The sequence below is a fragment of the Azolla caroliniana genome, unplaced genomic scaffold (genome assembly GCF_043228905.1).
Source record: "Azolla caroliniana isolate FFs.n. ecotype wild unplaced genomic scaffold, voAzoCaro1.0.p SCAF_17, whole genome shotgun sequence".
In the NCBI taxonomy this organism is placed as follows: Eukaryota; Viridiplantae; Streptophyta; class Polypodiopsida; order Salviniales; family Salviniaceae; genus Azolla; species Azolla caroliniana.
The window spans coordinates 2,146,072-2,217,385 of NW_028230452.1; the positions used below are offsets into that span (position 1 = coordinate 2,146,072).

The 71,314-nt window shown below is 39.3% G+C and overlaps 6 protein-coding genes and 2 non-coding genes across 12 annotated transcripts; 4 read left to right on the plus strand and 4 right to left on the minus strand.

Annotated features, from left to right (window-relative positions):
• Positions 1-17,996: 17,996 nt before the first annotated feature.
• Positions 17,997-19,715, plus strand: LOC147852765 (phospholipase A1-Igamma2, chloroplastic-like). Its single transcript, XM_087332775.1, has 2 exons — positions 17,997-19,020; positions 19,051-19,715. The coding sequence occupies exons 1-2, from the start codon at positions 18,029-18,031 to the stop codon at positions 19,637-19,639; spliced, it is 1,581 nt and encodes a 526-aa protein (XP_087188901.1). The 5' UTR covers positions 17,997-18,028; the 3' UTR covers positions 19,640-19,715.
• Positions 19,716-20,010: 295 nt separating this feature from the next.
• Positions 20,011-20,175, plus strand: LOC147852766 (U1 spliceosomal RNA). The gene has a single exon (XR_015531384.1). It is a non-coding gene; the product is annotated as a U1 spliceosomal RNA (small nuclear RNA).
• Positions 20,176-21,160: 985 nt separating this feature from the next.
• On the minus strand, positions 21,161-21,367 carry LOC147852767 (U2 spliceosomal RNA). Its single transcript, XR_015531360.1, has one exon. It is a non-coding gene; the product is annotated as a U2 spliceosomal RNA (small nuclear RNA).
• A 3,151-nt stretch (positions 21,368-24,518) lies between these two features.
• On the minus strand, positions 24,519-27,007 carry LOC147852768 (mucin-like protein). Its single transcript, XM_087333694.1, has 3 exons — positions 26,513-27,007; positions 24,863-25,025; positions 24,519-24,785 (listed from the first exon to the last, which is right to left on the minus strand). Exons 1-3 carry the CDS (start codon positions 26,935-26,937, stop codon positions 24,597-24,599), a joined length of 777 nt encoding a protein of 258 aa, XP_087189820.1. The 5' UTR covers positions 26,938-27,007; the 3' UTR covers positions 24,519-24,596.
• A 2,138-nt stretch (positions 27,008-29,145) lies between these two features.
• On the minus strand, positions 29,146-31,085 carry LOC147852769 (small ribosomal subunit protein uS17y-like). Its single transcript, XM_087333471.1, has 6 exons — positions 30,923-31,085; positions 30,780-30,820; positions 30,583-30,683; positions 29,746-29,890; positions 29,509-29,598; positions 29,146-29,428 (listed from the first exon to the last, which is right to left on the minus strand). Exons 1-6 carry the CDS (start codon positions 30,932-30,934, stop codon positions 29,338-29,340), a joined length of 480 nt encoding a protein of 159 aa, XP_087189597.1. The 5' UTR covers positions 30,935-31,085; the 3' UTR covers positions 29,146-29,337.
• A 2,176-nt stretch (positions 31,086-33,261) lies between these two features.
• LOC147852770 (uncharacterized) lies at positions 33,262-49,465 on the minus strand. 5 transcript variants are annotated; one of them, XM_087333360.1, is made up of 22 exons: positions 49,425-49,465; positions 48,699-48,963; positions 46,432-46,500; positions 45,554-45,625; positions 45,343-45,420; positions 45,124-45,189; positions 41,998-42,070; positions 41,171-41,274; positions 40,951-41,010; positions 39,059-39,106; positions 38,721-38,855; positions 38,531-38,635; positions 38,335-38,448; positions 36,922-36,993; positions 36,581-36,683; positions 36,392-36,486; positions 35,996-36,141; positions 35,733-35,891; positions 35,470-35,551; positions 34,584-34,781; positions 33,666-33,825; positions 33,263-33,533 (listed from the first exon to the last, which is right to left on the minus strand). In XM_087333360.1, exons 2-21 carry the CDS (start codon positions 48,795-48,797, stop codon positions 33,712-33,714), a joined length of 1,992 nt encoding a protein of 663 aa, XP_087189486.1. In that variant the 5' UTR covers positions 48,798-48,963; positions 49,425-49,465; the 3' UTR covers positions 33,263-33,533; positions 33,666-33,711. The 5 variants fall into 5 exon arrangements, with proteins under 5 accessions (XP_087189488.1, XP_087189489.1, XP_087189486.1 ...); XM_087333359.1 differs by having other exon boundaries at positions 33,263-33,579; XM_087333362.1 differs by lacking the exon at positions 46,432-46,500 and having other exon boundaries at positions 33,262-33,579.
• A 6,688-nt stretch (positions 49,466-56,153) lies between these two features.
• Positions 56,154-60,328, plus strand: LOC147852771 (protein CYTOSOLIC ABA RECEPTOR KINASE 7-like). The gene is made up of 8 exons (XM_087333176.1): positions 56,154-56,218; positions 56,585-56,807; positions 57,260-57,504; positions 57,578-57,704; positions 57,797-58,070; positions 59,280-59,412; positions 59,525-59,611; positions 59,740-60,328. Exons 2-8 carry the CDS (start codon positions 56,726-56,728, stop codon positions 59,872-59,874), a joined length of 1,083 nt encoding a protein of 360 aa, XP_087189302.1. The 5' UTR covers positions 56,154-56,218; positions 56,585-56,725; the 3' UTR covers positions 59,875-60,328.
• A 3,617-nt stretch (positions 60,329-63,945) lies between these two features.
• On the plus strand, positions 63,946-70,150 carry RPH1 (resistance to phytophthora 1). Its single transcript, XM_087333178.1, has 4 exons — positions 63,946-64,292; positions 64,409-64,619; positions 66,226-66,395; positions 69,669-70,150. Exons 1-4 carry the CDS (start codon positions 63,951-63,953, stop codon positions 69,708-69,710), a joined length of 765 nt encoding a protein of 254 aa, XP_087189304.1. The 5' UTR covers positions 63,946-63,950; the 3' UTR covers positions 69,711-70,150.
• The last annotated feature ends 1,164 nt before the right edge of the window (positions 70,151-71,314 follow it).

The following is a 71,314-nucleotide window of genomic DNA, read 5'->3' on the forward strand; positions in this document are numbered from 1 at the left end:
CGGCAACATTCGGGAAGACCAGTCGGTTCTGTCCCTCAAGTTACCGGAGTCAATTCGAGCAAGTTCCGAAGCCGAACCGACTCGGGTTCAAATCCGACTAGAACGATATCGGGTGAGCCAACCGGCTGCACTCCAACAAGGTTCGTAGTCAACTCCGAACCGAGCTTCGTCAACCGAAACCGAATTTGATGGCATCAACATCCGGCTCGTCAGAAATGAGTCTACGAAAGTTCGATGGATCGAACTTCAACTTCTGGAAGGAGCAAATGCAGGACTATCTCATAGTCAAGGGGCAAATCGATCCCATCGAAAATGAAGAACCTCCAGAAGGATACAAACCAATTGAGTGGCAGAAGCTGGACAGAATTGTCCGCGCCACGATTCGGATGCACCTATCGGAATCGGTATACTTTACGGTGCAATCGTGTACGACAGCATTCGAACTGTGGAAAACACTGTCGGACACTTACGAAAAGAAGGTCGCCCCAACGAAGATGTTTCTGATCCGGCGCCTCTACAACTTGCGGATGAAAGAATCCGATTCGGTTCAAGCACACCTCAATGAGTACGAAAGCATAAGCTCCCAAATCTCGTCACAGGGGACGGCAATCGAGGATGAACTCAGAGCAATGATACTCATGAGCAGCCTTCCCTCATCATGGGAAACTTTCGTCACAACCGTGTGCAACGCGTCAACCACGGCTGTTAAATACTCCGAAGTCACGAGCGCAATCCTGACCGAAGCAGCTCGGAGAAAGTCTTTCGCCAAAGACTCAACAGACGACGCTTATGTAGTACAAGGTTCGACAGACCGATCGAACATACGAGGAAGAGATTCCTCACGGCCGCCGAACAATCAGCGAAGACGGAGCCAGTCACGGGATAACCGAATCTGCAACTATTGCAAGAAACCCGGACACATCAAAGCCGACTGTCGCGCACTCAAGAACAAGAACAACAAGAAGAGTGGCCGGCATGAGGAGATCAATTACGTCAGCTTCTCAGCTGATGTGCTACCAGACGACCCGAATATACTATCAATCGAAAATCCAGTCGGATCAGAAGTTCTGCTCACGACTGAAGAATCGAGCACATGGCTCTTAGATTCGGGCGCGTCATTTCACGTGACTCCTCATCGATCCCAATTTCGGCAATATACGATCCGTCACTCCGACTCAGTTCGGGTCGGCAACTCGCAACACTGTGACATCATTGGAATCGGCACAGTAGAGCTCAACCTTGCAGGTGGCTCTACACTTGTACTCCACAATGTCCGACATGTACCCGAGCTCTCAAGGCCATTGATCTCAGTTGGACAACTAGATGAAGACGGCATTCGTGCCGGTTTTTCTTCGGGAGGGTGGACACTCCACAGGGGGAACCTCCTGCTTGCTAGAGGACCCAAGATACACTCCCTGTATCCGTTACATGTTACGCTCAGAGAGGGTAACCTGTTTTTGGTGGATATTCCTGTGTCATCACTATGGCACCGAAGATTAGGACACCTCAGCAAGGCCGGCATCACGCACCTATCTAGAGCCGGATACATCCCTAAACTCTCCTTCTCCGACCATCAATTCTGCGAGCATTGCCAGTATGGCAAACAAGCAGCCGCATCACACCCGACATCAGCACCAAGAGAAACGAGACCTCTCGATTTGGTCCACTCGGACGTCTGTGGCCCAATGCCGCATCAGTCTCTTGGCGGTGCCTCTTACTTCGTCAGTTTTATTGACGATTTGACTCGAAAGGTGTGGGCTTATCCAATTCGCACCAAAGATCGTGTCTTCTCGATCTTCACCGATTGGCTCGCTATGGTGGAAAATCAAACCGACCGAAAGCTGAAATGCTTTCGGATAGACAATGGGGGAGAGTTTAAATCCGAAGAATTCGTCAAATTCTGCCGACAACGCGGCATCCGACGTGAACTTACGGCACCACACAGTCCGGAGCAAAACGGGATTGCAGAACGAATGAATCGGACAATCCAAGAACGGACAGTTTCCATGCTCCAACACTCCGGACTGTCGGATGGCTTCTGGGCAGAGGCTCTACTCACGGCAGTACACATAATCAATATGTCGCCAAGTAGACCTCTAGGACTTCAAATTCCTCAGGAACTATGGATCGGCAGTAAGCCGAATTACGACAAGCTGAGGATCTTCGGATGCGAGGCGTACGCCCTTATTCCGAAAGATGATCGCCGAAAACTTGCACCTCGGTCCAGGAAATGCATTTTCCTTGGATATGGATCCGACGGCGAAATGGGATACCGACTCTGGGACCCCGAACGCAGACAAATCGTTCGAAGTTCGGACGTTGTGTTCAACGAGTCGGCTATGAATCCATCAGTTGAAAAACCGATCGAAGTCCGAAGGGTAACATTTTCCGATGTGCCGACCCTTCAAGAAGGCCCTGCTCTCAACACACGGTCAGCTTCACGGGTAGCTGAACCTTACACTACCGACTCGGACAACCCCGACTCGGCACAGCAGAACAATCCGCTTTCGGACCATCCGGCCTTGATACCCGATGCGACCAGTCCAATCTTACCTCGCCGATCCGAGAGACTGTCGCAACCTCTGGAGAGGTATTCTCCTGGAATTTTCTTCACCCACGCCGGCGAACCGACGTCTTACGAAGAAGCATCGACATCTGTCGATTCCGCCACCTGGCATCTGGCGATGGAGTCGGAAATGCACTCCATTCGGGCAAACAAGACTTGGGATCTGGTCGAATTACCTAGGAACCGACGTGCTCTTCCTTGCAAGTGGGTTTATCGACTAAAAGAGACGTCTGATTCGACCACCCCAAAGTACAAGGCCAGATTAGTTGCGAAGGGCTTCCGACAAGAATATGGCGTCGAATTCGACGAGATTTTTTCACCAGTGGTGAAAATGACAACCCTTCGTTTTCTACTCGGCGTAGTGGCAGCCGACAACTTGGAGCTGATTCAGCTAGATGTCAAAACAGCATTCCTCCATGGTGATCTTGACGAGGAAATTTATATGGAGCAGCCAAAAGGCTTCGTGGCAACCGGCCAAGAACATCTAGTCTGCCGACTCAGGAAGAGTCTATACGGCCTCAAACAGGCACCGCGACAATGGTACAAGAAGTTCGACGACTTCATCCAATCGATCGGCTTCTCAAAAAGCGATGAGGACCATTGTCTCTTCACCAACACAGCTCAAGATGGATCACCCATCTTCCTCATCATTTACGTGGACGACATGCTAATCTCTGGACGCCACGCGGGCGAACTTGCCGATCTCGTTCGGCAACTGCGGTTGAAGTTTGCCATGAAGGACCTCGGTCCGGCACGACACATCCTTGGCATGAAAATTAGTCGGCATCGCGATAAACGACATCTTTTTTTGTCTCAGACCGACTATATCGGACGTGTCTTGGAACGCTTCAACATGCAATCAGCCAAATCTGCTTCAACCCCGCTCCCCATGAATCTTCGGCTCTCTCAGTGAGACTGCCCGACATCCGGTCCGGAGGGGGAAGATATGAAGTCGGTACCGTATGCACCGGCAGTCGGCTCCCTTATGTACCTGATGGTCGCGACACGGCCTGATATTTCTCACGCCGTAGGAGTCGTTAGCAGATTTATGCACAATCCTGGCCGATCGCATTGGAACGCAGTCAAGCATGTGTTCAGATATCTGGCTGGCACAAAAGACCACGGCATTCTTTTCGGTCCGAACCGAACCTCAGGCGTAGTCGGTTACACCGACTCGTACTTCGCCGGCTGTATAGACAGTCGGAAATCAACAACCGGATACTACTTCAAATTCGGCAATGGAGCAATCTCGTGGAAGTCGAAACTTCAGGAGTGCACAGCGACCTCAACGACCGAAGCAGAATATGTAGCTGCGTCCGACGCAGCAAAAGAAGCTTTGTGGCTCGGTCGGCTGGCGCACACGTTTCGACAAGTCGACCATGACTCGGCTCCAGTTGTCTATAGCGACAGTCAAGGTGCTGTTGCCTTGTCGAAAAATCCGGTTCACCAAAACGCCTCCAAACATATCGACGTTCGATATCACTTCGTTCGGGACTGCGTCATTTCAGGGAAAATCGGTCTAGAGAAAATATCCACAACCGACAATGTCGCAGATGGAATGACCAAGTGTCTTTCGGCAGACCGTTTTCGGTCTCTTCGGCATCAGATGGGCGTAACGACAAACCAGTCCGGTTAGAGCCGGACACAGAGCAGGATGGTTCCCGACAACCGACATCAGTTCCTTAATGATCGGCTTCAACTGTTCCGACCCGACCAGTTCGGTCTTCTGCCTTCGGACCCTGCCGACTCGAACAAAGCTGATATGTCCGAGAACCTAAGTCTATACCTGTAATCTTAGATAACCCATGTATACGCCCATTACGGGGGAGTGTCGAATACATGTGTATAATGGACGTATTCACACTATCCTGTTTTGGCCATTTATGTAATTAGCATAAAGGGTAGTTGCCCTAAGTCGGTCACTATATATAGTGACCTTGTAACCTTTTTGTAAAGGTTTTTTTTTGTTGGGTGTTGTATTATTGCTTTATGGAATAAGAAGTACTTTTGTGCCTCTCTCTCTCTCTCTCTCTCTCTCTCTCTCTCTCTCTCTCTCTCTGTGCAACGACCTCCAAACTGTCATACGCAGGTATTCAACAGCAATCGAATGCTTCTTGATCTTCCGCACAGACGACTTTGTCTCCAACACTCATCGTCACCGTAACCGAGGAATATGCATGGCCGGGTCTTTGGATCTAACTTACCTCTCTGGTCCTTAGCTACATGCACGTAAGCGAGACACCCGAACACCTTCAGATGCTGGTAGGATACTTCCTTACCGGTCCACACTCTCTATGGCGTGTCTCCGTCCAAGGGTACTGAGGGTGATCTATTTATCACGTATGTCGCCTCAGCCCAAAACTTCTTGGGTAGTTTTGCATGCGCTAGCATACTCCGGACCCTCTCCATTATGGTCCGGTTCATCCTCTCGGCCAGCCCGTTTAGTTCCGGCGTCTTCGGCACGGTAAATTCGAGCCGGATTCCCTTTGAGCGGCAGTACTCCTCGAACAGCCCCCGGTATTCACCTCTGTTATCTGCTCGAACCGCCTTCAGCTTCCGGCCGGTTTCTCTTTCCACTCTCGTGTGGAGCTCTTTGAAGACGGATAGCACCTGATCCTTCGTCTTCAACGGTGTGGCCCACAGCTTCCGGTTGTGGTCATCTATGAACGTCACGAAGTACTGCGCTCCGGCATGTGACTTCGTGTTTACCTGACACACATCCATATGCACCAACTCCAGTGGTGCAATACGTCTCATCGGTGGCCTTGGTCGGAAGGAGGTCCGGTTCTGCTTACCGGCCATACAATCAGTGCACTTCTGTAAGTGCACGTTCTTCACTGGAATGAGGTTGTCGTCTGCAAGCCTCTTCATCCCCTTCTTGCTCATATGACACAGCCTCTTGTGCCACAACTCACCGGCAGTGTCGGATGCCACGTTCACTTCTTCCGGGCATAACCGGGCATTCATCAGGTACAATGTGTTGACCTTCTGGGCCCGCGCCACAATCAGGCTCCCTTTGCTGAACTTCATGACACCGTTCCGGATGCTACCCATGTAGCCTTCATCATCTAGCCGACCGGCTGATATCAGGTTCAGACGAACCTCCGGAACGTGTCAGACATCCTTCAGCAGCAACTTGCATCCGGTTGGTGTTGACAGCCACAGTCTCCTATGCCGACAATTCGGCATGTACCTTCATTCCCCATCCGGACACAGCCGTGGTCACTGGCTGAGTAGGATGAGAAGCATTTCCGGTCCGGGGTAAGGTGGAACGACGCTCCGGAGTCTACCACCCAGGTCATCTCGTCGCCGGCAAGGTTTATCTCACTCTCCTCGGTGATGAGCATCAACTCTTCTTCACTTGCCGCGATTGCCGTCGTTCCCTTCCGGTCTTTACCGTTCCGGTCCGGGGTCCGCTTCGAATCGGTACCGTCGGTTTCCTTGTCTTTACGGAAATGCCGACAGTTCTTATGGAAGTGACTCGACTTGCCGCAATAGAAGCAAGTGGGCCTCCCCCTTGACTTTGACCGTGTCCCCGACTTCTCTCGGTCTGGGGACTATGGTTTCTTTGTCTTCCGCGTTCCGATTCGGTAAGGAGCGCTTTGGAGTCGGAGCTCGTATCTTTATCTTTCCGATGGGCCTCCTCATCTAGCAAGCTCGATTTTACTCTTGCTAGGGATAACCGCTTTCCTTCCGGCCTGGCGTTGCCCAAAGTGACAACCAACATCTCCCAGCTATTCGGGAGGGAACCGAGCAAGAGTAGCGTTAGTACCTCGTCGGCGAGAGGTACTTCCAATGATGTTGCCTGGTGTATCAGCCCCTGGAAGGCATTCATGTGCTCCGCCATGCTGGAGCCGTCTTGGTACCGGAGTCTTACTAGCTTCCGGAATACCGACACCTGATTAACAACATTTTTGTTCTGAAACATTATGCCGATCTTCTCCCAGAGCTCATGAGCCTTGCTCTCTTCATTGAAGTTGTTGTACAGGCTCATGTCGATGAAGCACCGGATGTACGCCGTTGTCTTCATGTGCATCACCTCCCATATCGCGGCGTCGATTTTGCCCGGTCTCTTGTCCCCGAACTGAACCGACAGCCAGAGGTCTTTAACCACGAGCATGTCCCTCATCTTCGACTTCCATACCGAATAGTTGGAGCCGGTGAGCTTGAACATGCCGCCAAACGATTCGTCCATTTTTTGTGTCGATTTCGCTCTAATACCACTTGACGGGAACCCAACATTCCTTATGCGCAACGCTCGCCACAACCGAGCTTAGAATGATACACAGAAAACGAGAAATAAAATGCGACAGAAAGAAGGAGAGAATACACAAGAGGTTTATGTGGAAAACCCCAAACTAGGGGAAAAAACCACGGCAGCCCATAGGCTGCAAACTGTCACTATGTAGGAATATACAATAATGAGTTCACTGAGGCACCGACCTCGTGCTCACAAATCTTCGCCACAGGCGGCGGTTACAACAGAGGCAACGACCTCTTTCTCTCTCTCTCTCTCTCTGTACAGTTACGCACACTAATCTCGTGCAAAACAGAAAATGACAACAACAACTAAAAGTTTTCCCTAAGTCATATTTATACTAATATGACTTTTCGGCTATTTACAAATATAGCCTCGATGGGCTCTCAGAAACATATTTACGAATATGTCCCTTCCCCCAGTTCTCACCGGGTCTGCGTCATCCGGCTCTCCGTAGCCGGGTGCTCCTCATCCGGTTCATACTGGGTCTGCACCATCCGGCTCTCCGTAGCCGGGTACTCCTCTTCTGGTTCTCACCGGGCCTGCACCATCCGGCTCTCCGTAGCCGAGTACTCCTCTTCCGGTTCTCACCGGGCATGTACCGTCCGGTTCTCCGTAACCGGGTACTCCTCATCCGGTCTACACCGGGTCTGTATCATCCGGCTCTCCGTAGCCGGGTCCACCTCATACGGATTCAGCCTCGGCCTAGTTTGTTCATCGGCACTGTTCTTCTCCCTTCCCATCCGGAGGGACCTGTCTCCCAACACTTTTTTCCACAATACAAGCATTCTGTGTCGGCCTTTGCTTGCCGGCCTCTGGCGCCGCCTTCTCTCCCCCTGCTTGTGGAGGGTCCGGAACTGTTGTCGACACGTTCTTTGTGCCTTCGGTCCTGCTCTTGCCGACCGCTATCATTGCGAGCCGACCTGCCTCCGTGTACAACATCCGGTTGTCGGTGGGTGCACTTGTTGACACACCGGCGTGGTTCTCCTCCACAAGGAGCATCGACTGTAAGTCGAAAAATGACGACGTATTCTCCCTCGTACAAACCGTCGTTCGGAAAGCTCCGAACTTAGACGCTAACCCGCCAAGACAAGCCTGCACCATCTCGTCCTCCTCAACGTTCACATTGACAGAGGCGAGTGAGTCGCAAATTTCTTTAATCTTAGTGGTGTAGTCAGCCATCAACATATCTCGTTGTCGTACATTGCTCAACTCTTGCCTGAGTTGAAGCTTCCTGGCTGTAGTGCTTTCGGCAAAGACCTTTTTCAGATTTCCCCAAGCTTCTTTGGGTGTCTTGGCGTCTCGGATATGGCTCAGTAGCTGGTCTCCAACACTAGATGCAAAGTAGTAGATCACTCTGCTTGCCGCTTGTTCCCACACAGGGAAGTCCTTGTGTGTCGCATCAGGTGTTGTGTCGTTAGCTCCGTCGACATAGCTCTAGTAACCATGCCCAAGCATGTACTAGTGCATCTTGTAATACCAAGATGCGTAGTTGGTTTTGTCGAGCTTCTCCACTTTACGAAGGTTAGGTTAGGCTAGCCATTCCTCTGTCCATTTTGTTTTTCCTGTTCTTTACGAAGGTTAGGTTTTCTTCTTGAGCTAAGGTCGGTTGCAGAGGTTCTCAACCCTCGTGGTCTGATACCATGTAAAAGAATAGCATGCGGAAGCAATAGAAAACCGAACACAGAAACACAAGTTTAATGGAGAGCTTGACAGTATGCGGGAAAGACAGAGAATGAGCAAAACGTTACTAATCTATTACCAAACAATAATAGTTCTCTGTAATACACTGTACATGAAACGTGCTCAACAACACTATTTATACAAGTCCTAAGAGGACTGACAGAAGTACCGCATACTTCAATGCTCACTCGAGCGTCTGACACTAACTACGAGACTATTAACTACCTAGTAGTCTAGGCTACCGCTAGGCTTCCGGTTACTGCTGGATCTGGCTAACCGGCTCCCCAGCTCACCGGTTCACTTGCTCACCGGTCCGGCTTCATCCTTCCGGATGCCAATCCGAATCCGGTTGAGCTTGTCGCTCAACACTCCACTCCTAAGTACATTTAATATAGGACTTACACCTTAGTACCTATATTCCACTCACACATGTGCACCTTTGCACATGAGATGTATATATACCTCATTGTGGGTATTTTTGTATTTGATGATCATAATGCTAATTTAATATAGTTACTCATCCCCCATCTTGTGTTGTTCATAAGTATCTCTCTCTCTCTCTCTCTCTCTTCCTCTCACACACATACACACACATATCAATTAATCTTCCGCTTATTAAGTTAATCACATAATTAGGTACTAATTAACCCTTCCTTAATTACTTACCTAATTTTTAACACGAATTGATTTTCGTAAAAATCCAACAAACCCTAAGAATGATCGCAGTTCACGAATATTACGAGGAATGGGGCAAAGTTTAATCTTTTCAATATGAGAAGGTTCAATTTCAGCACCATTTTCCGTAATTAAATGACCTAGGTACACAATAGATTTTTGGAAAAAATCACATTTTGAGTGTTTTGCATAAAAAGAGTTGTCATGCAACTTTTGCAAAACAAATCGAACATGTTGAACATGATCTTGCAAGGTACGACTACATATCAAAATATCATCCAAGAAGACGACAACAAAATCACTAAGTTGATCTCGAAAAACGACATTCATCGCTTGTTGGAATGTGGCTGGAGCATTAGTCAACCCAAAAGGCATGACTAAAAACTCATAATGGCCATAGCGCGTACGAAAAACAGTTTTAGGAATATCATCCTCGACAATTTGAATCTGATGATAACCTGTTCATAAGTCAATTTTCGTAAAATATCAGGGCCCATGCAAGCGATCAATCAAATCATCGACACGAGGTAACGGAGATGCATTTTTAATTGTCATTTTATTCAAACGGCGATGATTGATACACATTCGCCATCAACCTTCCTTCTTAACTAATAGAACTGGCGCACCCCAAGGTGATTTACTATACCTAATGTGGCCCATACTCAAGTATTCCTTAAGTTGTTTAGCGATATCATCCTCTTCTAATCGACTAAGCCAGTAAGGTGGAATGCTCACAGGAGTAGCACCGGGGAGGAGTTCAATTTCATGGTCCACATTACGTTGTGGTGGTAAAGTAAGCGACAATTCGTTAGGAAACACGTTGTCGCGAAGATTCGTGCGTGCGTGTGCTACTCGAGCGACCACCAGGGTCTTGGATTGGGGAGGACGTTCGCAGAATTATCGAAGAGATGACGATCAATGTAAGATTGGATGAAATTTGTTCACTTGAGAAGAAGAAAGATTGTACACTTGAGAAGTAGAAAAACATGAAGAAGATAAAGATGAATATAATTATTGTAACGAATCAGATATGATTCTTGTGTAGCGGAATAGGTGTGAACTGTGTGTGTATGAGAGAGAGAGAGAGAGAGAGAGAGAGAGAGAAGGAGTAATACACAGAAAATACGCAAGGTAAAAATTATATTAACAAAAGAGAAAGACTCAACATTATACAAAGTGGGAGGAGGGTGCTTTATATAGTCACCCTCTCTCTTCATTAACTACAAGACTCATGGAGCATGGGGAATGTGAAAGCTCATAAGTTATGTGTCATAGAATATGATTCTATAACTCATACTAAATGCTAGAATACAAAGTGGTGACATAGTGGTGACTCTTGACCGTTGGAGTGTCTATTCACTCTCAAGGTGAGTTCACACACTAGACCAAGTTGAGGTTGATTCTCAACAATTATATTTATGATAGTGGTGTTGGTGATATCACATATTGAGCCCCCCCTTACACAAGCCTTACTAGAGGCTTTTATAGGTCTCTCCATGCTTGTGACATGCACAAACCATGGGCTAAAACCATGGTTTTGTGCACACAATTTTGCTTATGACATGCACAAAACCATGGGCTAAAAACCATGGTTTTGACTGTTTGCAACCTATGAAATACTGAATATGAAAAGAAAATATTCAAAATGTAAACCATGTAGTAATAGCTTTAGTGGTATGATAATTGCTTCTTACCTTAGACGTGCAAGGTTCAAATCCTACTTGCAACCCTCAATATGCACTCAGTACCATCATGTCCTAAGTTTATTTATTATTATTTTCATTTTTACAAGTATTTGTGTAATGTGCATGTATCCTCAATTTTTCACTTTTTCCTGCATTAAACATGCCACATCACGACAACATCTTGAAAATAATCTAAAATAGAGTCGAGTAATTGTTGTTCATAATGTGGTAATGGTGTGGCATCAATATTAAAATAATAAAATTGAAGCGCAGGATCAATTACACACGAATAAATTAATGAACTAGAATACTCACTTAAAGATTTAGAAGACACAAGTGAACGAGAAGGAAGTTTGGAACATTGAATAAAATGTTTACAATTATTAAGTTCAAATGTGATTGAGTGATTAACCCAATCTATGGACAAAGAAGGGTTTTTATTAAAAAACCAAGGGTATCCTAAAATAACATCTGCGGATTGCAATTTCATAACATGAAAGTCAAGCTTCTCCAAATAGGTATCTATTTGAATTGGCACTTGACAAACAATACCACTGATGTATTGAAGGTTTGCATTTGACATGTGAACTTGATAGATATGATCACTTGCGTTTATGTGGAGTTCCATTTGCTACACAAAGTGATCATTAAGAAAATTGTGAGAACTACCAGAATCAAACAAGAAATGTGCTTATGTTCCATTGATATACTCGACTGATCGGAGTAAATCATTAGGTCCAAGTAAATGTGAAGGGAAAGTGCATTCACATGAACTTAAGTGGTTGGTATGAACTTCAACAACATCAAAAGACTCACCTGTGTGACTCGTAGATTTGTCTTGAGGAGGGGTGTTCATTGACTTCCTCTCAAGACAACAACAGGTATCCTTTGTGTGGCCCCGCTTCTTGCAATATGCACAGAAGAGGTTCGGTTTCTTGGAGTCGCGGTCCAAAGTGTCATTGGATTGCTTACGTTTCCCAATGAACTTGACATTCGGAGTTTTGGCGAACTCAGGTTTATTGTGGTCTTTCTTGGAAGTCCTATGGTACCGAAGTACAATGTTGACGGCTTCCTCAAAAGTTGTGGGGTCCTTGTTATGGACAATCCAATGGTAATCCCCATTAGGAATACCATTCAAAAAGCAAGCAACAAACCATTTCTCACTCGGAAGTCCCGATTTTTGGAACTTGGTCCAAGCATGATGCACATAATCCTCGAGAGAGGTAAATGACTTACTCGACAACGTGAGCAAGTGTTGCGCTTGTTCAGTTTGAGAAGGTGGTTGCAAAAACTATTTCTTAAAAACATCAACGAAATGTTCCCAGGTTGTGGGTAAGTTATTTGCAGTCCTTAGGCCGCGCCACCAAGTAGCAGCTCGGCCACCTAACTCACGACCGACATAACCAATTTTTACAGCATCGGGCTTGGGGTGGAGCTCAAAGCGAGACTCCCAACGACCAAGCCAAGTGCTAATGGCCTCCTCGGTTCTTTCTTTCTTTCTTATCTCCCTTCAATGGCGTTACTACAAAAGAAGGCTCAACTTCTTTCTTGGACTCAATAGTCAATTCTTGGAATTTCTTTTCCAATGCCATATTTGTCTGCCTCATTTCGGCCAATTGATTCAAGGTAGTAGTGAGCAATTGCTCGATAGTTATCACGGCTTGTGTGTGAGATGCAGATTGGAGTTGAGAGGTCTCGGTCGGAGAGATTGCTCCAACAACGTTCAAAACTTGTTCCATGATGCAAGTTGTGGTTATGCAATATAAATAAGGAGGTTCAAAAAATACACAAGCAAAATGAATGCTTGAAATTTTGATTGGAAGAACTTTACCAAGAAAGCATCTCACGTCTTTACCCCTCTAGACATATGAGATGTGATTTGAGATCCGATAACTATGGTAACACTATGGTGTTTTAAAAGCCATGGGGGAAAACATAACTAAGATGTCTTTCTCGGATCTCTATCTTGAATAATCATGGCGGCTCCTCGAGGCTCAACCATGGTTCTAACATCAATGTAGTTTTCTAGTTAGCCTTATATTAGAATGTCAACCCAACATGTATTGATATGGTCGAGAAAGTGTATTACGTGAAAAAAACAAGTGCACTCGCAAGTAATATTCTAGTGTTGCGAGTAACAAGCAAATGTGATAATAAAAATGATCAAATAAGGCACTACCCATTAGAAGCAAGCAGTGACGAAAACAAGGGTCACAAAACCCATGTGCTACCTACTAAAAAAACAATGTCACAAATAAATGGGAGGTGCGAGGTATGCACATATACATCCCAATATGATGGTTGTTATTTGCACAATTGTGACATACGCCACAAATTGATACGCAAAGATGTGGTACTCAAATCCATGAAGAAACATCAATAGAGGAACTCATGTGGTTTTACTCGAGTTCTAAGGCTCGATAATATGAGTTAAACGTAGATGATCTGTTAGAAAAAATCGTTAAAAAAAAACGGCATGATGCTCACTCCATACAAAAAAAATAGTCTACACAAAATCGTTACCCAATAGGGAAACACACATAAATAGTGTAGATGAACATAAAAATTAAGGTTTAAAAGATAGTGAAGTGTGGGTGGGTAGATGAAAATCATAAGAAAATCTTAAGAAAGGGAGAAGATAATTTGTGTAATTAAAAAATAGGTAGAATAATAATCAATTAGGTGTATCAACATAAGCATGCATTAAGGAATGACACCCTAAGGTAGTCGACATGCAACTCCTCAAGACCACCACATCTCCCTAGAATCGGCCAATTGATGGCTCAATAAAGAGTAAAGTGACATAGGTAAGCGACATATACCTCATCAAGACCACAACATCCCATAGAATCAGCCAAGTGATGGCTCAATAAAGGGAATAGTGGCATAGTCAACATCATATGCAAAAGGGCCATGAGGTGAGCATGTGCGATTAGGGCAAACACACTCGACCCGATGCACAAGAATAATTATTATCGTAAGAGATGGCTCAAGAGAGCGGAGCATAGGAGATACATCGCAATATACAAAAGGGCCACGAGTTCAGCGTGTGCGATTAGTGCAAACATGCTCGGCCCGATGCACAATAATGATTAAAATCGTATCGTGGTAGAAAGAAGAAAGAAAAGAAAAGAAAACGTAATTCAAATTTCATTCGACCAACAAGAACGCATCATAGAAAGAAGAGAAATCGAGAAAGAAGAATACCGGGTTTAGAGTGTTGTTTTGATCCTGAGAAGAGCATGGCGAGCCTTGTTAGATCCCCATCGCTCACACGCAAAAAATATCAAAACAACAAAAAAAAATTGTTAGTAAAAACTCTGATACCACTGTTAAGAGTCTATTACTAATCAATAGACCAAATTAAAGTAAAAGAAGGAAAATAGATTGGATAGAAGAACCCATTCCACCCGACCACCCCCGAGGTATGATCCAGACATAGCCAACCTACCACCGACGTCCCATACCGCCGGATATTAGGATGACTAATACCTTGGAAGAGATAAACACGATCGTCGAGACAAAAGCCTAGCCCACACCATCGGTGTCTAAGACAGCAACCTTTCGACGTAATGTCCTTATGGGGGTAGCTAAGCCTCATATTTATACCTTTTCCTAGGCCCCTTGAATAGATGTGCCTTTCTAAAAGGCTCTCCATTCATTGGTTGTCCAAATCATGATAGTGCATGCACCTATCATTCCTTCTATCCAATCATTAGTCCCCTTTTTAACATTAGTGAACATACCCTTCACTAATATAAATATTAGTGACCTACCCTCACCAACGTTATGTGTACATAACACCTATCTAATGAAATTCTTCTTCATCAGAGATCTTATATCCATAAAATATTAAAATGGTTTTCCATGTATCAAGCTCATTCTATTAGAACTCCTATCGTAGTGCACTCTCTGGATCCTTCTCGTAACCCATTTCGGCCAAGATATTCTAACGAGTCAACATTGGGACCACAATATCCTTACATGGCTACTGTTGGTGCACTTATGTACTTGGCTAATTGTACTTGGTGCACTTACGTTGTCAAATTGTTGGCTCGATATAGTCATGATCCTACCATGCAACATTGGACTGGAATTAAGGAGATTTTTTGATATTTACGAGGCACTAAAAATATGGGTCTTTTCTTTACCAACGGTTCTATGCATGGTCAATTGACTAGTTACTCTGACGTTGGGTTCTTATATGACCCTCATGTTGGCATATGACAAATAGGTTATGTTTTCCTTCTTGGTGGCACATCGATCTCTTGGCGATCAACAAAACAAACATTAGTTGCAACATCTTCAAATCATATTGAGATATTGACATTACATGAAGCAAGTTGAGAATGCATATGGTTACAACGCTTACTCGAGCATATTGAAAGTTCTTGCGCTTTTATCGGGCCCTCATTACCAACAGTTATGTATGAAGATAATTATGCTTGCGTTAATAAGTTCAAGAAAGGCTTCATTAAAGGTGATCGAATCGAACATATTTCTCCCAAGTTTTTCTTTACTCGTGAGCTCAATGATAATTATATCAACATTCAACCTATTACATCAATCAATAACTTGGCTGATATTTTTACCAAAAGCTTATATGCATCAAAACATTGGATGAACATTCATTCTCTTGGACTTAGAAGATTATCAGAGATGATGAGCTAAAACAATGATGATGAGATGAGGGGGAATGTTATGAACTCATGCATGTAATGAGTCATGTTATATCTATCTCAGTCTTAAGCTTTAGTTAACAAGACTTCATGATGTAAATAGTATGCATGTATCCCATCATCTGTGGGTCATAAACTCATGTATCTGAATCTTTTTGGCATTATATATAGAAGGTCATAGCCCATGAGCTCTATCTAGGGATTATATTGATATGTGATTAGTGATCTAGATTAATATCTAATCGCTATTTGATCTTGCTTAATAGTCTATTCTATAACAATTTATACTTAGTAGAATACAAAACATATGTAGGCTTAGGACTTTGTTGATTGTTAACAGAAATCATGACCAACTATGTACATTAACAAGAAAAGAAAGCTATATTGGTCACGAGCTCATAATGTACATTACCTAGACACATTCAAAACCCCCATACAAGAAACAAAGACACTTACATTGATAAACATGTGTACCTTGAGTGACATACATGCATGTATAAATAAAGTTACACATGCAAAACCAACACACATTCACAAGCATACCTTGGCATACATGCAAATATATATCTATACATACAGTAGACATTTGGTTAACTGTGCACTTTGAAGGCAAGGAAGAAGTGCACACTTAACCGAGCTGTGCACTTTTGGAAATTTTTAGGGGTTTCTGAAATATTTTCCTTCTGTGTGCTAATCATACAATTCTTGATAAGAAAAGTGATCAATTTACATGATAAATTGACCTAAAACGTTTCTAGTTTCACCATACATACTCTTCAATTTCTTTCTCGATTCTAGATTACTTTCAGTATTCGCCTTATTGCTACATCTGAGAAATACATCCATTATGCAACAACCCTAATGAACTTCCTTGGATGCGATGGGATTTTTTCTTGTGTTTTCTTCCTAGTGGTGGTAGGTTTGAGGAATCAAAGTACAGGTGGAGGAGACGGGAAAAGAGAGAGGGGGAGCAATAGACAAATCATTGGTTGCAACTTCTGTCATCTTTGAGAATAAACAAGATGCACAGAAAGAGAGAGGGAGGGAGAGAGGCTTTCTTCATGCAGGAAAAGAGCACACACACATGCGACACAGGCACCTGGCACACACAGAAAGAGAAGGAGAAAAGATGGATATGTTGCACATGGAGAAGGAGAGCTCGCATTCACTACTAATTGCTGCAAAATTTGACTATTCACGATCATCAAGAATTGTTAGCCCTTCTTTGATTATGTTCTTTAATCAAGAATCATAATCACAGATGTGTAATCGTAAACACACACACACACACACACATGTAGAACACATGACACACACATAAACATACCCACAAAAACTCCTCTCATTACCATAGCACATTTTGGACTCACTCTCATTACCATAGCACATTTTGGTCCCAATTCATGCATATCCTGTGTGACTAAACTTGTGGGATGCCCTTGTAATCGTAAACACACACACACACACACACACACACACACACACACACACACACACACATAGACATACACATAGAAATACCCATAGAAGCTCCTTTTGTTATACCCATAAAAACTCCTCTCATTACCATAGCACATTTTGGTCCCAATTCATGCATATCCTGTGTGACTAAACTTGTGGGATGCCCTTGTAATCGTAAACACACACACACACACACACACACACACAGACATACACATAGAAATACCCATAGAAGCTCCTTTTGTTATACCCATAAAAACTCCTCTCATTACCATAGCACATTTTGGTCCCAATTCATGCATATCCTGTGTGACTAAACTTGTGGGATGCCCTTGTAATCGTAAACACACACACACACACACACACACACACACACACATACACATACACATAGAAATACCCATAGAAGCTCCTTTTGTTGTTTTCTAAATGTTTGGAACATAGTTTTAACTTGGTTTAATGTAATTTCATCGTGAAACAATGTAAATTTTTTTATCTAGATTTTGACCTCTATAAAAAGCGCACTTAATAGAATGGTGCACTTGCACTTAACCGAATGTCTACTATATATACTATATATGTACAAATACCCATGTGGGTGCACACCGTAGACAATCGTTGTCAAGAGAGTAGAAGACGTAGAGCAAAGCTACAATTAGAGAGACGTACCGTGCTAAGTCTTTAAAAGTAAAGAGAAAAAGAAGGGGCGGAAATAATTGTACGGGCAAAAGTAGAAAGTAGGGCTAAAAGCATCTTCTACCACACTTTTAGTGTACTCCGTCGTAAAGAAAAGTCTGCGGAAAGGTTAGAAATGAATAAAAACATGTGGAATAATACCTCGTCCGTTTGTGCACGTGAATGCAACATGCCCATCATGTTTATGGAACATTGGTTTTCTGCTGACCATGTCAACCACACACACCCTTTATATACATATATGTATATATATATATATATATATGGATGGATGTCTGTATGTATGTATGAAAGCCACTCTCCTACCTACACTTTACACTTGATCATGAGCATGGGTGCGATCCTTTATTCTGGAGGTCACATTAAACATATTAACCCCGGCTGTGCCAATGTTTTACTACCTGCAAATCAATTCACTAAGAGTTTCCAGCAGCAGTTAATACGCCCATCTTCTAATCATTCCATTTCTACCCATTTATCCTCCACGATCCGAACCCAGGCCCAGGCACAACCTAGTGAGGTATCATCATCCACTTTGAGATCTAGTGAGATTAGTGTGGCCGATGATGCCAGTAAGCCCAGCCGCCAATCGATTATTATTGGGGATCGATGGCGTGAGTATCACGGTTGTGATGAGTGGAGGGGTTTGCTTGAACCTTTGGACCCCGCATTGCGGGAGGAGATCATCAAGTACGGAGACCTGGCTCAGCTCACATATGACGCGTTCAATGCGGAGACGAAGCGTTGTATCTATGGGGAGGCCGACCTTCTGAAATTAAATCCCAAGCTCCTCGCTCGGGGGTACAAAGTGACGAAATACATCTACGAAATGCCGGAGGTGCATCTGGTTCCGGAGTGGCTCCAGAAATGGCGGCCGCAGGAGGAGGTTGTTCAGGAATGCGAGCAGGGGGTTGCATGGGTAGGGTTTATCGCGGTGATGGAGGATGAGGAAGAGATTCGCCGGATCGGCCGGCGGGATGTTGTGGTGGTTTGGCGCGGCACTGTGACTAAAGAAGAGTGGTTGGCAGATATGGATGGAGCTCTCGTCCAGCCCCAGCAAAATGGAGTTACAATGGTAGGCAGCAACTTTCACCCCAATTATGTGGCGGATCATGTGGGCATAGAGCGTGGCTTCTGGACCCTCTATGCCTCGGGTGAACACAGTGCACGGGTGCAAGTAACCGATGAGATCCGGCGCCTCATTTCCATCTACGGGTCCGATCCTCTACATGAGCTGAGCATCACCATCACCGGCCACAGCCTGGGTGGTGCCTTGGCTTTAGTGTCTGCCTACGACATGGCCTCCCTCGGCCTCAACTCCACCACCGATGTGGGCCTCAACTCCACCGCCGACGTGCCCATCTCCGTCATCTCGTTCGCGGGACCTCGTGTGGGAAATGTTGCCTTCAAGCGCCGGCTCCACAATGACCTCAAGGTCAATGTGTTACGTGTGGTTAACACCCGCGATGTTGTGCCGAAAGTCCCCGGGACCCTCTTAGCTCTTACCGATGATGACTATGACGAGCACGTGGGTGGGGGCGATCCATCGTGGTATGAGACCCTTGACATTCTGCTACACGTGGCACACCCTTCCTATGTCCATGTGGGTGTTGCCCTCCACTTGGACAACAACCATTCCCCGTTCTTGAAACCCTCGGCGACCCTTGGTGATGCCCACAACCTTGAGGTCTATTTACATCTTTTGGATGGATATCATAGCACAGACAAACCGTTCGTTGGTCCAAGTACTATTAACTACCAACATGTTGGTGCGCATCTAACGAATCAGGATTCCCTTTCCAACCGTCTTTTGCAACTGTACGTAGACTTCCTCAATCGCAACATTGCCCTGGTCAATAAGAGCTCAAGCTTATTGCATGATGACCTTCAAATTCCTCCCAACTGGTGGACACCACATGAAAACAATACATTATAAATCATTTAACAGTCATGATCCAAACATGCATGATCTTTTTAATATATATTAGCAATGAATTATCTCTTTGTGTGCACATTTCAGGAAAGGTTATCCACTAAGATCTCGAAAATATTTTTGTTGTTGCTTATAATTCTACTTGCCCTTTGGTGCAATACTCTTCGGAAGAGGAGGTATGGGATCATGGTGCAAGGGGATGGTTCGTGGTGGTGACTAGTGGTAGTGCGTGCGTAATGGGCCATGGCGAATAAATAGATACAAAAAAGAGCAGAAATGGAAAAGTGTGGAGTGTGTGTGTCTGTGTTTGTCCCACATAGAGAGGACGGGGAGGAAGGGAGGTATAAATACAGTGGTTTGAACAACAGTAGAACATACTTACCTGGGCGGGGTCTATCGGTGATCAGCAAGGCCGATGGCTTAGGGCCGGCGCCTCCATTGCACTCCCGGAGGGGCTGTTTGCCCTAGCATCTCCCCAATGTGGGAGAGTGCACGTCATAATTTGTGGCAGCGGGGGCTCGCGTTCGCGCGGCCCCCTTCTCAAGTAATCTCCAATCTGAATCAATTAAACACTGAGTGTACGAAAATTGAGTGTACCAGGACTACGTAATATTTGTTGATGACGTATGGGGTATATATACTTCAGATGTATGTGATGTAAATAACAGAAGACAGGGTATAGGGAGTACATGTATGTGATGTCTAAATAGCGCACAGATGGGGTGGAGTGGTCATGGATATGTATATACAGAAGATATAAACAAACGATGGGGGGGGGGGGACATGGAGTAAAGACTGGAGGCAAATATATATATATATAATAGAAACAAACATACAGAATCATGGATTGGATATGGAGGCATAAATATATCTATAGATCAGTCGGGTAGGAAGCATCACATGGTATGTCTATACACTCCTGGACATGCTATAGTTGCCGCCAAATTCTTACCATGATACGGGTACGGAAAATCACGGGTATACATACCCCAACCAATAGGTGTAAACAGAATGTAGGCAAACGGGAAGTTATCTACCAGCTAGGCCTAAACTGGGTTATTACCCATTGCTTGTTTAGGTTCAGGTCCGCCTTCGTGGCCCCAATCAGAGAATAGAGAGCGTCCCATTGTCATTGTCTTTGCCGTGTGAATGCGACGGACTTGGTCAGATCTATGTATATATATCTATTATGGGCCCTTCCCAGCAAAACACCGTATTTTTTTCATGTCTATGTCCATCATTAACGGGTTGCTGCTCGGATCCTGCACCTCCGTAATTTTACTTCACCATGAGTGGCTTCCACACGGGTACCACACGGGTACATATATCCCGCCCACATTCATATCATCCGATACCCCAAACGACTAGGAAGGTTCAATTAACTTATCTTACAGAAGATCAGGAATTCCGAGAGAGTACCCCTAACGACTAAGAAGATTCAATTAGGTTATCTTACGGAAGGGTATTATTCATTTAATTATCATTCATCCTTACAGGAAGAACATTTTGGTCATGATTGTAGTGGGGGGGCGCGCCTGTATGACCTTGGATTCAGTGCAATACCACGGCGACGCACGCAGCTCCCAGAGACAGCAAGCTGCCTCGCACGGGTGCTGCCCCCATGAAAGAAATTAGGTTAATATCATGTGGCCTTATAGGCCACGTATCAGATATTAAACTGATAAGAACAGATACTACACTTGATCTTAGCCAAAAGGCCGAGAAAGGTATGAATAGGGTTGTCATTCTACTTCCATACTTATAGGCTGGAGTGAGCAAGCGTCTGTATGTGGGATATCTTCCCCCCTCTGATCTAGAGTTACGTATGTTAACCTTTTCTCTTCCCACACCAAATAACAATACCATGTATAATAACAACCTTCATGAAAGCTTAGTTGCTTCTCGTGCACCTTGCTCCATACATACATAATCCACATTACAAAGCTCAATGTCGCCTTGCTTCGGCAATGCTTCCCCAACTCACTCCATCTCGAATCCACGTGCACCTATCCGTACGTATGCCTACATAACCCCAAATCGCTTCCTCTTATCCTTGCGCTAAGTTCTTGACGATCGTTGGATTGCAAGGGACTCGTACAGTAGTAGTGACCATGTTGCTCTCATTCCCTCCCATATTGAATGTTGAGCATCTTGGTGTTGAGGAAGTTTCCTACCTCCTCTTCTTTAGCTTCTCCCCTATTCCAACTAACTGAGAAAGTTCGCACTCACATTCTTTCTTTGTTTTGTGTTCATTTATCGAATGTTGAGCATCTTGGTGTCGAGGGATGCATGTATTCTAGATGCACATGTATAGGTAAAACTTGCACATCCCTGTGCTCATACTTGATGACAACGTTGTGCTCGACTTTTTGAACATGTCGTGCATTGTCCTCCATCTTAATGCAAAGTATGTCTCGACCAATACGAGCACACGTAAAGTAAAGACGAACTGGCATCTACTTCACCTTCCACCAATAGAGCAGATACATATTCTCCTGAGAACTCGAGAGGCAACAACACATGGGTCGGGGCCTTGACCCCATTCATCGATGTCTTACATCACAACTACGTTTATATAGGACGTAAGTGCATCACAACCTAACATAAAGCGTTCATTAGACGACGCGACCCTTGTATGCAATTGATAGTATCGCTAGGCCTTCTTGAGCTAACATGCTATTCGGACCATTACGCATGCATAGGGACGTAACACACAACCCTTTTTATTCTCTGTGTTGTGGTTAATCATGCCCAAGACAAAACCAATTTGGGACTCAACTATGGGGCAATCCTTCGAGTTCACTTCATTATTGAAACATTCTTCCATTTTAAGTAATCATTCATGGTACAACACATGATGGCATATGTCTCTTTCCTCTCGTCATTCAGAAACTTGTCGATGCGTAGCGCGATGCATCAAATACAAATTCTGGTGTGTGTGCTAGTTGATCGAAAAAACGAGTATCGAACGCAAGATAGGTTGATCTGTTGATCCGAATCCTGGCATTATTCCTCGTCCACATCAAACATATACGTCATGCTTTGCATGCATGTCCAACTACAACAGAGTGTCAATGGCGGGCACAAATTTGGCTCTACAGGTCCTAACAACCCCTAGGCTGTAATCGTGCAACATGTTAGGCAGTGAATACCTATTATTTGGATAATGGATGTATGGCTTCTCTCTGACCGCAAGGCATATCGATCACAAACACAAGTTTGTGCCCTTCTTCTCAGACGAGATCTTATTCCTCTCGGACATCAGACTTCTTCGCCACCCACAAACTCAACAACACATTGTGCCCAATGACTTGTGTGAAGATGGCAATATATATTGGGTGGGAAGTATGTTGGGACCGTATCTCTTGCCAACGCATCAACACTAGCTCCATTGAAGAGAGACAACACTCGAAGGAAGCCATAAGGAAAACGATAAACTACCCCGATAGCCACCAAAACTTGCGCTTGCGAGGATTTTCCATATACATCATGGAGACAATGGCATAAAAGGAAATGCTTATTTAGGAATTCACATTCTTCATGGACATTGTAAGGCTTCGTTAAATCTATCCACTCAACAAAATGTGGATTGTTAAGAATAGGTAGTTAGAAGGACCATGGGTTAAGGCCTTTTGTATAACGACAAACAAAAATGACTCAAGCATGCTAGTCGTAACCCGATTTCACAATTGAAAACATTTTGGAACCAATTGTTTTACATGATTCGTTTCAATGAGACCTATCAACCATTTTTGTGAATATGATTCATTTCTTAATTAACACTACCCATGAATATAATCAAGCATCCTCGATCTTATGACATAACACCTAAAATGTCTTAGCCGTGGGTTTGTCCCCATCAGGAGTTTCCCAAATTATTCTTATACATTCGCCCTTTTATAGATAACACCGATGTGTAGCTTTGGACATGACATATAACAATCTCATATACACAAAGATCAACACTTGAACTAAAAAATTACACTACAAAGAATCGGGAATTGGACGGTAAAAGCTTCGGGTAAGATTTCAAAATTTGTGAGTTTCAAATATATGTAATGACCATGAAGATGAAATTCTACAAACAAATGTGGACGGTTCCATTTGAACAAGATTTGATCACATGCTCTTCATTGTAAAGTAAAAAAAATATCCATTATACTAGAACCAAACTAGTAAGGTAAACAAAATCCGTCGAAGGCAAGCATAGAGTTGCGACCCTTCAAATTCTTAGTGTTGCGCTTAACCATACCCATTCATGCTTGCTAAAACCTGAATGCACGTGCACAAGTTTAAACCTAGTGAATCGTTTAGTGTTGGGTATTAAGGAAAGATGCAAGAAAGGAAGATACAAACACGATCTGTGGCATAAAAGAGAGTCTTTCTCCAACAAGTTACAATAGACGCTAACACTAAAAATGGAATCTACACAATTGGGTCTTACAGTAGTGTTATAGCAAAACATTATAGCCTGGAATGTCTGGAATGTGTTGGGGTTAATAAGAAACTCGATGTCATTTGCATGGACATGGCATGTCTCACCAACTACCTGACCTATCATATCTATAACTAGGATGCTCTTAACTATGATTCTCTGTACTCAATTGTCATTGTATGAATGAGACATTAAAATGCTCACTAAGAACAGACAGAACTGAAACCTATGAAGGGCATGATATAGCAAGCATGAACCAACATGAGAAATGCATGATACAAATGACCAAACTAAAGAGTGTTAAAAAAAAACAAACTCTACTAATCGTCTATTAGTCATTCTATTACTGATGGATACATTTTTTTATCTGAACAGTATGTTTAAGGTTGCAGGTAAACATGTGTAAAAGAATTTCGCAAGCAGAAAGGGCTCTTACGAAAGCAAAACTTATAAATGGAGTCTCAACTCTGTTAAAGCTTGAAGTGACATTGTTAAATGCTTCACCAAACAAGGAAAAATAGATTACTATGTCCTCCGGCGAGGCTTTATTTCCCTCTTTAGAGCAAGTTTTTCAAGCTCGCTTGCCCTGCTTTCGTCAAGCTGGAAAGCAGAACTCTTTGCCCCTTTATTTACACCGAAGCTATTCACAATATATTTCCAACCATCAACAGGCCTTCTTCGTGCGTATAGATGCTGCTTCACAAAGTTCGCAATCTGCAGGGAAGACCAAAAATTTCATCAGCCTTTATGAAGTTCTGTAATGTTTTTGACATGGTTGGATCCAGCTTCACCTGAACTCTGTCATGTTCCTTTCTTCTTTCAAATTCTTCCAACATCATGCTTTCCTCTTTGACAGCTCTTTCTTCATGAAAAATCTCTAAACTTTCCCCTGGCCTTGCAAAGCTTTCCCATTCATCAGACAAAGAGGCATCCATTTTCTGAAGACACTTGTCTCTGCAATATAAGATCTCAAAATAAGAAACAAAATAGAAATTCCAAAATATAAGATGATGATAGTATAATACTATCCAGATGGGGCCAGCAGGACCCCTGGTAACAACAATCATTACAAACTGGTCTACCCAGTTGGGAGGATTTTTAATGGTAGAGTAAAAAGAAAGAGTTTGTTTCTGTGGTTGAGTAGATGAACAAAGAGCCTTCCATGGCCCTGGTTCTGTGGTCAAACAGATGATATATAATGAAAACAATCATAAAGTATTCAGTGCAGATAGGAAAGTAAAAAATGTGCAATAGTACACACCAGAGAGCAACTTTTGTGATCTCAGTGGGTAGCAATGAAATGGGTTTTTGAATACTGCATTCAAGACGCCTATGTGGTGTATCATATGGTCATTGGCAATGCATAATTGGCCAAATATGACATAAAAACTATGAAACACAAGATCAAACAATTCCAAATACTTTGCCATCATCTAAATACCGAATCAGGCATTTTCCTATACTTGAGGATATGATTTATCTTGTAAAAATGACATGGGCTAGTAAGTTGGCCCTTCGGGTCCAGTCTAAGATATCAGAAAAACATCCAAGAAAGTCCTGCTTTGTGCATACTTTTTCTAGAATCCCGTATGTAAAAGATTAAGCATTTTGTAGGCATGATACTGAAAGACTGGCAGCAACATTGGATGGCCATATCAAGGTTCTGCAGGTGATTGATTACTTAAAATATGTGGACATAAAAAATGCTACAATTGGAACATGGCATTCATTTTATCCTTTCTATAGTCATGAAACAACAAATCGTCCAAGGAATGAATAAATGATATCTGGCCACTACAGCTGATTTCATACATACGACATAACCCTGTATCAAACCATGTCTTAGATCAGAAACCCTGCCATGTCAAGTAGGCCCTACATTTTACTCTGCTTACAGCTTGCAGATTCATTGTCGTCGCGAAACTCTCAGGAAGAGAATAAGAGCCACCCATGAAGGTCCTACACAAAGAGACAGTTCTTCAACATCTTCAAAGGGTTCATTCAATATGATTTAATCAGTCACTTGGTAGTACCATCCTTATTGGAGATCACATCCATTCCCCAGATCTTCACATTTAGGTGGCAGTGGCTGTAGTCAATCGTTGATGTATTGAGCACTATCAAAACATAGGCACAGCAATATGAAGTGCTGGAGGTCATCAAATCATTTCCCTTGCCAACCCCCCCAAAATGAAAAGAAACTCTCATACTTCACATTTTTACACACACGCACACAAACACACATACACAATCGTCAGTTGGTAGCACCACCTCTTTAGGGCAACACAGCCATTCAGCTGGCTCATATAGTTTAGGCAGCAGCAGTTGTTGCCAAACATGGATGTACCAAAATGATTTTCTTCGAGTCACCTCACTCAAAGACTCTCTATCTCCATTTCTCTCCAAATTGAGACACAAACAATGCATAGAGGAGCACTTACGTGGACAAAGAATCTGCATCCCCCATGTCAGGTGAGACATCTCCCAGCTTGCTCTTGATTTCTTTTTGCCACAACCTAGCATGCAACCCAACCTTGGAAAGATTGTAATCATTCATTTGAGGTGGAGCCGGACTCGGATCTTGGTCTCCCCTATGTGAGAAAATCTCCTGCCTACTCTCGGAATGACATGTTTCCTGAGGCTGCTTCGTATTTACTCCGTCAGGAGACGCTGGTGCGTGCGCATAGTCGTTGGAGAGTGGTCTATGGAGAGGAGACGACGCCACAGTGCTGTTGTCTCTCCCTCGAGGATCTGGCCCCGCGCCAAAGAAGCTAGCCCTGCATCCGGAGATTTCCCTGGCAGGTTGCTGGCGGAGGGGAGAGGAGAAGAAGGAGAAGAAACGAGGGGCAATTCTGGGCGTCGGCATGAGCCTCTACAGCAGAGCAAAGTTCCACATACACGGAGTGAGAGAGAAGAAGAAAGGTGCAGGAATTTGTTTTAATGCATACATATACGTATACATTGGGCCATAACTATGGAAGACACCCTCAACATATACATGTATGTATGTATGTATGTATGTATACATGAACCAAAGCTAGGTATCTACATATGTAATTACGTATGTATGTATATATATGTATCAGTATGTATATATGGGCCAAAGCTAGGTATCTACATATGTAATTACATGTGTGTGTGTGTGTGTATGTGCGTGAGTATGTATGTATACATGGGGTCATAGATAGGTACGATAAGCACATCATTATAGTGGCAGGTCCAAAAGGTGTTATCGCAATTGATTGGCCTTAACTATGATAATGTTGAATTCAAGTTGGTTGTCCTTAACGATTTACCACCAACTCGAAAGAAAATCATCTGGATATTTGTCAATACATGTCGGGTGACACAAAAGACCATTGCACATTTCTATATCTATCCCATGAGGGAGATGAGGCTCCAACACAATCGTTTTTGCATTTCTTATTGTCATATTGGATTAATAGGGTGGAGATAATAGGGTGGAGACGATACGCATAGGGGGTAGATGACATTATATATGACTATTATCTATCCTAGGAGGGAATTGCGGCTCCAACACTTCTATTTTTCCATCTTGTCTCATATTGGATTAATAGGTATAGGGTCAAGAAACCAATTGCTCCCATAATGTTGTAAGAAAGGTGCATTCTTGTGTCCGAATTGTACAAGCAATTCTTTTGCTTGTTTGATTGGTTCCACATGTAGATTATAAGAAGGAAACCCTTGGATTTTTTGTCCTAGAGGCTCAAACTCTAACATCTTTAAAACTCTTGGATTGACAAGGTGGTATCTCATATCTCCTCATATGTGGTAGCTATAATGACATTCCACAAAATGAAGATACAAAAATGGGATACACAATATGTTGAATATAGAAATAAAGATGTCATATGTTGAATCTAGAAATAAAGATTTGTCATGCATGCGAAGATTCTCCTTGCCTTGTTCACATGGAAAATGAAACATCAAAATGATTAGATGAAATTCCATTATCTAGCAAATCCTTTTGGCACATTACAATGCATACAATTAACCTAGAGTATGAATCATAGTTCATTATAGGAAAAGGAAATGGCAGCAAGGAAGTTATGTTAATGCTTAATAGAGTAAACCAAGAGCCTAAACTACACAACCACCACACAAGAGACAATAATCAAATGTAGGAGGCGCTACTCATCACAACCATATATTTTTTGACATCGCATAATTTAAGTAACAAAGGCAAATAGATGTGAAAATATTTACATGAATATTATGTACCATTCTCAAGAGGGAACACTCTTGGGAGCGATTCCATCTCAACAAGAAACATTCATTTCTCTCAACAAGAAACATTCTTGGAAATGCTTCTAAGTTCTAACATTCTCAACAGGCACATGCAACCCAAGTTCTTTTTCAAATAAATTGCCATGCATTTACTCTTCAGAAGAAACCTGCCTACAAGCTCCTAGGTGTTGTTGATAAAAGTAGGACGATTCAAGGTTACGAAGTTGAGTGGCTCACATTCCTAATAGAATTATTGAGGTTCAAGAACAAAGCGTTATTTAGTTATCAAACAATTACTGACTGAAGGCAAAAGCCTGAGCATGAGATGTGTAATGAAACTATATTTGAGACAGAGATGGGAAATCTCACAGGTAAGCACATTCTCAGACTAACTAACAATAAAACAAGAAAGTCTACCTTCCTCACATAACAGTTAAATGAGGTGGGCACACAAATGACAAGTCAACAAATTTCAGAAAATTTAGCCATTGCTCTATAGGGGGGTTTCAATCTCAACCTTGAATGCATGCACCATATCAAAGAGACAACTGCATATCAATGCAAATTGTCCGCAAATCCAAATTGCAGTTCAACAGATTCTGCAATAATTCAAAACTGGCAGGTATACAGAATATACACTTGGATTGGCAACATCCGCACCTATCAAGTACCCAGTTCATGATGACCAACAAGAAAACTAAGCAGATTTTCATCCCTACTAAAAATACAGAATTGCTAGGATGAAGCAAAATTGGAATGGCTTATGAAGTCCACAATTAAACATTATACATGAATGTACTGGAAATTAGCAAAACATCAGCACTGGTTGTCATAGACTAAATCAAAATATAAATTAATGCATAGTAACCACTCAAAAAGAGGGAAATGGAGCAAAATCCTCAATGTAGCATCCATAGACTAGGAAAAAGTAATACAGCAGATATTAGAAATTCCTAACACTATCACCTCAAGCATTCTCCCAGATGCTATGTTCATTCACTAAAGCATGCATTAGAGTTTACATCCCTGTGAATGCCTTCTTGCCACCCTCTGATGATCCCATTGGGATGACCTTAAGCACATTAAACCTTACGGTCTTTGATAGCGGCCTGCAAGAAAATGGTAATTGTGTTACTGTCCCATTACAACTGGGAAAAAACTATTCCATTACACATAAACTGATACTGACCTGCACTGTCCAATGATGACTTTGTCGCCTTCCTTCACTCGAAAACAAGGTGAGACATGAGCAGAAAGATTGGAATGCCTCTTCTCATACCTGCACACACATACATCATTTTGATAATCTGACCATACAAATTACAAATATATCATTACAAGGGAAAACAGTGGAACAAAAACATGCAACATCATATAATAGCATGACAATACCTAAACCGTTAACATCACTTATAATGAAACTTACCTTTGGTACTTCTTCACAAAGTGCAAATAATCCCTTCGGACAGTGATTGTCCTTGTCATCTTGGTGCAGTTAACTGTTCCAGTTAAGATACGCCCCCTGATGGACACGTTACTGGTGAACGGGCACTTCTTGTCAATATAAGTCCCTGCAATACAAGAAAATAGCCGTTTCTAAGTTTTAACAAAGGACACTTTACAGTTGGATAAGTAGACCCTGAATTACCATGTTTCTGGCTCTTCGAAAAGAGAAAACATACAATTCAAAGATAGAGCTTGCTCACTTACCACAATTAATAATTATACTAGTCAAACCATCAGTTCTTCTCAAAAAAGTTAAGTAATTTTCGCAATCATGAGTCATGATAATCAATAAAGAATAAAAAAATTACTCAATGCTCGATTTTGATTTACACCCACACCAGTTGAATGACAAACGCTAACAGATCCTAGCACATAGTTTCACTTATACCTGATGGGTAACTAAACCTCGAAAAACGAATATACAAGAGGCAAGGTTTGTGATGTGTAAGCATCACATTGTATGCTCTCAAGAGCTAATGGCAGCTTGCTAAAATGAATTTCGAATGCCATAAATTAATATCCAAATCTCTCCCTCTCTCGGGATAATAAAACGATAGTATCACGATGTCATTACAGTGATACGCATTCTAAGCGCGCGAGCAGCTCGCCAAGAAGTTAAAGAGAACATTCGAAAGAGGCAGAAAAATACGTATTTGGATCACATTAACCTTTACATCCGGCAACAGTCTCTCATATAACGAAGTGCATGAAGCAATAGAGATTGACATCTTCACGTTTTGAGATCCAAGAGACTAACCTTCAATAGCTTCCCTAGGTGTCTTAAACCCTAGCCCAACGTTCTTGTAGAACCGGTTTCCACACTTTCCGGGTGCTTTCCCCTTTCCACCAATCTTGCTACTGCAGACATCAAAGAAAACGACACATCAGAGAAGAGAAACTTAGAAAAATAAGACATTCAGAGCTACGCCCGTCCACAGAAGATCGAAGTCTTACCTGAGGAAGACCTTGGGCTGTTTGAGAAAAGCACGCTCCGTCTGCAAGAACGAGAAAGGAAAAAGGAAAGTGAGCGACGTGGTGAGGAAGAGACGAGGTGAAGAGATGGTGTTCAGCAGAAGAGAGGAGATAGGAGGATTTACCTGCTCCGCCATCTCCTAGAACCTGTCGCTCAAGAATTCTCTCGTTCTCGCCGTCCGTCGGGCGGTCAGTCTTCTGTCTGTGATGGTTTCGGAAGCTCTCGCGCAGGAAGGAGTGCCTTACTTAGGGTTTGGACAGATTTCATAGGGTGTCATTTAACCATGGTTAAAATCAAACCCAAGGTGGGTTAGGGTTTAAAAACTATCATATTTATGTATTTGTATTTGAAGGCATACATATAATATAACAATGTTTATGCATCTATTTGCTATATCTTTTTTTTTATCAAACATCAAAATGAGGTGAAATGTGATGCTCCGAGTGTCTACGACTGGACTCCATCTCCACCTCCATCCATCCCAAATGCTAGAAATGATGTACCATATTGCAAAATAAGAACATTTTCTACTTATTAACATGACACGTGACACGTGTTGCGGCTTCACTACCGTTTGATAAGCATGAGTTTGGAATCGATACATCCCAATGATATTTTGAAGCTCTCAGTCATGTAGCCAATCGCTCGCTCATATGAAGAGTACCTATATGACTTCTTAGATGATATGAATTCTTGAAATTTGGTTTATGGAGGATTGCACGGTTATGTGAGACGACCCCCAACTAAAGAAAAAATTGGTATTGTAAACTAGCTCAAGTAATAAAGCTAAATAATGAGAATTTTGTTGAACTTGAACCCGTGTGAACTCATTACAAAAACAATCAATTGCTACCATTTAAAACTTTTACTTCAACAAATTCATAATGAAAGAGTTCAATTTGCAAGTGAAGGTGATATTTCTATTTTGTAGATATTTCTATTTCAAAGTTCAATACCGAAGAATAGACCAAGCACTAGAAAAACAAATCATATTTGAATGATTCAATAGTTAATTAGAATAAGTTTTCGACGGGATGGATATACCCAAGTAACCCAACATATAAACCATTGTAATATTCTTCTTTCTGTATGTGTTAGTATTTATCATACAATTTCTTGGCACCGTTGAGTATGCTTTATTGAAATGGCACCCAAACTTTGGGTGATTAATGTGTCATTTTGTTCTATTTGTCTTGTCTATATAAACTACATTACAAAAAGTTACATGAATCATTGTGTCTAAGTTTGATCTCTAAGCAATTGAGCATCTAGATGAAAGAGATTTACAATTTAGCATCTCATAACATTAAGGATGCCCCTAAGAATAATGCAAGCTCTCTTTGCATGAAATGAATTAACTTTAGATATACGTCCATACAATAGCATCCAAACCCTCATCAACCAACAATCATCCATTGAGCTAATGGACTTACATCTACACTTATTCAATCCTTTGTGTAACAAATACTTGTATGGTTGTAGCGATCTCCACCGTTCTAAGCATTTCAATTGTGTCAAAAACAAAGTATCTGGAAAGGTTCTAAAGTGAACTTATTTATGAAAAGATTGTTGAGCAAGAGGATCAAGGTGCATTCATGTCCACTTGATTAAGAAGTGAGGTACTTAAAAGACAACCAATAGAAAAAGAAACCAAATTGTTGGTACAAATGTCCATGTGAAAACAAACGAAGACAAGAACAAACACGATGTCACAAGACCAAAGGAAACACCATGTAAAATTATTTAGAACATCCAACAATCCTCTATAATAGCATGTATCGAATACAATGAATGGGCCATATATTCTCAAGTTATGTGTTAGTGTGGTTTAATCATTGTAGTTGTGTGGCACAAACATGACACAATGAGAACTTCCCTCGTTAAAGATCAAAAGCACCTTTTGTGAATATTCTTCTATTAGACTCAAACAATGGCAATCCTATGTAGAGAGTGAGACATCTCCAATGCAAAGTCTTTCAAAGTTTAACACTATTGTTACCATCAAATTGGTTAACATGTTATACGGTGGACGATACTAGTTCTATATTGAGAAAACACTCTTATCCATTAAAAACTCAAACCATGACTCCAACATTCATTGAAACTATTGGCATGGTCTAGACCACCATCACTACCATATAGGCAACATTTCACAAGCTCATCATGGGTTCACAAATGAAGCATATTAGTGTGGTCGTTATTTGTTAGGTGGTGTAAAGCTTACACTTAGCAAAGATCGAAATGCACAAACTCGTTTGTAACCAAACATCTACTTAGCATAGCAGATTGTTGAATGTTACCTATATATAAGAAGAAGAAACTGATGATAAATTTAAAACAGAAGAAGAAAATATTATATTCTAGAATCAGATTATATTACTTCATAGATGGTACAAAAATTGATTGTCAATCTAAAAATAGTTGTTGACTATGGACTCTCAAATGTTTCATGTAGTATTTACAAGTGTAATATCAATCTTGATGGATTGATCAATGTCCACGATTTCTACAATCATAATATATTGTACATCCTCTCTCTCACAACCCCAGAGTGTCTTCATTTATGTAACAACCATTACATGGAAATATCCTAAAAGAACTTCTATTTAACATTCAAAAGATAACTCTTCAGTGTTTGGTCTTTGATGTTTAACCCTCTCCTTGAATTTTAAACACAAGAATGTAGCTTTTGATCAGTGGTATCAAGTCAAACTTTCGCATGCATCAAACACAACCTACAAAACAAAGCAACATAGACCCACACTATTCGCATCATCATTCCTGCAAAAAGAAAATATCATAAGAAAGAGATGAACCTATTATGTATATAAAGAAAAATATGTATGGAGGTGGTTTGCTCATCTTACCATAATTATTTTGTGCTTGCTTGTATCCTACTTTTGTAGATGGAAATTAACTACACATGTCATCATCTTTGATGTTATAGTTGCGCACTTTAGGTTTGGTTTGAATGTCTTCTTGTTTTCTAAACAAAGATTTGAGTCGGGCATGTTGACTCAATGTTCCCTATGAATCACCATCATGAAACATGATTTTGTCATGAGGATAAAATGAAGATGCGAAAATCATTAAAAATGCATACACTAGAAAATAAGAAAGAAGAGAGAATGTAATATTGCCATCTTATGCTATACTTTCATGAAAAAGCTTGGAACGATATTCTAGACTGAAGTTCCCAAAACCTGAACTTCAAAATGGTAGGAACTGGTCATTTGTGAGCTTTTTTATTAAAGGACCTCTAATCATACCTATCAAACCTCTTAAATCAATGTGGGAAAAACTAATACTTAAGTGTTGCAGCTTGTTTTTTTCAGTTTAGGCTCACATGATATTTACTATTGTAGCTATATTAGAGAATTTTGGTTTTTCAAACCGTCAGCATATTTTAGAGTATAGAAGAGAGATTGCACCGACTACTAAAGAACCAAAATATGAGATATTTCTTTCACACTGGAACTGCATGGCAATTGCTCAAAACCAATAAAAGATGCTGTATTTTTTTACCACTTTACATGTCAATAGATCTCACTGCATTTGTAGTGAATGTTCTCAAAACCAATTAAAGATGCTGGAATGCTTTTGATGTCATACATGTTGATTGATTGCATTGCATTGTTAGAGAATGACCACTATATAGGGCAACCCAATGGAGAGGAGGTGTTTTGAAAGATGGATCATGAAAACATATAAAGATATTGATCATCTGTTTTACACTTAAAATGCCAAAGAGAAGAAATATGAAAGTACAGTTCATGTAGAAAAACCTTGTGAATGATGTCGGATGTCGTCCGTTCATGATACCTGGCATTGTTTCCTTCAACAAGAAGCCTATTTTTTGTTGTATTAACTTTTGGATCTACCATATCATACGTGTTTGGATTAGGCAAAACAGTATTACAGCATTGATTGGGAGGATCTGCTCCACTGCATCTATTCCATGTTGCACAACAGTGAGAGTGAACCTGTAACAAATTGTATGACCATGTGAAAGAAAAAATATTGGCAGTTAAAGTTTATGGTCTTTTTGCATTAACAAGAGGCTTAAAGTAAATCATCTTCCTTTCATAATTGGAGATGTATCAAAAGACTATTCACATGATTCCATCAAGATGACCCTTTTTTGCATATAGGTCATCACTCTAGCCTTGACATTATAGATCACCTGATCGAGCTAGATTATCCTTTCTCAAATGTAGATAACTATGGTTTCCCAAGATGTGAGCTGGATAAACCTTTCTTCCATATAGGTCATCTGCTGTCGTCTTGACATTACAGACCATCTGGTTGGTGTTTAATGTTGTACAGCAAATAAGTTCCTTCGGCAGTAGCCAGTTGCATGTTTTTTCCCATAAAAGCCAAAACACGTTTCAGGCTCCACATTAGCTCATAGGTCTTTTATACAGGTTTAATTTGACAACGTTGGGTTCAAAACTCAGTTAAATAGAACTCCATTTACTTTCTGTGGAAGGGAAATTATTCATCAATACATGTTCCAAAGAATAGATCGCTACACGTTCCAAACTTATAACCTACTCCTGTCTTTACGTTTGATGATTGTGAAATGTATACATAGAGAAACAAAATGCAGTGCACTGTTCAGTTATATTCCATTTTATTTCAAATGAAAATGATGGGATCAACAGCTTATACCGTGGGGTTATTCTGTGGTTGTGTTTGTCTTTCTTTGCAGCCCAATACATGCTGTTGGTCAACACAATGACATGGTAAACTCCTGAGAAAAATTCATCTATTTCATATATTTGGAAATTGCATAGGCACTAAAGGCCTACAAGAAGAGCCCACAAAAAGAAATTTCAACAATATCACCTATTACAAAAATTGTTGGACAAAATATGTAATATTATAAACCAGATTCTATGAAGAACCTGCAATGTCATTTCTCGTTTCAATACCTGCTCAAGTCAGCATGAAGTGAGTTGTTAAGATCCATAAGAAGATCGCGTTCATCTGCAAGTTTTGCAGCATGTGCAAGAGTGGCCTCCAACTGTGTTTTTAACTTCATTTGAGTTTGCTCCAACTCAGAAATTTTTGCAGACAATTTCTCATCTGAGCTATAAACAGTGGTCATTAAAGTTCTTGACATAATGAAGAGTTACTCATAAGAAAAACATTACAACTTTCACAATTGGAATGGCAATACAAGCATTGTACTTACAAATTGCTTTCTAGGGTTTCTGAGGAATTTATGGGTTTCCTGGTTACAGGAACACTCGAGTGAATTCCATCAAATTTGGAAGAGATACTTGTTATCCTCTGTTTCAAAAAGTCTAGTTCTTGTTTGATGTCCTTTTCTGCTTCCACCTATATTGACCAATCAAAATATTGCAATAAGTGGTTGAAACAACGAAAGATATCTCTCTTGATGGAGGATATCATTTACACTTTCTACCTAATGGCATTTCTGACAGTTGGTCAAGCCCAACTAAAAACTAAAAGTCCTATCGAATTTTCACTTAAGATATGTGTGCATGCATGTGCCACAAGCAAAATAATCATGTAACATAATGACATAGAAAGGAGTCGACAACCATTTCTAGGCTTTCATAACTACCTCAAACTGTTTTCCAGAAAGGTGTTGCTTTGCTGGCTCAGTTTTTTTTGTTAAAGTTGCATCTTGTAGAGCTTCCATTTCCAAGCGAAGCATAGCTATTTAAACATAAAGATGATTGTCTAGGAAAGTGGCCTCATTATTGAATCGGAAATTACGAAACCAATCTTTAATTCACATTTTGAGTGTTACCAACAACTTTTTGGATCTTCTCGTTCTGATCTTTTAGCTCAATCAAGCTTTCTTGCAAACGGCAATTCTCTGCTTCAAGTTCTTTGTTTTGAAGAGAGAGTTTCTACCAATAAAAAAAATTCGTATCACTGTTTCATTATTAAGAAGTCCACATTGCAAGTGCAATACTATGCAGTGGCACATGCATGTTATATTTATTAACTTATGCATTACTATGGCGCAACGTCATCCAGAAGATTTTAGACAATGCAGATTCATCTTGTCACTCAGCTATAGTAAGCTCTACAAGGGGTTTCTTCTAATCATAAATTATGAAGAGAAACTGTCAGCTTACTTTATACCTCTAATCCTGTACACTTTCTGTAAAGATTGTCACATTCAGTCTTCCATTTGAAAGCTTCTTGTTTTCCCTCCTGTACAGATTGAGCAAATTTGTTATGTACAAACAACAGTCACCTAGAAGTGCGTTCACTTACCACTGCTTAATCTTTCACATAATGGACACTCTCATTGTCTGTATCAAGATGTGATAGTTGAATTTATGATGCCAAATAAATTTCTTAGCATACTAGTTTTTTTTAAAATATTTTAAATATAGAGAAGTATTTAGATATGAGCATAGAAGCAAGAAAAAAAGTGTCAAGCTCTGCTACTGATCTCCTTTGCTGAAACAGTCATCTGCTTCATTCTCTATCTCCCAGACCCTATCCTTCTGGTCAATCAGCTTTCTCTATCTCTCACAATTGATGGACTGCCATGATTCCTGGATTGCTTGGGTCTATGGTCGTGGATCATGCTTCTTGAGACAAGGTGATAGCTCTAGAGGGGCCTATAGACATGCAACTAAAATCAAAAGCATGCCAGCATACAGTTTGCCAAACTAAAGCATTACAAGCTATAAGCCACAAAATACCATAGACATCGTCCCTAGTACTGATTTGGATGCATGACCTTAGAGGTTGGTTCAAGAACTGAGAAATTACAGATGCATTAGATTTATGACCAGAGAAAATGAAATAGGTTGTAGACATACAAGCAAGGGCATTCACAAAATCGCACATTAACTGGGTATGTCAATGAACCTATGTTGCAGTACGCTGCAAGTGCCATAGCTCTTATTCAAACAAGGTCATACAAACAACACATTGAGTTAGGAAGATGGACAGGTTTGGATGTAAAGGAAAGATTGGGTACACTATGAAATACAAATAAGGTGAAGACAGAAGAACACATTGTGCTCAACAGTCTAAATTATACTCATTTCAGGAGTGATTTCTCTGGGTTGCTCCATACTGTGAATTTCAAGTAAGTTCTTGCAACAGATTACTGTAGGGCATTGACATCGATGGCATATCTATCACAAATAGTCACAAAACATATCGAAAATTTTGGTCTCCTGGTATATAAGCTATGTGTAGGTAATTTTTCCCACCAGTAACCTACTACAAAAATAAAGGATTATCCTTTGAATCATGTTAAGTACTTATTTGGTGTATACCTCAAGTTTACCAAATGAGTAATTCAGCGTCTGGTATATATTTTTCGAGTTTCTATACTAGTTATATAAAATCCCATAAAAGGTAGATCATCTAATTCACCTTGTTGATAAGACTTATAAAAAACATACAGAAAACATTTGACTGCTGAACTACTATGTAGCCTTTTTAATAACAATAAGAATAAAAATAGAACTGAATAACAGCTTTTACACGTCTTAATATAATGGTATGATTATAGCTTTACTTTTATCATACTTTTAAGTGAATCTCATGCAATTGTATCAACTCTGAATAATGGTTTTCAATTTTTTGATTACTTTTCGATTCAAATGCTTTCAATTCCAGCAACTCTTGCTCCATGGATTGCACCTGCATAAAGTTACACCAAGTGTTGAAGGTTAATTGACAGACTTAGTTCCAGAATAACAAACAATAATCATCATTGTATTACTTTTCTGGAAAATCTGTGCAATCTTTCTGCCATTGTTGTCTCGAAGTCATGCAATCTGGATTCTGTAGACTCTAAACACTTCATTAACCTAGCATTTTTTTCTGCCTAAAAATAAGAATGATATAAACATTGTAGCTCGGGCGATATAACCATCAACTTTTACAGTAAAGCAGTCAAAATCCATGGTCACCTCCTTAGAAATGCACTTTGAATACTTCTTCTCTACAACCTTTGCATCATCTCTAAGTCTCCTTAAATTGTTTTCATATTGATTCCATACGTTATCATCATCAACTATAATTTTTCTGATGTCAAATGTGAGCTCCTGCATCTCAACAAAAATTTATATTAGAAACCAAATTATTAAAAACAGTCTCCAAGATATTGCAAAGCCACTATAAACCAGACAACAGAGTTTAGTAGTACGGAAAATGTGTAGAAATGAAATTACTGGATCGTTGAATGCCTTCCTAGTAATAGTTTCATATAAGGATTAGTGTTAACACTTTAAAAGTTAAGCCAAAATACCTCTATCCTTCTAATTTTATCATCAAGAGATGATTTCATGGCTTTCTCCTAGTGAAAATCATAGGAAATATAAGAAGAAAACATTTGTCAGTTAAATTTCTCTTAACATCAAGAAAAAATTTCATGGCATTCCCCTAGAGATAAACATTGGAAGCAAAACAACCTTGTTAAATACAAGATTCCATCATATCAAGGAACCTTACCATAAAATACTGGCAGTTAAAAAAATCCATTACATCAAGAACCCTTAACATACATTAGTGACATTTTTTCCTGAATTTATATCACAATTTTTCAGTTATATAACAGTACTGGAAGTTTTCAAAACAATGTTCAAATTGGATAGATTTCTACGTAATGCTTCACTACAAGCTTCACTACATAATCAAATATTCAATAACAGCCATCAACCATCCCGTATCTATTTTATTACAACTCTAAACCATCTTCTCTTGATCAGCATTATGTGATTCAGAGCTATTATAATATTTCAGTTATATAACAGTACTGGAAGTTTTTCAAAACAATGTTCAAATTGGATAGATTTCTACGTAATGCTTCACTACAAGCTTCACTACATAATCAAATATTCAATGACAGCCATCGACCATCCTGGATTTATTTTATTACAACTCTAAACCAGCTTATCTCTTGATCAGCATTATGTGATTCAGAGCTATTATAATCAAGGCACAAGGCAGATGAACTAGTAGGGGAACATTTGTATGCACATGACTCTTGGCCTTTATAAATGTATATATTCAGCAGGGAAGCTAGTGATCGTCTTTATCTAATTGAACAGAGCTCCACAACAACAGAATTACCATAATCACTAATTGGATCTACTTGAATTTACTCTAGGATCTAAGATATTCATGAGGTATACATGAACACAACACATTATGCTGAGTAAATCTTTTAGAAAAGAAAAATAAGACATTGTAACATGTTAATCAATATCCTATAACACAAAGATCAAGAGTTGATCCTGATCACAGGAAATGAAAATTAATTCTCTTTAGATATCTTCACCATGGTTGATCCAATTTGGAGAGTCCAGTGAAGTGAGGAAGACATGATTTCAAGGATCTGACTATGATGTGAGCATTTGGGCAATGATTCAGGGGGTTCATAGATCGTGTGCATGACATAAAGCAATGACTCTATCTACAGAAACTGTTCAGAACCATGGCTAACATCTGTACGGTTTATCTGCCTTAGTAAAAGTGCTAATGTTTGCACAGAAAAGTTTCTCAGGGTTCTCAACACCAGTGGATTTGTAAGCATCCTCTTATTTCTAAAAAGAATCATCTCTATATCTGTAATAGAATAGTCCTAGACATTGTTCTCGCTAGAAGGATAATGGTACCTTTCAAATCATAATAAATTGACCAGTGATAGACAACATTCCAACTAATGGCAACGCTGACAGATGCAATGTTTTGCGCGCAATTGACCAAATTATAGAGATGTCATGAAGTCAAAGCCAATGGAAGCATCTTCTGTTCATAAACACGAAGAGATGATTATGAAAAACCTATGTCTTCTCTATATAGAACCTCTTGTTCTCTACATTGATCTACATAGAGGGTTGCAGGGATGTCTGGAAATGCATAAAATCTTTCATCATTGAGAAAAGTAACTATGAATAAGAATACAAGAAGAGTTATTTGCCCCAGAAAGAATACGTACTCTTAAGACAATTTTGATTGGATTATTAACTAAAAGGCAGAAGCTGTGATATCACTTATATTCATTTGCCATATGTGAGGACATAAAACATGCTCTCAAGCTTTGTTTATAAGAGACACTCTTTCTAAGATTAAATAAACTATTGCCTTCAATCTCTATCTTCAGTTATTGAAAAAAACTCACTATATAGAAGAACTTACAAATTGCATGTAATTAGTCTCCATATTATGTAGCTTTATCTCAACTGCATCAAATTTGCACTGTACAAAAAAACAAGACTTTGAATCTTCCATATATGAAAGGAAACATTTCGAAGCTCTAGGAAATCTCTTCCTAATAATTATTAATGAACATTCAAACCATGTTTATCTAATTTATAAACTCATTTGTATCATCAGCTTATGCTACTAGTAAGCAAACCTGATATAATGCAAGCTGTTTTTCTAAGTTCTGCACATGCTCTTCCTCAAACTTTTTCAATTGACGAACTTGTTTCTCTTTCTCCAAGACTTCACACTTCATTTCTGAAACAAGTGCACGTTCTTTAGAAGGAGCATACAAAGACATTATATGCAGTGATCAGCCAACTAATATAATGCTTGTCTTCCACATTCACTCCATTTGGTAAGCTTTAAACTATTTATGGTTTACAGAGTCAGCATGATTGATCATTACCTAGACAAGATATATGACTTCACTCTAGGATGAGTTCAGCAAACAACTCAAAGAAACAGATAGCACGCACAGGGTCAAGCTAAGTTCAGGTGAGGCTTCACCATCCTCAATAAAATAACAACTTTTTGAGCCATTATTGAAGGGATTAAATGAAATAATAAAAGGATGTATTGTTGCTTTTTGGCTTCACAAAACCCTTTGACAAAAATACCAGATTTAGGCTGGAGAAGGCCATTTGGGTCCCTCCTAAAATGTAATAGGAATTAAATGCACTATGAGTCTTTATCATGCCAAGCCTGTCATCCAAAGGACCCTCAAATGTAGTGGCTTCTACTATTGTGTAGAAAAAAGGGAAAACAGAAACCCCTAGCATAAATTGACAGTAGCAATGATGTGATAAACAGAGCAGTTCATGACAGAAGCCTGAATTCTAGGTATCACCATCCAAATATTCAGTTTTCAAAAATAAATGTGTACAAAATGATTAACAAAATCTTTTTCCCCTTTTAGCTAGTTCAAATCATTGATCTTCTTAATAAACATGATAAACAATGGGAATGTATGAATTTCACCTTCTTTCCTCAATTCAAATGATTGCGCTTGTTTCTTAAATTTTGCATCATTTTCTACCTGCAATTTTTCCAACTGAAAACCTCTCCCCCAGATTTTATGGAACAAATAATCAAGTTAGATATACCACTTTGTAATAACCAAACAAAATAAGTAGAGAGACACTTAATAACAGCATGATGCAGCATTAGATGTATATTAGCAATAAAGAGAAGGAATAGTTATACTAGCAGTCCAACAAACCCCACCAAAAACTTTTCAATCCGTCAATGTTCTGTCCATGTCAAGTACATCCATCTCACGTCACTGATGCTATGTTGCTGCTTGAAAGAGCTCTATTAAGAGTTCTACAACTTGCATATAATTCATTTTATTGTAGATTTCTTAACAGGATAAATCAGATGTTCATGGAAAGGCAATGACAACATCAGAACCATATAGAGGCATGGATCTATTGGTTTCTTTTTGAAGCATCTATAATATCTTTAAATAGCAGACCTATCTTTTGCAATTATTGGGTACATCAAGGCATTAGGCTTGTCGCATAAAAGCTGCATTTTAAAGAAATCCAAAAGAGCATTTAATCAGGCAATTTGGCTGAGTATTGCAATTATCCATGTCATGATTCAACTGGATTTTTCTTGAGATTTCACAGGTTCATTTTATGACCAAGGAGGGACATGTCCCCAATATTCACCACAAGAAGAGAAAGAAAGAAAGATATATTAACATCTTTTAAAAGGAGAAAAGGACGTAGAAGGACAAACAAGAGGTTACATCTTAAATTGTCCCATCTTTGAGAACAACAAACCAAAATAAATATAACTAATTAATAGAACTGCCTAAGGTCCCAGAGAATCGCATAGCTAAAAACTTAACATTCTGAGCTTATATGGATTGAAACTTCTGCCTTCGAGTAATCTCCAACATGGGCCAATCCGAGATGGAGCAATCTCCGAAGCAAGGGAACCTTCAGTGTCAAGTGATAATGACCTTTATTTGGCAGTGAGAAAGGTGATGGGTTCATGGTCGAGGTGGACATGGCCTACATGCACCAAAATGCCAATAAAGTGGATTACTAGAAAGGAAATTCACTTTTGCTTTCTTGCAGAGAGCTTCAGAGATAAAGACTGTGGTCTAGACAGACACAACAATGCCAAGAAAGTAAATTACTAGAAAGTAACAAGATGCATGGGAGGGACCACAACATTTAGATTTAGCAGTATGGGTAGACCAGATGACACAAAAATGCAAAGAGACGAGGTATTGTTTTTATGAATGCATGTTAAGCAATTTAGAGAAGAGAACTTTAGAGAAAAGTTCATGCTCTACATGGAGGTATACCAATACTGAGAAGGTAGACTATTAATAGGATACATATAAGGAACCTGAGGATTCAGAAATGGTAGTAGGGTTGGAGGCAGTCAACACAAGAATGCAAAGAGATGAGGGATCATTTTTTATAGATGCATGTCAGGCAATCAAATGGCAGAGACATGGACATTGCGATCATTTTTTATAGATGCATGACAGGCAATCAAATGGCAGAAACATGGACATTGCACCTAGATCACTCCTTTATAACTTTCACATGACATCGTCAAATACATCCATTATACCTAGACATAAATATGTCAAAATGAATGAGGTCATGTTGCCAGTCACTGGCAACTTCTATACTAAAAAAGTGATCAACAGATCTCCTTTGAAGGTAATGAACCCAATATTCCAAGAAATAGAGCTGCAGGCTTCCCAGATATAATGCTTTGTATGATTAATGATGAATGCATATTATCCCTTGGAGATGCAGATGGACTAGCTATTTACAACGTTCTTGTGTATTGACCTGCAGGAACACCATTCATCAGATTCCAAGTCAACAAGCGAGGAGCTATGATGGTGACCTGTCTTTGCTGACATAAGACATCCAGGATATCACCTTACTCCGGACAGAGCATGTCTCACCTACATCATGTTGAATCACCTACAAATCTGAACCGATCCTTGCTTCCCACAATACCACCTGACCTATAAGATGCACAAATTTATTTACTAGAAGTTCTTCACCATGATATAACCCTAGAACTATATTTCCCATTGCATTCACTAACTTCTCAAATAGATTTGCACTGTCTTACAATAGTCCAATTTCAACCTCCCATCATGCTCATTATGAACTTTTTCTGCAAAGAGAGCTGGATATTCAGCATACTAAGTTTCTAGACAAATATTTTCCATCATTGAGCTAAAGGAGTTTTTTGAGTTATTAATCCTTGTTAGAAATATTGAGAATTGATTAGATATACATATAGAGTTACAATCACAGAGATGGATATATGAAAGCAAACTTTCTATTACTTATGAGAATAACTCACAATGGTAGTTCACCCATGCACTCACACCTTAGAGCTTAGTTGGGATCTGGACCAGCTCACCAAAAAATTAGTGGGAACCAATAAAAGTCACAACCACTATGTAAGAGAGTGGATTATATTCTCCGTTTGGTCTGAGTGTAACTTTAAATGTGTAGTCAGTTGATAGTAGTGGAGATATTCCTTTTTTGTCAACTGACTTGTCATTTAATATGACCCAACTCCCTAGATACAATCTAGTGCCAGATAGTACTTATCGTAAAGTCAATGGCATATACTTCAAGACTAAGTACATCATAACTTGCCCACCAAATATTCTTGTAGTTGACTTAATTAGTCAATCCTATTAGCCTACTTCGCTCTTTCCTAAATACATTGTGTCCTACTCATCCATGGTTTCCTAGATTGATACCTTATCGACCCATATGGTCGGGTTGCACAATAGCTACTCCTCATTTGGGGCGCTATCACAAAATGTGCACTCTAAGAGTACTTCTGGGGATAAATTGACAACTTGGGGTTGATCATTCATTATATCTAAAAATCCTCACTATCTAAGAAACCCTCAAAACTTACAGTCAGCAAATCCTTTCAATCCAGAAAAGCATATTTTTTAGTTTACCTCCAGTACCCTGAGCTGAACCAAACAGAGAAATGTTCTTCTATTCATGAATAATGGTGTTTCCTAAAGAAACTATTGAGCAAACAATCAAGAAATTGGAAATTTTAGAAAGGTCAGTTTGGAACATAACACACCTCTAGCTGTAGGCACTGTATCTGTTGCAGCATTGACTTTTGACAATTTGTTAGTTCTTCTTTTTCCTATAGAACAAATTAATGAGTTCTTACAATTTCTTCTTCATTTTGGAAAGGATGATAAATTATACCTAGGAAGTTCGAGCCCCAGTTTTACTGTTTCTTTAAAGATTTTGCTTTGGAGCTTAAAAGAACATTAAAATGTCACCAATTTGCTACCTTCAAATAATTTGTCTCAGATTTAGACATAGAATTTCTTAGCTCTTCCAATGCTGAATCTTTTTCTTTCAAAGAGACCTGGTTAAATAAAAATTGGTTTCTTATCATAATGTGCTACATGGATTACTCATGATATCATTCAACCTCCAAAAATTGTCCGGCTTTCATACATACACATTTTTAAATAGGATCTATAATCATAATGATATACCTCAATCATCTCGAATAAAGACTCATACTGCTCTAGTTCTACATCCCGGTCATCAAGAAGTGCAAGGTTGTACTGCAGTAGGTTTGGCTTCATTTTAGAGAGCAATATAGCATTCATCTCAACAACGATTTCATAAACTGAACAACTACTCCCTTGAGATTTTATAAATGCGTATGAATCAAAACTGTCTTAATTATATGAAAAGAAAAAGATATTTCAAACATTCCATGATCACACTATGCCTAGACAATGAGGTTGCATAAAAACATGAGATGAGACATAAAACAGTAAATAGAAATGAACATTGTACTAATCTTAAAAGACAGTGTCCCCAGCTATGAGCTTCTTGCAAGAGGGTGAGAAGATTTGTGAATGGGCTGCAGTAACAAGCACAAATGCGCATTAATAGGGATGTTTTAGACGGATGAAAGCTGAATGAGATAGTGAGGAGGGGGCTATTTATAGGTCACAACTTTGCTGGTTGTAATTTCCCCAAATGGGAGGTAGTTAGGCACGTATAGAAATGATTGACCCACATGGATCAGAAACCATACACCCAAAGGAAGCTCTAATGTAAACTATCTCCTTTCATAGACAAAATAATTTTCCAAGAAAGTTGAAACCCTACATCCTATACAAGACAAGAATCAAGAACAGCCATATTGTTCGATTTGAGTCTTGTACGTCCATAATATGTGCATTGAAGACTCAAATGTAATTCAGTGCAGAAGAGTAGTTGACTATGTAGCACCAAGATAATGTTAAGTAGAAACAATGTTCAAAGTGACAGAAAAACATTCAATCGTTTGTAGACAATGCAAAAGAGTAATGTCAAACAAGAATCCAGAGAAAACAGTTTCATTAAATAAAATTTATACCTTGAAATCTTCCTGTAATTGAACATATAAGTTTTCTAATGCAAGAAACTCTTTCTTCTGTCCCAAAATCTGGAAAACATTTCAATAAGAGTATCTAACAAGTCAAGTTTCGCTCTTCAGAGTTTCAGAATTATTGATCATGTATAAGAATCACTCTTCAGAATTTCAGAATGAGAGATTTCATGTAAACGTATGGATTCTTATATGTACAGATATTTCACAATGCTAGTAAAACTTTGATAAATATTGTTAATGGATAAATATTCCTTCTTTTATATATATCTTCCATAAAACCAGTCTAATAGCTACCTTCAACTTTAACAGACAGAAAATAGTGACCCTTAACCAAAAAGAAAGAGAATATGAAAGTTTCATATATATTACCTTCGACTAACCTGAAAGAACATAAAATAGAGACCCCTAACTGACAAGAAAGAGAAAACAAAAGTGGCATATGTTGCGCAATACCTAGGTTCTCTACGCATCAATAAATGTAAAGATGCAATCGCAAGATACATACTAAAGCTAAACTAAAGCTGACCAAGAACCGTGCTTGAGGAATACTCATATAAACGAAGCAATGGTGGCTGAAGAAAATTCTCTAGTAGATAACAAAATCAAGGGTAGCAAGTCAAAATTCATGTGATTACAGGGATTGAATCATGCCTTCAAGACTGATGAAAAATATCCAAGAAATGTTTCACCCCTGAAGCAGTCAAGGTGAAATTTCAAGTGAACGTTTAGTATCTAAATTGGTATCATATTTTGTATCAAACTGATAGATGACTGCGTCTTTGTACCTAAGATGTGCATTGCTTCAGATTGTTTATGAACATCCAGGTATGTTTTCTCATATCCATATATTTTGTGAATTCCTTTATTCTCATTTTTGTCATTAGGCATAGCCCCAGAGACCATTTCGGGATTCACATACCTTCACGTGAACAGAACAATATGGTCCTACAAATGAGTGAATGGGAGAGGGAAGAAGGAGAGAGAAATATGGTTAACTTTAATATGTATTGCAATATTAACCCATTCTACCTCTCCCCAGCGTTCAGGGAATGCTCCTGAACAAGAGATTTTGTCATCAATATCCTTCAATATGATTTATGGTTTACTTTTCATGGTTCCTGCTCTGGTTATGCTTTTTGATCAGGTCACTATTAATCTGCTAAGAGTAAATTCAATAATATGTATAGTACGCATTGAAGAATTTTCCCTATCTAACATATGATACATCCCAATCTACTTGAAGTAAATTGGATAGTATGTATAGAGCACATTCTGAAGAATTTTCACCTATTACATGCATCCGATCTACTTGACGTGAATTAAATAGTATATATAGTGTGCATTCTGAATTTTCCACCTATAGCATGCATCTGATGGGAAATTAAATTATTTCGTTTATCATCATTCAAGAAGAGCCTCAAATACGATGAAGGTGAGTGTTCTTATGTCATTATGCAAGGATGTTGATATAATACTCTTTTGCTATAGTATGCTTCATGTCACCCTTCACATTGGTTCTGGGCCTAACCATCTCATTCTTCTTCTGTTTCACAACAGGGCTTATATATTAACTGCATTTGAAATCCAGGATGGTTCTAAGCAGATAAAAAAATAGTTTTGTTACAGCTTTACTTATGATGGTCCAGGCAGGGACAAATCATTCTGTATCGGGCAAAGAAAATGTCCAGGAATAGTTTCCAGCCTGTGACACAAATGATGAATATTCCATTCATGAATATTTCAAATCCATGTCATGCAGGGAGACACATCTTCTACTATACCGAAAACTAGATCCATTTGGTGTATAACCTCTTTGAAGTTGAAACTTCTGAGTAAATTTCTGAGATATGATTGAATGTATATCAACTTTCTTACTGGCCTTACCAATGGAAAGAAAGACATGGATGTTATATCCCTGATAAGATAAAGTAATGGTGCTGTTTAATTCTGAAGGAAGTAACAATCTACAAAAAAAAACATACAGTAGGCGGACAGTGCCTGACACACAATAGGATGTATAAAGTAATTAGGAACCAAATGAAATGCATCTACGTGCCTGGAAATTTCGGTCCATATGAGGGAAGGAAACTGAATCTGGAATCCTCCCTAGAAAGCAAAATGGACCTAAAGTCCTCCATTCTTTTAGTATTGAATGTTAACAGGGCAATGTGGACAGGTGAAAAAACACTTCTTATAGCTGAATGGACACGAATTGAATGCAAAATGGAAGAAGATTATGGAAGGATGAGTACCTGATATTCCAATTCGGAAACCTTGCTTTCGTGGATGTTAAGGATTTCCTTTTCTTTCTCCTCCAGCAAGGAGCGAAATCCTGCTGTAGCACCCTCCATCCCACTAAGGTCAGATCAACACTACAAAGGCGCAAGGAAAACAATGCACATTCGCATCATTTCTGGATGGAGGAAACTCCACCATTGCATCTCTCAGATTGGACATCGGAAGTGACCCAAAAAGCACAGAATACATTTCTGGTACCACTGATTGCCTCCCAATTTACTGACATAAATATGATGATTGGATTACTCACATATACGTCCAAAGTATTGTTCAAATCAAATAAAATACAAAATATTGCACTTCTACATCGCGTACACATGCATTGCAATTCGTCATGATCAAATAGATGTACATGTATAGTTTTACTTGTTGTCATTACAACGCTAGAAGTGGAACTACCATGTAGATAATTTTCAATAGACCATCTACACTTAAAGCCATGCTTTTTTACAACTGCACAACATGCATGCACACAATGGAGTCACATTTAAGGCCATGATTTCTTTCAACAGCACATGCATGTACAGTGGAATAAAATAGTCTAGAATGTGTTTGGTGGAACACGAAAGGTATACAAATATGGAATTTGAACTGGCATGATGGCTTCCAGTGGAAATATACGGGGCCATTGATTTATATACTCCGAAATTGCGGCTATATAGAGTGAGAGACTCAGTTACCTGTACTATTTCCCGGTCAATCGAAGAGGGGGGGGGGGGGGGGGGGAGTTTAACTGAAAAAAAAAACATCGGAGAAACGGACAATTGACGTTTGCAGCAGCAGCGTGCGATGGCGAAGAAGGTTCTTTACAAAAGAATCGAATGGACTTCTTGTCAGCACTGGCTGAATAAATTAATTTTTTAATTCCTAATTTTTTTTTATATTGCTATGTAATATTTAATTTAAAATTTCAATGGACTCTATTGTCTCGACTCTCTCTGCTGTTAGAGCTACTAGCACCCATCTCTCTCTCTCTCTCTCTCTCTCTCTCTCTCTCTCTCTCTCTATCTACAAAAGAATCGTATGGACTTCTTGTCCACACCAGCTGAATAAATAAATAAAATTTTAATTATATTTTATATTAATTTAAAGGGAAAAGTACCAGGATACCCCTGGAAGTTCGTCTATTTACCAGAATGCCCCTGGGAGTTCCAAATATACCAAACTACCCCTGTGTCCAAAAAAGTACACTTTATAAAGTAATTATACACTCAAATCTTTGGTAAATAGGGCTAGTTCGGGTCCATTTCTTCCATCTTTGGTAAATAGGGCTTGTAGATTTGAGTGTATAATTACTTTGTAAAGTGTAATTTTTTGGACATAGGGGTAGTTTGGTAAATTTGGAACTTCCAGGGGCATTCTAGTAAATAGACGAACTTCCAGGGGTATCGTGGTACTTTTCCCTAATTTAAATGCAATCTATTGTCTCTCTGTTGTTTACTAGTACCGTGTCCTATGTTCGAAACCCAATGTTCTCACTTCTTTATTACTTCAAACATATACATATCTTAATTCACTAGATGGTATTGTGGAATGTAGGGGTTAAATCCATGACCTCTTGGTCTCCATTGGGCAACCTTACCAACTGAGCTACATCCATCGGAGATCTCTCTCTCTCTCTCTCTCTCTCTCTCTCTCTCTCTCTCTCTCTACATGACTTCATGACCACCTTCCTTGGGCGGTGGTAGCAGACTCAACAAGTCTTTGGCTCCCAACTTGCTTGACTTTCCCCCCTTCACAACAGAATTAACAAATAAGTAGATGACCCGTTGCAAGATACTTGAAGTATGTTGCTTTCATATAAGATGCTTCAAATGTGCTACCTTGGAAGATGCCTTTGAGACAATTTTATGCAACCTTCAACACGTGTCTACTTATACCAATAAGAAGAAGAGAAATGATAGCATATTTGCTCAAAGTTCTACTCCATTGTGACTGAATGTATGGTCTACTTTTCTAGCTCAATGCCTTAGCTTTTGACCTATGTTTAGCAACCAATGCTTTCACGTCATGAACATTGTCTTGACAACTCCAATTATTTTGAGACGTTTTGGTTCGCCTTAAAATTGCATATGAATGTTCTCAATGGGCTCTCCATCCCCCAATCTATTCCAAACTACGAGAACCCACACATGTTTTACCTTGGTATTACCTACATCAATTGTCCTAAAGGCTTTCGAAACCCTCTTGCATTGTATTTGACCCATGAGTGATTATTCTTATGGAAAATCAGTGTGTAAGGAAATATTGACATCGTCATACATTCCTTTAGTTTTCATGACTTATGTGAGTAGTCTACAAAGCACACCTTAATGATGTACTATGTTGATGAGCCACCACAATGTGTGTTGTGTTCACCGTTGAGCTAAATGGAGGTGTGGCATATTGTAAGCTACAATGGCTTCATTCACATGTTTTGCCCTTTAATGTTTGTAGTAATTCATGTGATTTATGTATCCATGCATCTCCACTAATAAATACATAAAGGAACATGTTTTAATCTTTTCCTTGGTATTTAACCTATTATATGCTCCCCTGTACATTTATACATAGAGATTGATGATATTTGTAGTGGTAAGCTAATTCCTCTTTATTATTGTTTTCCCCAACAATGGCATAAGAATACAATGGTAAACCTAAAGCTTACATCATTTATAGAGATACCAAATAATTTTGTTAGAAGTTACCATGGATTGCAATATCATTTGTCTTGGTGGGATGGTTCATATTATGATACGAGAAAACAATGGTTGTTATATATGTGCATACAATCATAAAATCATCCCAAATTAATAAGTGGCCATAAAACACTAAATTGGTATTGTTTTGGATGCATGGTTATGCATCAAAATTGTACGCGGATCCACAATGCCATCGGTAACCATAGCAATAAATTTATATCTATTGGGGCCAATTGTGAGAAAACGTTTAGCAAATGTTATGGGATACCATTCCTCCAACATATTTACTTTTATTACATTTTCTTGGTGAAATGTTCATATTATGAACGAATTTGTAGGCTATAGTTTTTAGCTTGACGTTACGACGATAGGATGATTGACCTAATGACATCTAAGAGGGGATTAAGTATCAATGGTAAACTAAACACTTGTCTACACCATGCTATGGTTACTTCTTCTCCCAATATGTTTATTTCCTCTGCTTTTATACAACAAATGCCCATATACGGGAATGAATTTGTAGATTACATTTTATAGCCCAAAGTTCCACATTCTACAATTATGTAAACAAAGCAATGTTCATGACAATGACCATTGTTTGCTTGTCAAAGAAGCTCAATGTATATGGCATGTAACAAGGCAATACACCAACAAGCTCATGGAATAAAAGAAAATACAAAATAAATTTCCATGCCACCATTTAGAACCTTATACCAATACCTAGTACTTTGCAATAATCATATAAGTGAGAAGAAACCTAGTAGACTTTTATGCCCCCTAGGTTAATGTGGGACCTAGGGGGATGGTTTTGGACCAGTCCCATGATGGATCCATTGTAGAAAGTTCCATTCTTCAGTACATTGTGAAATTTGGCAAAACCTTACTCATGTCTAAGAATGTTCCATCTTCTATAGCTCAAAAGCACTGGAATAAGTGGGGTGTTTCAAGCATTCATTTGAAGGCTTATTGGAAATGGATTTGGTATTTCAGGGGACCATCCAAATATATTCTCTTCAGATGGCTTTTACTACATGCAACACTACTAGTAGGTCAGTCATTGAAAGGAGATGTGGCAACACTGTGAAATTGGGTAGAACCTTATTCGTGTCTAAGAATGTTCCATCTCCTGCAGCTCAAAAGTAATGGAATAAGTGGGGTGTTTCAAGCATTTGTTTGAAGGCTTATTGGAAATGGATTTGGTCTTTCAGGGGACCGTCAAAATATATTCTCTTCAAATGACAAAATTGAAAGTACATCATTGTTCCATAAACTCATAACCATGTTTGTGTATAGACCGATACCTAGTATAGGTAGGAAAAGACAAACTAAAGTAAATAGTTCTCTAGTTCAAGAATCGGTTAGATACAGATCTAATTTGTTGGATTGTTTGTACCCATAAAAGGTTCGACGTAACATAGATAATGGATAGATGGGGGTTAATGTTGTACCAATAGCTTCTACTACAATTATTCCAACTTTGAATAAGAACGAATATTGCTTGTTAGTGACAACTCCGGGAATACTAATGATTCTGATGTGAACCCACTCATTCCTGGTAATGCTAAAGGTGCAAACGAAAAGATAGTAAACATTATAAATAGTCTAGGAATTTGAATTGCCATTCCTCCTAGTTGATCCAAAAAAAGAGTACGAGTTCGATCGTATAGAGTCCCTACCAGTAGGTCAATCATTGAAAGGAGATGTGGCAACCGTTCTAAGACAATGTTGTTATTGCGGCGACATATGTAGGAAACTACCAAGTATGCTCGTTGGTCCTACTCACTAGCCCAATAGGTATGGAATAAAGTTCTTTCTTTATTCCTGAAAATTAATGTAGGTTGCCTCTTCTCGTGGGGATCAATGGTATGGGGGGTTCTCCATTATGGTCTCTTGTTGTATGAGGCAAATGATACTCCATAAGCTATGGCAGTCATCAACGTGCATCTAATTTCTATCTCCCCTTTTCAGCTACCTCTCAATCAAATGCGTGCAACCCATGTATGGAAAACAATATCTACGGTTACATTATGGATGTTATAAAAGTATCATTGTAAAAGACGACATGATTCCACAATTCCTCTTCTCTCAAATATATTGCCAAAATTATGGGAGAGCTTATTGGCGGTAGTGCATGGGCAATATGACAACATGTTGGGATCTTCGGAGGTTGTTCTTAAGAAAAGGAAAAAATTATTGCCGTTATGGAGGAAGTTGCCTTTGTTCACGGTTTCCTCTCAAGGACCAAATTGGAAATATTATCAACCTCGATCCTTGCCCTGACCATCTCTTTTGTATATAACACTCTGTGATTGTACATTTTGTAGCCTTCCGACGCTTTTCTTAATACTATTGAAGGAATTTTTTTGGAAAAAAAAAAACTCGATTTTGGAAAGTTTTCTCAAGCTAATTGGTTGAAGCCCAACCTTACATTCAAACACCCATGCCTAAGTGTGAGAGAGATTTGTCAATAACACTAGAGTGTGCATGCTTGCATTCATTGAAAAATAGAAATCGGGAGTTAGTTAATCATTGAGTAGAAAGGGAGAATATGTAAACTGTGCAAAAGAAGAACATGTCATTTTGGAATTCCTTGCATATTAGAGCATTGTGCATGGTTTTCAAGAATTCCTACAAAGGTTGCACTAGATTTGAAGAACTTCAAACAATAAATAATTGCCAATGACTCCAAGCATTTTCTTTGCTAATATACTTAATCACAAAAAACTCACAAATGATCATCCAAACAATGAATTTCCAAAACAAGCCTAACTTGTGATTTAACCTTTCACATTTTTGCCGACATGATTTGGGAGTGTGTTATATCTCATCATCATGTCTTTGTCTTTTTTTTCTAATCAAGCTTTGCCCTGGTAGTAAACTATTAGGCTATCATGGGTCTAAATCTTTATATTTGCATGTGTATAATTATGACTCTCTCTTTCTTTTATTATCAATGTGTGTGTGTGTGTGTGTGTAGGTGAATGTTTATGTTAAAACATCATGATATAAAAAGTCCCTTCGTGAGTAAGGATCTCACGAAAAAGCTAACCCTATAAGGTGTTGGAATATTTGTGACATAAATGCAAATCCTCTTGGTACAAATTTCCTATCGAGTTATGAAAATTGCCAAATCAAATTCCAGTTTAACCTACATTCATGGTGTTGTACTCCACGGAGACCACAAAACAATAACCCATTTCTCTAGCTCCAATTGTACCACATACCCCAACACCTAAGGGAGTAAAAAAGAACCCTATACAATTGTGAGGGTAAAGCTATTGATCACGAAAACCTGTTAAAAAGGGTGACAAAATATCCTCAATCAAGAATGCATAACCACTCGCACTACCTTACCAAATTGACATGAAAGGAATCTATGCTTGGGATCCTCCTCGATCAGTATACAAAATAACCATGGAATAATGTAAATGTATTGATGTTTTGAAGCAATTGCCAAAGGCAACCCACTCACCATTGCCCCCAAAAGGAACATTTTCACATGGAAGGGAGACGAGAAGTATTGTCCAAAGTGCAACATCATCATGGTATACCACAAGTGATATGCCATGTATGTGAAACTATAAACATTCATCACTAGTTGAGCTCTGTCTTCAATCAAGTTATGATATGCATAATTGGGGTTGCACTACTAGTATAAAATTCTTGAACGTCAAATAAGCAAATTTTCTTGAGCTTGTCTACCACAAATTTTGAAATAGGAGCCACAAGAGTAAGCATTGCATCTACTAATTGCCAAGTAAGTTGTGCATAGGAGGTATATGAAACTCGATGTTACCAATTGTCCAGTTGTCTCCCCGAGAACATTTTCCGAATCTTCAATGTCATTCATTCTATCTAGTCAAAGTGCTACCCCACACTTTCAGACCATAAAGCAAGACCCTAGTCACCATGGCATTAACCATGCTACTCATTCACGAGTGTCACACTGCATTGATTGTGCAATGATTGATAACTTTTCCAACTAATTGGAGGCCTAAATTTAAAACATTCACCCATGGATTCATGAAATGTACACCAAATGCAAGCAACCTCGTCCTCAAAGGAGTTGCTTTTATGTCAACAATTGTATATATAGGAAGTTTTTTTTGCATTGTCATGTTGTGTCATAACATATACGTTACTTTCATAGAAGAGAGAGTCCTTATTTGTAATTCACTACAAGCATAAAGCACATATTTTCTTTGGTGTGAGAACTCGCTCCTTGAGATAGTATATTTGTTGCTTTGACGATGATCATGATCATTTGTATTTCTTAGTGGGGGTGGGGTATATTAAAGTACAATACCTTAGAGAGAGAGAGAGATCTAATAGTTTATGTAATACATTTTTGATGAGATTCAAGGAATCGTTTCTTTTGACAAAATGTGCGGGATATGATTTGGAAATTGTTTTAGCACATGTGCGAGGCGTGTGTGAGGGAGCGTATGCTTTCTAGAGTCATGAATGGGTTTGACTTGTTTTTTCAAAGAGATATTGGTCGGGTCGTGGTGGGCCCGACTTGACTACGAGAAAGAGAAGGCCATACATACATATTACACTCACACACATGGTGTCTCTCATTTGGTATGCAAAAAGAGAAGGCGAAAAGGTGGAATCTTGAATGATGAAAGTAATTCCTCATCAAAAGGACAGAAGACGTGAATGAAGAAGAATAAGAAAAAAGACGCCAGACAGAAAGAAGTGGTAGAGTCGTAGTAAAAGAAGAAGAAGAAGAAGAAGAAGAAGAAGAAGAAGAAGACAACGACTGGGTTTGCGATGGCCGTGTTTCGAAGGTACGCTCTCTGATATTCTCTCTCTGCCTCGCGTCTTTGTTTCCCCGCAGCACCTCGAAACCCTAACTCTGTTTCCTCTTCTTCTTCTTTTTTTGAGCATTTCCATAATATCATCTGCGTAAGCGTTAGCTAAGCATAACACAGACATCCTCGAGGGAAACAGTAAGGGCCCCTGAAAACTTCTGGATTTTGATGATTGTTGACATGCTCTATAAGTTGATAGGCATTAAATTGACGTACTTATAACGCTGCACTTGTTTTATTGGTATCAAGGTAGCCATGGTCATGTTTCCTGTATAAAATAATAAATCTTTTCTGAGTTCTGAACTGAAACATGCACTTGCTCTTTTTTTTCTTTTCAAAAAGCCACCAGTACGGCCATCGGTGACTTTGCAGACATATGGCGGAAAAATTTCGTTTTTAGGCATCTAGTGGTGGAAATGTAAAGAGTTTCCAGGTACAAGGCTTTGCAAAAAAAAAAACAGTTATCTGCAAGCATTCTAGGCGATGGGTAATTGCTGCTCTTCCGAGCCACGGGATGAAATCACACCTGCTGCACAAAGGACCCCTGCCTCCAATGGAAACATTGGTATATTCCATAGCTAGAGATCTTTACACTTCTTAAGTTTCAGTCTAGCATTTTTGTAGAAGACTTTGCATACCATTCGCTTAGAATATGTATGCTAAGTACTCTACAAGTATTCTGACTATTTTCTAAAAATACTTAGAATACGTATTTTACAAATTAAATAAGTTAAATAATTGGAATACTTGTAGAATGCTTTAAATATATAAAATATGTTAAATACTTCTTAAAATTTAACTATTTTTTCAAATTTAAAATTTATCTTCTAAAATGTTAAATACTTGTTAAATACATAGAATATGTGAAAAACTGAAAAATGGTAGTTCTAAAACGTAGAATACTTCATAATATTGTAAAACATATTCTAAACGTAGAATACACATTTTTTAACAACTATCCAGCCTAGTAAGTCTAAGAATTTTTTAGTGATCTTAAAATAAAGAGCACTGTTGCAGGTCCTACTGGTATGCAAAACAATGAGACAGCAGAAAATAATGGGAATCTGCTACCTATAAATGCTCAGATGATTCCATTTGAAGTGCTGAAGGAGGTAACCAACAATTTTGGACCAAAATCTTTAATTGGAGAAGGATCGTATGGACGTGTTTATTTTGGAAATGTTGTCAATGATCGAGCTTCCGCAATAAAGAAGCTCGATGAAAATAACCAACAAGAACCTGATAATGAGTTTTTGGAGCAGGTCGAGTCTCTTTTTGCTAATATTACTGAAATTTAACTTGCAATGAAGCCTCTAATAAAGCTTTGAATTCTAGGTTTCTGTTGTTTCAAGGCTCAAGCACGAGAACATGATTGAACTTATTGGGTATTGTGTGGATGGGAGATTGCGAGTTCTTGCTTATGAGTTTGCAACCATGGGGTCATTACATGATATTCTTCATGGTTGGCAGCTAAAATCTGTTAGAAATTACAATGTGTGCTAGAATCAAAATTCACTGTTTAGGCACTAATGCATTGTGCTTCTGCATGTCCAGGGCGTAAAGGTGTACAAGGTGCACAGCCAGGTCCAACATTAGATTGGATGCAGAGAGTGAAAATTGCCGTAGGAGCTGCAAGGGGTTTGGAGTACCTTCATGAGAAGGTGCAACCACCCATCATACACCGTGACATTAGATCAAGCAATGTTCTTCTTTTTGATGATTTTACAGCAAAAATTGCAGACTTCAATTTGTCCAATCAGGCTCCAGATATGGCTGCAAGACTACATTCAACACGAGTCCTAGGCACGTTTGGTTATCATGCTCCTGAGTAAGTCACATTGACCGAAGCTTCCAACTGTTCATGCAAGGAAATAATGTGTACATACAGTAACATTTAATATATCATATAAAATACAAATGATCACTTTGATCTCTTTGTGCTGAAAACCAGTACCTGGTTCATGTTATGCCGATTATCATCACGTACGTGATAGGATGATATCCTAATATGCTACATCACATGCCTATATGTGCACGTTGATATGTTGTAGAGGCTAGAATTTGATTTTATATTGCCATATCTCAGCGTAAGTTCATGTAAACATGTTTTGTAACAGTTCTCATGGTAGTATTAATAAAAGAGGTCTACAATTGCTTGATCCCATGTTTTTCTTCTTAGGACATACCACTGATGATTTAGGATCAAGGTCATTTTTTCTCAAATCCCTTGCCCAATCAAGAAAATGCATACGAGAAATGAGATTAGGATACTTCTTGTAGAATATCAGTATTGATACATGCAGATAGAATTTGCAGGCGATATATTTAAAATCACTATAGTTGTACTCAACAATATTTTGACATGGATAATACTACATTCTCTCTGTTCGTTTGGTACAGCAGTAAGGAATCCGAAGCGTGGCCATGGTTTTTGAGATATGGATGATTTAATTATGTTTTAGAACACAGATGAATATTTTATTGCAATATTTAGGATATTTATAGACCGTCAATTTTAGTTCTTTCTTTTCTCTCTCAAATTGTAGTCCACTCTCTAATTGTTTGAAGATGAAGGACAAGCTGTCATTCCATTTTTTTAATTTCTTATAAAAATAATATAGAATTTGGCACTTGTTCTCATGAAGTTAAACCAACGCATAAAACAATAAGAACAACCAACACTGATTAGCCACACCCCTGGTCTATCCATCGATAAAAAAAGACTTTCTATGGAATATGATAAACCAAAAAGCTTGAAAGCTATACTAAGGTGAGCGTAAAAACCTTGGTGCTGGCATATATTCTTTTATTTATTTTAGAAATCCGGGTGTATAACAAAACTGAAATCCAACTTTGTCAGATCGTACATCAGAGAAGTTTCCATATGATGCTGGCAGTGCAAGGTTTAATAATTCATTTATCTTAACATGACATGTTGACCATAAACTATCGAGGGTCATGAGAGTACTTCCAAAAGACTCTGTGAGATTCTTGTGTATGTTTTTCTAATGAGCTCACTGCATGGACTTCATTTCAGGTATGCAATGACAGGGCAGCTCTCACGAAAAAGTGATGTTTATAGCTTTGGAGTTGTCTTATTGGAGTTGCTTACTGGAAGGAAACCTGTTGACCATACCATGCCCCGTGGGCAGCAAAGTTTAGTGACTTGGGTAAGTTTTTCTTTCATCATTTGCAGGGTTTTTCTTGGCCAGGGGCCGCTTACCAAACTTTGATTATGACATACTGTAACACTGAAACTGATCTATGCTTTTCATGATGAAGGCAACTCCTCGATTGAGTGAAGACAAGGTGAAGCAATGTGTGGATCCTAAGCTAAAGTCTGACTATCCCCCAAAAGCAGTTGCCAAGGTACTTTTGTAATGTTTGGTGGGCTCTCATGTTGTCAAACTACTAGGCAATCCTTCTGGACCCTAGTAACACTCTAGGCCTACTTGTCAATATCCACTACATGACATTTGTGTTTGATGCTTTTGCAGATGGCAGCCGTTGCAGCATTATGTGTGCAGTATGAGCCAGAGTTTCGCCCAAACATGAGCATTGTAGTGAAGGCATTGCAACCTTTACTGGCACCAAAGCCAACTCTTAGTGTTGGTGAACCCTCACAGACATGATAAAAGCTTTGAGGCATTTTCTAAGCCTTCTTTCGGCTGGAATAATGTTTCTGAAAATGAGCTGTTTTTGTACTTTTCTATTTATATAGAAAGAGTCAGCTAATACTTAACGAGAATGAGCTGTTTTTGTTCTCATTTTCATACCATGTACAAGTTTGCTTATCTATATATATATAGATATGGGTAAAAGAACTGTTGACTTCAGATCTTCTATTGTTGAACCCAAAGTTCGACATTGTTGGCATATAAGCAAGGATGCCTTTATATATATATAATTTGACTTGTAAATCCTTGATGTGCTGATTGGAATATGTGCACATCACTCCAGATGAATGTAGAATGTATACAATTTTTATATATCTATGTATATTACAATGTATACATAGTCCCCCAATATCTTAGAAAAACATTATCTCATCATTTGAAGGGATAAACTAAGTATTTATTTGGGATATGAGAAAAATACTTGTTTACAGCATTTTGACCCAAGTTGGACATTATTCTTTGGATGTGCTGTGGAATTTAAGTTGTAGTCTACTTTTTCTTTTGGGGCGAAGGGCTATGATTGTGCATGTTGAAAATATGCGAGGTCAATAAACTCTTTTGCGGTTGGGTAATAAAACTTAATACAATATAGTGCAAAGGCCATAAATCTACATGGTGAATATATGTGAGGTCAATATACTCTTTGGCCCTGAAGTGATAACAATATTTGTAGGAAACTATGTGATTGCCTTTAAACATCATAAAAGGTGCATTGAGAATCCTAATTAGCAAATTAGTGCTTAAGTTAGAGCTTGCCTTATTGAAGTGATTAAATAAACATGTGGTAAAGCTTGTGCTTTGTATTGTTGAGGTTGTGTGATTGTAAGTCTTTGATTGACGAGTTTTGATATTTTGTTCATTACAAGAATTTGTCTTTTTAAGATTAAAATAGTGGAAGCTAAGCATTCACACTTTATTGCTTTCCATAATCCATGTGTTTAAACACGAGGTTGTTCTAGATATAATTAATTACTTATTTTACTTGCACACCAATATATAAACCCTCTCAAATAAATTAATGATTAGATAGAGTGAGTCAAAGTATCTCTAGGGTCCCATTCATCATCATTGTCATGGAATGAGCAAGATATCATAAAATATGAATAACAGCCCAATGAAGAATGATAGGAGTTATAAACCAAAACATTATGGAAGGAAGGTTTGTTGGTGCAGTTGATGTGGGATGTGGTAAGAAGGGAATTTTCAACGAAGTAAATGGCAATTCAAAAGGAGCCAAGGGTGGGGAAGGTACAAGAACGTTGTCAAATGGTGATGAAACTAGATATAGTGATGACCTAAGGGGGGACATGGGAGAAGGTTCCGGTTTCACTAATAGTGATACTTTTTGTGCTTGTTCGCAATGGTTTTCTATCCCGCATATGAAGTACCACATGCCGGGTTTATTCAAGGTTACAAGTGTGGTGCCTCCATTGTCATAAATCGCCAAAGGTGCTTCCTTGTTACAAGTTTGGTAGGCCTTCTCGGTTACTTGGAAGACATTATGGGATCCCTTGATATACTTGAACACTGTTAAGCACATCCAAATCCACGATGAATGTTGGTTTGTTACAAAACAACAATAGGCACCATTAACCATGCAATCATCATTTGTCACCCAGCATGTGATCAAGGAAATGTACACAAAATTAAATGAAACTAGCATGGAGATTGTTTTTATTATTATGAATCAAATAAGTGTAGAGCCAGTTAGCTAGCTTACCCAGCTGATCGCCCACATAGAAGGTGAGTGTAGAGGTCCAACTGATGTAGTCGAAACCATTGACTTCCGGCAAGACCCAGCCTCTATTACCAACAATGTGAAGCACGGGTGTGCGGGTCTTTGGTACGGCTACCGGCAGCGCTGGCAGAGGAGAGGGAGAAAGAGGAGAAGAATCCATTGATAGAGGAGGAGAGGGAGAAAGAGGAGAAGAATCCATTGATAGATGAGGAGAGGGAGAAAGAGGAGAAGACTCCATTGATAGAGGAGGAGAGGGAGAAAGAGGCGAAGAATCCGTTGACACAGGAGGAGGGGGAGAAGGAAGAGAAGAATCCATTGATAGAGAAGGAGAGGGAGAAAGAGGAGAAGAATCCATTTTTAGAGGAGGAGAGGAGGAAGATGAGCTAATCAAGATAAGCCAGAAGTAGTATAATGCACTGTAAGCCATGATTCTTGACCCCGAGAAAGATAAATAGAGAAAAGGATGATATAGGGAGGGCAAGCTGATCACGAGATAACAATAGGCGGCTTTTAGTAGAGAAGAGACGGATTATGATGATTTTGGAAGTTACAATGGTGTGTCTTGACAAGGAAGGTTACACAATCATCCATGGATTCTGTATCATGATCAGGAGTTACGATCTCGCTCGAAACCTCGAACCTCTCTTTGTTTTTTTCGCGGTGAAGACAATGTTATGTATTAAACAATGAAAACGAATAATGATCGAATGAATACAATGTTATGTATTAAACAATGAGAATGAATAATGAAGCTCTCATTAGGACATCGTTGGATCTTATGATGAGGTAAATCCTCATCAAGTTCTGTAAATAAGATCGGCAAACATAAAGGCAACTCCCCCAGAGGACAATGCGCCCTACTTCGTAGAGTTGGAAGTGCGAAGAATGGTCGAGTCGTTTGTCCTGCCTATGCACATTTCGTGGGAATACCATTGAATAACAAGGACTCAAATATCATGCCCCACATATATCATTGACACCAATTCCCTAAGAGAATTGACACTACCTTCTTATGATTGGGAGAGTAAAGCTCCAACTCCGTGAATGAAAACTCGTTTTAAAAGGTGACAAATGTATCCCGCTTATTGGTACCTTGTGTTGCATCATACCCCCCATCCCCTTTAACAAGTGAACATGCAATGTATATATATGTTTGGCATCCTCCGCAATCCATGTCCAGAATATAACATGTTCCATTTGAAACATGTCGGCATTGTAAAGCCGTAACCAAAGGCAACCTTATATTTTTCTCGCAAAACCCATGTAAATAATTAGTATCTAGGCTCCAAAAAAGTTTGAAATTTTTGCTCTTGCTTATTTAAAAACATAGACCGTTTATGTGTTTGGTCCACCTTCCCCTTTGATTTGGATTTTTTACCCTGGTGAGCACAACATTTTGTCCCTTGACAATTTGAATGAGGCTTAAATTGTGGTTTGATTCCTAAATGCCATATGATCAATTTCTAGATATAATACTTTTTGCCTAGGGGGAAACACAATGATTACATGAGTATGTGAGGTGGAAAATTTCCATGAAGAAAACTTGTTCAATTTGTGAATTAATGATGGCATTTTGACCATCAACCAAGAATGACCCCAATGCATAGGCTAAAGATTCACTTGTATAGGCTAGTGAATAAATCCTCTACTCACTTTTAAGAACCTCCATTTGATTGTGCAAATTCTCACTTTTAATAAGATGCATTGAATCAAGGTTTATACTTAATGTTTACTCAAACTGAATAAGTAGAAATACTTAAGATCTAGTTGAGAATTTGTTGTCACTCAGATTCATACGTTGGCAATTGCAAAAGACAAATTAGGTCCCCATTTTCTTCATCCAGTAAGGTTTGCGTCGTGTATCACATGATGCAAGTGTGGATGGCTAGTGCCCTCAATGGCGGGACTTGTTCTAGGCATTCGAGAAGTACAAAATATTTGTTATTGTTGATGGATATCCCGAGAAACGCGTGGGTTCACCGAAAAGACAGGAGTGTAACATAACCATCACTTGCACTATCAGGATATATAAGCTTTTTTGTTTAGGAATTGATGGCCAGGCATGGCACCATGGAAATTACAATTTGAAGACACAACATGCATAGCCCCACCACATGTGACCAATGCATTGGCTCTGTATCCGCGAGTGAATAAGAAACGTGGTATCGGAAGGAGCCAAGAGAACATCTTCGGTATCAGGTTAGAGAACATTTTTTTCTAGACCAAAACATCTCTCTCACACACATTATGTAATAATAATGGTGTGTGGACATATACAAATCTGTTTGTATGTATGTCACATTTGTGTGCATGTATGAGGCAGAGAATCATGGAAGGCCTAACATTATCATCATCACCATCCTCTTCTCCTTCTTCTCCTCTGCTCCTTCTCAGAACAGCAGGAAATCATGCCCATTTGTGCTGCAGGAAGCAGCCATCCCTCATCCGATACAGTAGCAGCAGAAGCAGCGGCAGGAGTAGTATCAGCATCCGACACTCCAGGCTCATGAGAGCTCTCTCAGATCCTAAGACAGAAGAATCCAGCCTCCCTGAAGAAGACCAGGCTGCTAACGTTAACTTCTCTGAAATAGAAAATGGCGTTTCATCCTCATTGATTGACAAGAATATCTCTCAGGTATAGGGACACTCTCACCTCTTTGCCTCCAGTTTTTTTTCCCCCCCCTTCTTCTCCCCAATTGGTTCGAGTTAGACGTCTAGAAAAGAAGAAAATATGCTTCCTTCCTTCCTCAGGCTGTGAAGAAGACTGCAGCTACCTTTGCACCTCGCTCATCCACCAAATCAAAGAACCCGGCAGTGCCAGGCTCTACTTTGTATACTGTGTTTGAAGTGCAAGCATACATGTCCATGGCCGCTGGCGGATTTCTGTCTTTCAACCTCGTGTTTCCTTCTTCTGAACCAGACCTATGGAGGCTCATGGGAATGTGGTCGATATGGATGTTCAGTAAGTTGTGCTCTTTGCTCTGCCATTTTGTTTTCCATGCAACATAGAAATAGAATTATTATCACCAAGATATTTTTAAGTTCATAGGCTTACATAAAGCTATTCATGATCTCTCATCATATAATTTGTTGACACAGGTCTGGAAATAGTGACGTCTAAGCACTTAGCTGACCCCTCTGTTTGAGGGAAGATTTGTTTTTTTTAATCTTTTTGAAGAATGGCTTTATCAGTCTGATACACCCCATCAATTTATATGCAACTAATGTGAAATTAAAATTCACGGAATGATTGTAATCTACCAATTGTTTGAATAGATTCGGTTGGGAGGATATCCCTCATTCCACAAATTTCCCATAATCTTTTTATATACAGAAGAAATATGTATGTTTATAAATTGAAGGACCTTAATAGCTAATAATGGCTTGATCAATAGACGTCGTTCCCATCCCCACTTGGAGGATCGAGTAACAGAGGGTGTGGACGTACCCAAGTGGATCAAGGCAATGGATTGTGGATCCATTGAGTGGGTTCAATCCCCTTTTTTCACCCATTCAATCATTTAGATAGTCACATTGAAAGTATGGATATTTTGTCATGAACCACTCTGCTACGAATGAGATTCAATGTTCAAGACGCCATCAAATTTCAGATTTCTAGAAAATTAGAATAGCAGGGTTAAAGGTTCAGGGTTGTTTGATATTTGAAAGGAATAGGTTGCATGAATCTTGGCAGTAGGTTAGCAACTTGTGCGGGTTTTGAGCTTTTAGTTTTACTGTGTCGTTTTTACTAGGATTGTAGGGCCTCCATATATGCCTAGTTTAAGTTGTGGGTGTTGACAAGTTGGGTTGCATAAGTTTGGGCTGCATGTTAGCAAACTCTTTTGCAGGTTGTGAACCACCAGTTTTGTGTTGTCGTTTTCACTAATATGGTTGTTGATAGAGCCTTCATATATGATTAGTTTAAGTTGTAAGAATTGATAATTTGTAAATAAGTTCCAAGATTTAAGTTTTTTATACAGTAATTTTTGCGAGAATAGTTGCTTATAGAGTCCCTATACATAACTGGTCTAATATTTAGTTCAAAAAGATGATACATCATGGTTAGTTTAAAAAAACATAAAGTCTTCATGCTTGAATCCCAGTGCAGTGGGCTTTGATATTTTCAGTCCCCACTATCCCCACACTCAAATATGAAAAATAAGGTAATTGAAAGGTTAGAAATTTGAAATCGAAATCATGTTGCAAATCTTGTCACACCTTTGTGACTTGCAAAACCTTGTGAGGCATGCCTTTACATCCACAATTTGTGGGTTGGTGGTGTGAAATGGATTTCTTTAGTCAGTCAACAAGGGCTAGCCCATTCATTGGGATGGTGAGCATGTATGGGATGCTTGGTTGGGAGGTAATTCCAATACCTGCTCTCATGGCTGTGTATTGTGAGTTTGTCTTCTATCCGGTTCGTTTGTAACTTGAGATCTTGGAGAGGCTCTTAATTTATAAGTCTTAACACACAAATATAAGTGATAATCATATCTGTTTTCCTTATGTATGATATTAAACTGGTTATTGAATGTGATTCACTCACAAAAAATGCTTCTTATTTACAGCTATTCCATCTCTACGGGCTCGAGATTGCTCCAGTAAAGAGAAGGATGCCTTGAACTACTTGTTCTTGGGTATCCCTCTTATCAATGTGCTTTTACCGTTGTTTTGGAAATCTTTTGCAGCAGTGTGGACTGCAGATGCTTTGGCGTTCTTTGCTGTCTATGCGTGGAAGGTAATGCTGGTTCTTAATGGTTGATGTGTTACAAATGTAGTGCTTATGGAAATGAAGAGTGTTAGCTCATGGAGAATGCAATGTTTACTGCAGTTTAATGAATAAATAATGTTAATATTCTCAATACTTTAAAAAGGCTACCATCTTAATAGTTTTGCCACATCATGCATCACATACATCACACATACATGAGATATGATCCTGATCTACAAAGGAGAATCAGATGATATTTTAACTTCCAGGGGGTCAAACACGACCCATGGGACGATTCAACCATTACAAAGAACTTGTCTCAGCTATTAGGTGGGGAGTTTTGAAGTGGTAGACCATAAAAAGAAGAAGAAGAGAAAGTAACCTTGTTTTCTAATTTCACTGTTTATATCTTCCATGAATTTTGTTTTATGGTGAAGTAGACAAGCCAAAACATGCCTACTGTTGTTGGCAATTGTTTTGTCTTCCTTAGGAGTTATAAGAAGCTTGTACATCCTTGTGGGAATTCTCTGGAACCATACCTGACGTCCTCATATGGGTCTCGTGACAAGAAACAGAAAACATTCCAGAGTCTCATGTTTTCTGTTTCTTGTACTTTGAGGAACATAGGTCACATATTATTATTTTTTGCTCATATACAGACAACTCTCAGTTTCTATTTTCAATGTCTGAGAACATGTGTACATCAACATGATCACTCTGAGAACATGTGTGCATCAACATGATCACATGCCCCTCTCTCTTGGGCATGGGTGTCAGAATGTGGTCTTTGGCCTTGGCCAGTCATTCTCAGTAATTTTCCCAACATTTATATTTAATATGGCTGCAATAGTACTCAACTTTTATCTAACTGGGTCTGTTCTCCATTTCCAGTCACTTCCAGTGTGGTGTAAATTATGGACTCATGTTTCACATCCCTTTCTTTTCCTCTACACACACACCCAGACATTCTTCAGTATGCTATCCTGCAAACCATTGTGCATATCTTGGGCCCAGCTGGATGAAAGAATTTTGCTTATGTGGTTTTTCTATGGTAAACATTGATTTCCTGTTTAGCCTTGGGGATGCAATTTCTATATGTATATGCAAAATCTTTTGAGGCCATAAATCTCTACTGGCTTTCTTCCTGTTTCTGGAGTTGTCCTCCTAACTCCTGTATCGCGGCATCAAAATTCTTCTGTATTTTCTTCATGCGGAAATGCTGCCTCCTCAAATCTCAGTTCTGTAAGGCAGAGTTTCCTCTATGCATGCATCAAATAGTCTCCCATCTTCTGTTTGTGCGCAACTGGCACACGCTCTCAAATTCATTATATCGGGCTGTGCCAGCCTCCATTCTCCTAGTTAATCAGTTGCTCCAGCGGTATTTGAAACTGTGAACCACTTCAGTAACCTGTTTGTCCATCTATCTTGTTGTGTTTTTCAGCCCATTCACTGTCTTTATGTTCAACAGTATTGCCTAGAAGTTTAACTATACAATATCCCATCATAATTGTGTGATTGTTGGTGCTCTGATTCTTATTCCCTCCATTGTATAGTTTCTTGATCTTTCTTGCTTATCAATCTTGAGGAAAACCTTCTGCTATTGCCTTATTTAGTGATGCATGTATCCACTCTTTAAGCATTGGCCCGAGTCTATTCGAGCATTTCCGAGCATAGGTGAAGTGTGTCTGTAGATTTTTCATTATAGAAGTTAAGATGGAGAGAGAGAGAGGGAGAATTTGTTGCCTGGTAAGATGGTTTATATGGCTGAGAAATGATGGGCACATGGAACCAGCCAGCATAAACCAATGCATCACAATCATTGTGATCATTCTGGAGGTGCACTCGAGCAGGCAAATGCAATATCAATGAGACTACTCAAGTCATAAACAACTATATTTTTTTGGTGCAGATACTAATTGAAAAGGTTCTAAAGCGTGGAACAACTAGTATTTTCTGTGAGATGCATGGAAAACACAATATTAACAAGCTTTGCAATTTTATTGTTAACCTGAAGAGGAAAGTGATTTTTGATACAAAGCTTGGTACCTTGTAGTAATTTGTCTGTTGAAGAGTGCCTATCTTAGACTTCTTCATATAATACTTCATTAATGACAGGTGTCCCTTGCTTGTCAATGTAATATGGGTCTCAAAGAGGAGATAGAACTTTACAGAGATGCTGCCTCGTGTTATTGATCCTTGTAATTTATGTTTTGGTTATAATTTCTTGCTAAGCCCATCTTTAGGAAGTCTGCCTATGACCTCTGGGTAAGTTTCTATACCATTCCTTCCTGAATATTACATTGCAAACATCGAACCTGAATGTTGGATTCAATCTAAGGCAAGAAGGCCCATTGATGTTATTCAACCTTATCTCATTACTAACATGAGTATTTTAGAGCCCTGACACTCTGCATTATGGCATCAAAGTCCCCTAAATGTAAAGGCGTGTAAGGTATGCAAGCAAGGGCTAGTAGATGATGAGGATCACTTGCTTTTTACATGCTCCACATATGGTGCAATTTGTGAAAGCTGTGATGACATATTAAGTGGGGGTGATGACTTGAGTGTCACACTAAGAGAACACCTAGAAGATTGAGCTCATATTTATAATGCGTTATTCACACATCAAGACTCTGTGGTTCGAAGTATGGATATCCCTTCTTAGGAAGGAGACATGCATCATAGAACTTGTGTTCTTAGGTCTCGTTGTCAATATTGGCCTCTCTATGGATGCTAGAAAATATCTAATCTAATCTAATCCCCGGTTTCAAATTGGTTCCATAGACTGGCAGTTGCACTGCATGAGCTAGTCAGGTTTATCTTCAAGTAAGGCCAGTCTACTTTTGAATTCAGTGAGCGCATCCCCAATCTCCTCTTGCAACTTGCTGATCTTTGCTTGTTTGGTTAGTGTGGTGGGAGAACTTAACAGTGTAACTTCCTAGAGCGTTTTACTAGACCTTTCTTAATACTAAGTAAATACGGTATCATATTTAGGAATTATAATCAAGGCTGAGAACATTTTTCATGTATTTGCCATTTACCTTTTCCTGAAAAAAGCAGAGAGAACATTTGGTAACAACAAAGATTTTTTTTGAAAAACCTGCTTTAAACACATTCGGTTCAAACTTGTAAATTGTTTTGGTACTATTCCGCCTGGTATTTCAACTTCATGCCAATTGGCTATCCAAGTAAAAGGTGAATGGGAACCCACTGTCTATGATTGGGCAAGCAATATGATTATGTGGCTTCTGGTAGACAATTTATATGTTGGAATTGAGTTTTTATTGTTGTCATTTGCAGCTCAATTGGTTGTCCGATGGGAAGGCCGAAAATGAACTCTAGGCACTGTTGTGATGAACCTTTTATGAAAAGATTATAACATGCTTTTAATGTTTCTTCACAACAAATTCCTCAAGCTATATCAGGATAACATCCAATCTGATGGATGTATGTAAAGTGTTCTATAAAATGAAGGCGGAGTTTGGAGAAGAGAAGAAGGGGATTGAACAATTTAAGGGCCTAATTGAACACTTAAGAGGGAAAATGGAGATAGCCAAATGCACTGTTCCATGAATATTCATCGATGCCAAGTTGTTTGCTTATGGAATTCAAGGTCATATTTGTATAGGATCATGCCTCTAATGAAATGCAAAACCTTCAACCAAAGGAGATGAACATTCTATGTCATTTTGGTATATCACTGCTTGAGTACTACCACCATTGTAAAGATTAGCTTTTAAATCAAACTAAATGAAAGCATAGGAAAATATAGCCTTGTCTCTCTCACAGTGTAACCAATTTCTTATATTATGCATTCCCTCCCTCGTTTTCAAGGACTTGCCTTGTCTTATTCAAAATAGGTTTTAGCATCTTAAAGGGGGGTGTAAACGAAAACATGAAGATTCTAGGTTAGTGTATGTTTTCAGAAATGAAAAAATGAAATATAAATACATCAAAAAGCCTGCTGACACATATAGTTAGTGCTTCAGATAATTCTACTAGAGGAAAAATGCCATAAAAACAATCTCTCTATTGTGATTTATGATATCATGTTGTGATAATGTTAACAATAGGTAAAATAAGTTTCCTTTGTCAACACTAGGATTTGCTTGTGAAGCAGTTTGCCACCTCAAATTTTTATAGGTAGTTATCCTTTGTTCTCAAATAGATCAATGTAAATAGTAAATAGTTATATTTTATGAAGCACTACAGTGCTTTAGTAGTTCCCATGTATGAGTATGTAATTGGGATTTTCCAAGTAGTGCATATATACAAGTCTCTAAAGAACATGTTCCATTCCTACAACTTACATTGACAAGCAATAGAACATGTTCTTTAGAGACTTGATTCCATTTGAGATGTTTCTATGCCTCACAAGAGGGTTATCTTTATATATACTTGCTATCTATATGTGAGGCGTAAGCAATATGAAGAATGTAGCAAATATTTTACAATGGTTAGCTAGAATAGCTATATATGTATGTAATTGAACCTCAACTAGAGTGTTTTAAACATTTTCATCATAATTGGGTCCAAGGATGACACTATCTACACAACAAAAATATAACCATGAAACATATTCGTAAGAGTTAGGTTGGGTCCAAGATGATCAAACACAATTGACAAAAAGTGGTAGAAGCTATGTAAAGATACAAAATTTAATTATCATCCTTGGAGGTAAAATACGACATATGGAATTGAATTGAAACATTTTCACGTAGTATGTGTGGAGTGTTGAGTGCAATTCTTGAAGCTAAATTGTGACACTTAGACTCACAAACTTGTTTGAGACAAAACTATGCATGAAGGACGAGTCACCTTGCATGTGTTACAATGTCATGTTTCCACATCAAAGATAATTGTGAGGTAAGTTGTTTGAAAGCAATTATGTGGATGATGGATATATGAAGGGCTCTAAACTATATCTATGAGTGTGGTTTGGTGCA

Bases quoted from the DNA above. Each gene is read 5' to 3' on its own strand.
- LOC147852765 (XM_087332775.1), top strand. From the start codon at position 18,029: ATGAGCATGGGTGCGATCCTTTATTCTGGAGGTCACATTAAACATATT. The intron at 19,021-19,050 runs CTCCACCACCGA...CCTCAACTCCAC, and splicing joins ATGGCCTCCCTCGGCCTCAA to CGCCGACGTGCCCATCTCCG.
- LOC147852771 (XM_087333176.1), top strand. From the start codon at position 56,726: ATGGGTAATTGCTGCTCTTCCGAGCCACGGGATGAAATCACACCTGCT. The intron at 58,071-59,279 runs GTAAGTCACATT...ACTTCATTTCAG, and splicing joins TTTGGTTATCATGCTCCTGA to GTATGCAATGACAGGGCAGC. The intron at 59,413-59,524 runs GTAAGTTTTTCT...TTCATGATGAAG, and splicing joins AGCAAAGTTTAGTGACTTGG to GCAACTCCTCGATTGAGTGA.
- LOC147852770 (XM_087333360.1), bottom strand. From the start codon at position 48,797: ATGGAGGGTGCTACAGCAGGATTTCGCTCCTTGCTGGAGGAGAAAGAA. The intron at 45,626-46,431 runs GTATAAATTTTA...AACCTACTGCAG, and splicing joins AATTACAGGAAGATTTCAAG to TACAACCTTGCACTTCTTGA. The intron at 36,684-36,921 runs GTATAAAGTAAG...TTTTATTGGTAG, and splicing joins GAAAGTGTACAGGATTAGAG to AAACTCTCTCTTCAAAACAA.
- LOC147852769 (XM_087333471.1), bottom strand. The intron at 30,684-30,779 runs GTAAGACTTCGA...TGATGTCTGCAG, and splicing joins CAGCCCAAGGTCTTCCTCAG to TAGCAAGATTGGTGGAAAGG. The intron at 29,429-29,508 runs GTCAGTATCAGT...ATTTTCTTGCAG, and splicing joins GTCATCATTGGACAGTGCAG to GCCGCTATCAAAGACCGTAA.
- RPH1 (XM_087333178.1), top strand. From the start codon at position 63,951: ATGTCACATTTGTGTGCATGTATGAGGCAGAGAATCATGGAAGGCCTA. The intron at 64,293-64,408 runs GTATAGGGACAC...TTCCTTCCTCAG, and splicing joins TTGACAAGAATATCTCTCAG to GCTGTGAAGAAGACTGCAGC. The intron at 66,396-69,668 runs GTAATGCTGGTT...TGTCATTTGCAG, and splicing joins TTGCTGTCTATGCGTGGAAG to CTCAATTGGTTGTCCGATGG.
- LOC147852768 (XM_087333694.1), bottom strand. From the start codon at position 26,937: ATGCCGACGCCCAGAATTGCCCCTCGTTTCTTCTCCTTCTTCTCCTCT. The intron at 25,026-26,512 runs GTAAGTGCTCCT...CTTATATTGCAG, and splicing joins GATGCAGATTCTTTGTCCAC to AGACAAGTGTCTTCAGAAAA. The intron at 24,786-24,862 runs GTGAAGCTGGAT...TCTTCCCTGCAG, and splicing joins AGGAACATGACAGAGTTCAG to ATTGCGAACTTTGTGAAGCA.